The following is a 60,948-nucleotide window of genomic DNA, read 5'->3' as shown; positions in this document are numbered from 1 at the left end:
AATCCATTATTTGTAGCTAGCTGTTGCAGTCATTTATCCTTTATCATCCTTTTTTTTTTTTATATAAATGACTCACTTACTAATTACCATGGTGGCTCTGTGGTGTTTCAATAAGAAATTATATAATAACGCTGGAGAGTTTGATGAGTTTGTGCAGTAAAAATGAAGCTACTGTAATTTCACTAATAAGGTAATAAGAAGTTTGGCTTAATACTTTTAAAACAACAGAGGTGTGAAACTTGCATTTTGACAATATTGTTCCTAATGTTTTGTTTTATACTTATAATATAAAGATAATATAATATATTTATATTTTCTCTGCACATGTGGCAGTGGTATCAATGTCTACAAGAAAATCATTCAAAGGATACAAATGGGCTTTTTTCATACAAGACAACCATGCTTAAAATATCCAGCCATATACTGGGGGAAAAATGGGGCACATTAGTGGGCTACATAACATTAATAACTCATTTTACGCCCATCATTTAAACATAAATGAACAGAGACAAACATTATCTCTCTATAACCACAAACATAATCCTGCACAGCTCCCCAAACATCAACTCACCAGCACAGAAGCCCCCAAATACCTCCTTGTATCATTATGCCAAGAGCTCCAGCTGTGGTCGAGAAGGGAAATTCATTAATCAGCCTTAGAACAAAGGACCACATTCCTCCACTATCCCTCCTTTGTCTGTTCATCCCTCTTGATCCTGTGCTAATTCTTCCAGTTAAACTGAGAAAAAAGCTCTAATTTTGTTTCTCAATCTCGAACCACACCAGTTAGATCACATCTGTATATTAATTATTTTGAATATGGCAACTTTGACAGTCTGTAAGTCTAAACACATGAATAAATAGTACATATCATTCTGGTGCATAGTTTGACTTGTGCTTGGTGATGTACATTTATCTTAAACACAGCTGGACAAACATAAGGAGGTACAGTATTTAGCAGCTGTTCCAATATTTGTAAAAAGATATCCAGAAGAATTAAACTGAATGAACCACTCATCATGCAGTAGATGTGTGGCATTTTTAGCAGCTCAAGTGTTGACACACAGATACTGAGTGGCTTCTTCAAGAGTCTTCTCTAAATTATATGAAGGATTTCCCTTAAAGAAATTCTTTCATACCATAGCCTCCTATCAGAGGTTTTCCCATGGAGCTGTGTGGCTTCTTGTTAGTCATAAGAAATGTCCCATTGCCTGAAAAAAAATGCCATTAGTGACAAACCATCAACACTACAGCATGCTTCTGCAAATATCAAGGTGGGGCCTACAGCAGGTGTTCCCTCCTTTTCACAGTGATTGGAAAATAAATTCCATCTCATGCGATTTGATTTCTTGAGCTGCGGTCGGCTATTATCACCCCCACCTCTTTACACAGGATCAACTGAAGTGGTCCCTTGTTCATGTCGGAATGCTATAAACCCCTCGGGCACAGAGGGAAATGATGCATGTTATTGTGAACACACCAGATGGGGTCCCGAAGCAGAGAACGTGAAGGTAGAGCAGCAATCTTTCTATAATGAGATGTAAATGGAGGCAACTCCAAGCTAGGGATAGTGACAGGCTCATTTTAATGGATAACAGTGCAAAGTAATGTAAGTGACAGGTAGCAAACCTGCATGAAAATAAATCACATTTGTTAAATTATGCTCAGCACACAGCTCCTCTTAGAATCTAACCTATTATTAGTCCCACCAGCCAACATTAAAGTCTCTAAAATCAATATTTTTAACAATAACATTGTTTCAGAAGACTATGTGTGATGTGAAATGAGTCACGAACCCCATAATTATAATCTGCCTTTGTTGTTTTCCGTAGCGCCACAGAGCTTTATAAGCACATCTATAACACTGCTTGAAAAATGCTTGAAAAATCTATTGTGAATCCCTTTCCTATACCAAAAACTACAAAAAGCTAAAATCCTAATTTACATTCATTTACTTAATGTAATCTTAATCTTAAGTACTGTAGATTCAGCATCACTTACACATTCTCTGGCTTTATTCTTCTTTTATTTTGTGTACATTTTAGATTGAAATCTGTCACTTTTACTCTGTATCAATTGCCAGTTAATGTAAAGATTGAATTTCCATTCATTTCAATACTTGAGCACATTTAGATTAGTTAATGAACATTATATATATATATAGCACCAGTCATGATACAAATAAAGTCGTACAAGCCGGTGTAAGTTGAATGTGACACATGAAAAAAATGCAAAAGGAGAAAGTAACACCACATTTGCAGGGGGATGATGAAATGGACATAATATATATGCAAATCAAAATAATTAGGATTATATATTAGATAATAAATATTTTTTCAAAAAAGTATAAATGTTAATAATCACTGCATGTTTGATGAGTTTTGTTTAGATCGGCCCAACCATTAAGGAGGAGACAGGGTACATACAGACATATGCATATATATGCTATGATCATTATAGTAAGGTTATATGTTATAGTAATATATCCAAACTAACATTTGTTTGGAAGAAAAAAGAATAGCTAATGTACTAGTGATGTATTTATGCAAAGGATGTGGAATATGTATGATTATATAAACATTTCAGCATATCCTATAAATAAAATACTGGTGATGAAAATAAAACAACAGTCTGCATCTAAAATAGCTGTTTTATATGCAATTCAAAACATGTAGTAAACAAGAAGTCATTCATGCATGACTTGCAATGAATCCTCAGTGGACACCTCTCTAACAACAAAGAGCTCAGTCCATGGCAGGAAACAGGAATGATATGACCCAAGCGTTAAGGAGACAAATAGCTATAGTCAGGTTGCTTTTATTAAAAGTGGTGGCTGAAGTCCAGGCACTCGACCACCCATCAACATCACTGTCATCATCCTTATCCCTGCTGCCACCAGTTCCTCTCTGACTTCCTCACTGCCAGTTTTCCAAATGCTTTCTTGCCCAATGTCAAAGTCAATAATCCATCAGTTGTGAAATAGAATGCTAAAATACTCAAAATATCAAACATTACAGTCACACAAGAAGAAGAAGAAGTCGATTAGATGAGTGATGAAACGTTTCTCCTACTGAAAACGTTACATCCAGATGAACAGAATCAACTTCTAGGGTTTTGCTTACTTGGATGATTGAGCATGCATCAAGACATTACAGTCACAGTTTGTCTTATTTAAACTAATTTACTTATTTTGTCATGCAAGTGACTGTGTTTGAAAAATTATTATGTGTTATATAGAAATATTTGCTTAATCTAAGTCATCTTAATATGACTCAGTTGATCAACCTTGCAGTCACAGTACTATATTTACAGCTTAGATACAGTTGGACCCAGAAGCAAAACTGGAAAAAATGTCATTGTTTGTGTGTTATTTTTTGAAATGTAAAGAAATTCCATGAAAAAAGACATATATATGTGATCTGGTGCATTTAGCTTTATGTGTTTTTATGCATTTCTGATTCTGAAAGCGAGCGAGACGCAGAGTGAAGCGCTGAGGGTCTGATGGTGTTAACAAATCCAGATTGGAGCCCAAGGCTGGTGAGACTTGCGATAAGACACCCACATGCTGAAGCAGAGCGCCTCATTAGGTAGGACATGCAACGGTGGGGGCGGAGGACCAAGAGAGGATGGGTGGGAGAACGAGAGAGATGAAGGGAATAGTTGTTCACGCTCCATCTGGGTAGAATCTTTAAAAATGCTCCTGCGGTGTCGGGACTTTGCACTGGCAGTTCAAAGTGTTGGTGACATCGTGGATGGGTGGAGGGTTGCATAAAACCATGAAATTCTCCGAATGTGAGTCCTACTGATAGTGAAAAGATCTGCACTATCAGACTTGAACTGCCCACAGCTTTTTAATTTGTAATGATGACTGGCTACAGCTGGCCAGGAAAGTGCACATAGGGGTTATGAGGGCAAGATGTCAAGCAGAGGTAGTAGCAGACTTCACAGGGCGGGGGTAGTAGTAGAAGTGAGGTTATATACAGCAAGTCTGAGTTTCTTGTCCTTAAAATGTGCATGCCACCCTATGTGCTTGATAGTTTTGAATATCTGGTATTAGTTCAGCTGGACAGCTTTGTGAAGCTATTTTATCGTCTAGAATGTGTAAAAAGAAGAGTGTGAGTACGTGAGAAAGAAAAAAGCAGGCAAACCTCCAGAACTCTTTTTTTGGCTTCTTGGCAAGATTCTCCTGCTCTGCTGGAGGAATCAGAGACATAAGCTCAGGGCTGTCTGTTTTGCTATTCTGTCCAAACTTAACTACATAATGTCAACACAGAAACACAGAGAAACACAGAGAAAATACTATCAAGTGTTGTCAAATAACAGTCAAAATGCACTAAGTAAATATGGCCACTGTCAATATAATATTAGTGTAGCAGATTTCAGACAACTGAAAGTTTACCAAAAATATCAAATTAATTGGAGTAATTTTGCTGTGGGATATGGGAGGCTGTCAGGGAGTACTAACGTTTTTCTTTGACAAAATGCACTCTGAATGTTAAAAGGTCATATTTGGCACAGACAAGAGACTCCCTAAAGTCCATCCAAGAAAAGCCTTAAACATCTAACAAGTAATGAATTTTGAATGAAGGAGTAGTCCAAATTTCTGCAAGTCAGTCTCTGAGATTTGTGGCTAACTATGTAAAATACCATTTGAAAATCAATTTTCTTAAAAGCTTATCCAGCCAGGATCGTGAGGGGCACTTGGCGTCAGGCAGGAGAAAGGATACACGCTGGACAAGTCACTTTCAGCCAAAATATGAACATCTCATCCAACTGACTCCATAATTTGGCACTGCACTACTTTTGGTCACCCAGCAATATAGAAGGGATGAATGATTCCACACAGTCAGATACATACAGAGACTCCTGTATGCATTAATGAGTGTTGCTCAACAATATTTACAAGAAGATCAAATTGAATTTAAACATGTCATTGTATGTTTCTGTCCATGATGATGATATTCTGCCATCCACTCCATCATCACCTCTTCTTCACCTCGCTTGGCTCTGATGTGTGATTTTCTGGGATGAGAAAGCTGACTGTTTCTCACACAGTGACATCGATGAATCACTCAGCTTTGCAGCGAGCTCTAACCTTAAAGGCCCTCCCTCACCTGTTTCAGTTCTGCCCTAGCTTAAACTCTGTCTGTCCATCATGAGGATTAAAGTGGTTTATGGAGATCCATGCTGACAAGCTGGGGGAAAAAAGAGTCCTGTATTGCTGGAGCCTGGAAGGTAAGAAACTCAGAACACTGAGTTTCTTACTTTGAGTTAGCTTTGTGAACATGATGGATGGACACAGACGGGTAACTCTTCAGGTAACTCCTTTCTGACTTACCATAGACCACTATGAAATATGACTCCCCCCATCACCACCACCACCTTTCAAGCTGCTTGTCAAAACCACCATCTACAGTAACAACAGTCTTTGTCTCCTCTCTCCCTTTGCATAATTTATTAGGGGCTCTGTCCCTCAGACCCATTACTCTCTTATCAGGTGACCCAGTTATGGGGGGAAAGCCTGCATCACAGATATGATCAGTCTGGAGACCATAAATCTTCACGCCAGAACGCTGCCCGGTCGGTAGGATGCTGAAAGTGCAACCAGAGCCCAGAAAAGCTGGTGCAATAGTGGGTAGCATTTAAGAAACAATAAATCTTCCAGATAAAGTTTGTTTATGTAACTGTAGAAATTAACATCTGAATGTAGAATGACACATGGCTGTATGACCAGTGTGGCATGATCCAGGTAAAGACAACATATCAAGTGTTTTTCAATCACTACTGGTTTTGGTCCTTATGAATTTTAAGGTGGTTTATACTGCAGTCGCACTAGGGTAAACAAAAAAAAATAACATTAATTTCTTAAATTCAGGGTCCAGCCAGAAGCTCATAGAGTTGAAAACTGTTTTTTAGAAATTTCTCCACAAATAGTCACAAATACTGCAGACTGACATAGGTGCTCAGCAGTGTTGCTTTTATATAAGAATATAACCAGAATACAAACCTTTGATTTAAGTCACCTTGTAGAGCTACGCTTATTCACAGGCAACTGTGGCACTCTACTACAGCTGTCAATCTGTATATGTTCATCGTTTTAATTTTAGAATTTTACATTTATAAATTTTTATGAAAACAATTTCAAAAAGTTGGGACCCTGTGTAAAATGCAAATAAACTTATAAACCCATATTTCACAGATAAAAACATAGAAAAGACACCAACGTTTAAACGCAGAAAAACATTAGCTCATATTGAATTTGTTTGAAAGACGGTTTGAATAATTGTATACATTGTGAGATTTTAAGTAGATAAAATAGGACTTTGTTTGTAGCTCTACGTGTCACTTTGGGTTAAAGGTCTCCATCCTAAAAAGGAGCAAATAGCTTGTGCTTCCTCCCTGCGTTTTGTTCAACTCGATCAGCTCTCTGCAACCTCGTAGAATCTTTTCCTTTTTAAAGCAAGAGTCTAAAAGAAAAAAATGGGTCACACTCAGAAGGATGTAGCCATTTGTATATTTTATTGATCTCAGGGCCAAGTCGTGGGATCATTTAAGCTTCACGTTTAAAAAAGGAACGAAGGCAGAAATGTAAATGAAGCAGAAATAGGAAATGATTTGAGGTTCACAAAAGCAGACGGCTATTTAGAGAAAGTGCCTCAGCAGAGGCCAGAAATAGCTTTGTTCCAGCCAAAAATAGTCCTCCTCGCTCCTATTTCAAACTGCCTGTTAATGCAAAATAGATTAAGGATTGGCTTTTCTAGAAATTTTATTTTAGTAAGCAGCCGATGTATCATGTGTGGGCCTTAGAACCACAAAACTGTTGCAAGATTTTATATTATATAAAGAATGTTTTAGTGTTGTGGGACTAGCAAAGAAGCCTGGGCAAAAACCTACATTTAAATCCAATTTTGTCCTCAGGCTGCACTGCCCTTGTCTGTCACAGCAGTCAAAATACTGGATTAAAACTTGTGTTTAGTCAGACATTTTATTATTCCAGGCAGACGGCATGCTCCTGCTCCTGACTGAAACACAGATTAATGTATGGGGTTAAGATGCAACCTCGATATCAAAATGACTAAAATGACTTTGATCACCACATGATATTTGTCATCACAAATTATTTTGAGCTTTCTTAAATTATGTCACATTACATCACATTACATGTGTTGCCATCAGTTGCTAAGGAAAAATATGTTTTCTCTGACTGGTTGGCTGTTGCTTCTGGAAGTTGCTGTCTGATGCGTGAAATCGGTTTCAGAGAAGTGGCTGCACCAAAAACCCCTAGTGATGGCTTTGGGTGCTAGGAGATTGCCACAGTTACCTCGTGTTTGTCTGTAAAAACTTGCTAACGACTAACCAAGTAAAACCAAGTCACCAGTTAGTGGTCACGTGTATGCAACACCGCTGCTTTTAATCTGGGTCGCACCATATATGAGCTTGAATAGCTTGAAAGCTAATCCTTTTTCATGTATTGTGACCCCGTATATCTGCTTTCGCTGATCCTTTACTCCCCTCTTTTCATACACTCTCTAGGGACTCTCTGTGAAAGTCAGAAGGACAGAAGGATGGCATCCTTGAACATAGGCAGGAAGTAAGTAAGAAAAGTGTTTTAACCTTAAATATGTTGTCGTTTTGGTCATCCTGCTGTAGCTATGTGGACATAGGTCGGAGATAGTCAAAAGGGACTGTGAAGGGCTACAGTAGAAAAGAATCTGCATGTGTGCCCCCAGCGCTTCATGTCCCATGATGGCTAAACAAGAAATATGCAATGCTGCCAGACAGCATAAGACAGAGCTCAATCTGCAGTCCGAGAGGGAGGGCAGAGAGGCAATGTTGCATAATTGCTTCTTATCTGTGTGATGCCTATAAACTTCTATGCACGCTGCAAGGTCTTGCTCTGAGCTGGTTAAAGTGTCAGCATGTCCTTCTGGCTACTTTGTGGGCAGATGAATGTGTGCAAACTAGCTGAAATCATACATTTCTTTCTGAGAATGTGGGTGCTGCTTTGCATCCGCTCTTAATGTGTAGGTTGCAGTAATTCTTTGATTTGTTTCAGCAGGAGGCAAAGATCCCATGGAGAGTAACTGTAAGCTTATAACGTCTTAGCTCAAAAAATTAGCTTTATTCGGTAGCGAGAAAATGGAAGATGGCTGATTAAAGAAGACATGCCTTTGAATGCTCCAGTTCAACCCAACAGATGACGCTTGGCATACGATAATACAGAGATGCCGTTTGCTCTGACTACAAGCATTGCGTGTTCTTTGCAGGGGTGGATATAGCAATTCAGTAATTCCTGGGCAAACCTAGACATGATACCTTACACATCCGTCTACTTCAGAATTTAGCATTGCCATTGCCGTCAGATTTTCTTTTAAAAATGGAAAAAATGTTTGTTTAATATATGGAATAATAGGAGAGCTGGCTGTATATACTTACCCTTCGATAGAGGAAGCATCATGTCTTCGGTTGTTATTACTGAACTACGCAGCTGAGGTTTATTCTAAGTCTTGATCTATTTCTCTGGGCGAGATCACCCACTTTGGGTAGAAATGGAAACACAGGATGTGAACTTAGCCGTACTTGGACACAGTGGTAAAGGTACACAGACACACAAAAATCCTGTAGTTAAGCATATGATAAACAATTGGTATGCTGTTTTTTATCATTTGCTTGAGGGAATTCAATCCTCTACCTCAGGTTAGCTAACATATCAGGCATATTAGGCACATTTAAGGCAAATTCGATTTCTACCTAGTTTTGTTTTTAAAGATTGGGCCTCAAAAGGTATAGAATGTGTTGCAGAGTGTAGCATGGTGGAAAAGAATCGAGAGAATCCTCCACTCAACATTTCGGTTGGCATTACTTTTCATGTTTTTACTAATTGCATGCTTTGGTGTTTTGTGTCTTGTGTGAGGTGTGGGCCACACCAATGTGGGAGTGAAGACTCTAGTCCAGCTGCCAGCTATTTGGAGTTCAGTACCGGGAGCAGTTGATTGGGAAGGATTTGAGCCCTTCTCTATAAAGGGGAGAGGAAATAGGAAGGGGGAGGGGTTTTGTTGGTTTTGCAGGACACTGTTGCAGCAGAGAAGCCAGTTGACCTTGAAGACTCCAGAATGAAAAGTGCACATTTTAAAGGAAAGGATTTTTAACCTGGCCTGGTTTTGCTTTTAAAGTAATCTACTAATGGTGGAGGGAGGACTCGTTTTAATTAGGATTCATGTGGATCTGCTGGGATTAAAAGACTGGATTGGAGACCCTCTGTGCCTTACAGAGTGGCTGTGGCTCAGGTGGTAGAGCAGATCAGCTACTGATCGGAAGGTTGATGGTTCGATCCTTGGCTTCCCCAGTCTGCAGGCCAAATATCCTTGGGCAAGATACTAACCCCGAGTTGCCCTCCGATGCGTTCATCGGAGTATGAATGTAGTTTACGTTGCACTTGAGTTTAGAAGTGAATGGGTGAATGAGGCATGTTGTATAGAGTGCTTTGAGTACTCCGGGAGTGTAGAAAAGCGCTATATAAGAATCAGTCCATTTACCTTAGGAAAGGAAATTGGTCAAGATTTAGAGAAGCTTGAGGGTGGAAGCCCCAGGATCTGGTGTGGAGACCCACCCTCTAACAACACCAGGCCTGATAAGGCTAACAACCCTGACCGCGGCGGCTTTGGGCCTTGGATTCCAGGCCCGAGTTGTGACTTCAGTCAGTCTGACTTGGAGGGAAAAAACACTCACACTGCAGTGTGAGCGTGGTGGTTTCCTGTTGGTCAACATTAGAGCTTACTACGTTCTGTACGGAGGCCATTTTGGGCCGTACATAACAAATGTATTAAGGAACTTTATCAGGCTTATTTGGACATGATGGAGAAGGATAAACATAATGCTGTATATCATATTTGATTGATATTTCCCCCCCAATAAATTGCACAAATCCCAGTTGTGGAAAGACTGTTAACAAATAAAACATATATATGGAAAGTTATAACTCAAGTTTTGTTTGAAAGTTTTCCAAAAGGTCCAATAAACACTCCAGTAAAAAATGTTGTATTTCCTGGCAATTATTTCAAGGTTCAGGCTTTACAGGTATAATAATAAACACTTTTATAAGTATCTTCAATTCAGAAGTTTTATATATTAACAAAAAAGAGAGCCAAGTTAAGGTAAAAAAAAAGATTAAAAAAGGGAGGACATGTCTACAATGTGTAGCTGTAAACACCAGAGACACATTTGTGCATATTTATGGATTCTGTAACCATCTAGGACGCAGTAAACAGAAGTGTTTTGAGGGTGTCTGGCTTTAAACTTTTAACTGGCTGTGAGAACAGAAAAAACACTTTTCATTTGTAGTATAACCGTTGGTTGGATTTTGCCCGTGGTAAATACTCCAGTTCTTTTTATCTTGGATTTGAAAAATTCATTAAAAAAAAGAGGGTCAGAGTTCAGAGCAGATGTCAGCAAAAGGCCAAAGAGCTTGAAGGAGGTCTCCACGGTGTGGCTGTGCATATGTTACAAACATGTTCACTCAAACAAGCAGCAGATGTCTTATTAAATCTGCTTTAATCAGACTTTGTTGTCTTTGTGTGTTTTAATTGAAAGTAATTTGTCAGAGTAGATTACAGCCTGGCAAACAGCTGTGAGCAAGATGAGAGGGTCCTGTGGAAAAGTGAGAAAGGGCTGCACAATTTTTCCTCTGAACACTGAGTCACGTAGGCAAGGCAGCTTTTTAAAGTGCAGTTAAAAAAAACAACAACAAAAAACACGTAACTTTTAACTTTAACATTGCTTTTAACTATCTGTACTTTCAAAAACGCACTTTACATTAAATGGAATTTAATTGGAGCCCATCAATATGCTCGCTACTGATTGGCTTATCGATATTGCTCCATTGCATAGCTTATGTTTTTCTAAGTCAATTTTAAGGAAGTTAAAAGTGTATCTAGCAGTTAGTAATATGACAGTAAAGCCTCCGAGCTGCAGTTCATAGGAGGTTTTTAGCCAAATCCAGAAAAAGCAGGAGCAGTGTGGGGAAAAGGATTAGGAGGATTGTGAGCGAAGGGCTAGTATATGAGATTTGTGCAGTCCTGCTGAGGTCAGCTTCTCATGACCAAAGCAAAACTGTGGTTATTTTAGGAATCTTGGAGGCAGAAAAAATGTTCCCACAAATCAAACTGTCATTTTTTTCATCAAAGATGCAAATTGACTTACCAAGAAGTTCACTTCATGTTCCCCCCAGAAAGTACACTTTTGTCTAAGAGAGGAAAAGCTTTATAAACAGGACATTTTCTATTCATCACTTTTCTCACTATGTAGGTCTCATAATCTCGTAGTTTTCTTTTCTATAAATACAGGGCAACTCTTAGCAGACTTCCTTTTATAAAGAAAATTGGGTTCATAAGCTTCATGAGATCATCGCAACACACTGAATCCAAGTCTTTATACTTTATACATACGCGCCTTATCTTCAGGGTGGTTCACAAATGGGACTAAGCTGAAGTTGCTGTGGCGTGTCACAGCAGTTGAGGTGCAAGTAAAAAATGCAACAATGGCAACATTTAAATAATGGCCTGCCCGAGGTAATCCACGGAGAATAAACGCTGTGATTCCTGCATACGTTTTGACACCACCACTTTGACTCACTGCCAGAGCACGTTAAGTGTAAGAACTCTCAGACCACACACACAAAACGGGGCTGCACAGTAGCTGAAGCTGAAACATCAACTCATTTCAAATCAAAGATTTCTGCAGACACATTTACTCGAGCCATGTAATTTCAGGCTCTTGAAGTTCTCCAAAAGGACATGCACCCACAGCTGTGGCTGGTCACAGCACTGATATTGTACACAATCGTCATCACAAGCTCAGCATTTTGGGAAATAAGCCTTTTTGCTTTCTTGCTAAGAGTTTAATGGGAAGAGGGAAGCATTTGTGCTGTAAACACAAATTTAAACAGTTGCACTTAAACTTGCACAAAGGATGGAACCGTTTCTGTGCTTGGTTAATATATAAAGGGGTTACGAAATTCATCTACCATCTAGAATGCTTTAATTATCGTGTTTACGTGTTTAAACTGTGCAACAGCTATTAAAAATTGGCATACTGCGACACTTTCAGATAAAGCAAACTATTTCTTTCTCATGTTTCCTAAGCTAAGGTAAGCTAATATCACTGAATGTGGCATTAAAACATTAAAAAGACTTGGGTTCTTGGGTGCTCAATTAGCACCAGATCGTGTAAGTGTAAGCCTCCATGGACTGTTTTTTTGCAGCCCATCCCACAGATGCTTAATCAGAATGAGTTTCATGTTTTTGAAGTGTTAGGCTAGAGGGAGAACCCCCAAAAGTGTTTTAGTTTTCAAGATAACCTCACTAGAGGTAGAACAAAAAATATTAAAAAACTGCAAAATAAAGTCATGCTAAAGAAATCTTTTACCACAACTCAAGTAATTTCCCAACGGAGGCTCTGATCCCAAACTTGGCATTACAGTGGACCAGGGGTTTCTCTACATGTCTGAAAAAACAGAATGTAACTTTCTTAATGCATATAGGAAATGCAGCACTTTAAACAAAGATGTACATTAGGTGGACATTTCAGGTATGAGGACATGTGATGAATGTATTCATAAATGTTTCAGCAGTTTTTTTTCTGGAACTGTTTAGCTTAAATATCAGCTAAGCAGTACATATTTTAATTAATGTCTGAGGTGTCAGTCTCCTGGAAGTAATATTGTCACATAGTTCTTAACAAACTAGATAAGGTCACTATAAAGGCTATAGTAGATATAGATATATAGTAATTTGATTAATGTTAAGCCATTAAAAGCGTTCAAGTTGTAATCAAGTTGTAATCAGTTTAACTCAGCGACTGCTCGCTTCAAATCGTTAATGGCTAAGTAACTAACTCTTTGGTTGCCATGCTGATACTAGTGTGTTCACGTTTGTTCAGATATCTTTCATTCTTTACTTGTCCCACAGATGCTCCCCAGCTCAGCACAGACTACAGTAGGAACTGAGACAACTCTAGACAGTACATCATTTTCCTTTCTAGCCAAACAGAGAGTGCATCCGAGCATGGCAGCATGTACACTGAGGAGTGCTTTGAGAAAGTCTGAGTGCGCACAGGGGATCAAATGAAAACACACAGAGAGAAATGTACTCAGTACATAGTGTGCAACAGTGAGCAACATCATCTTTCACTGATCTGTTATTTGGAGAGATGGAAGGGGTTAATCATTGAAAGCTGTTGAGGGCAGCATTCAGCCTGCTGGGAAGCACGGGTTTCCCTTCTTCCTAATTAACAAGTACTTGACAGAGCCACTCAAACAAACAAGGCAACGGAGCACACAGCCGCCATCTGCAACTGCCTCGTGTTTGATGGGGCTTTGATGCTGATTTGAGCCAATGATGAAGTAAGTCACGCTGACATCAGGCTGCACGCAGGCCTTTGAAGGGAGCCGCGCACGATGGCTAACAATCTGTGCTGCAAGATGACGACTCCACAGAAATAAAAAACCCATCTGACACTGCAGAAGAGACTCGAAGGCTGAGATAAAAACAGAGTGATCACTTGAAAAGCTATGTGCGCGCAAATACCTGAATGAGAAGGAAGATGTACCGCGATGTGTCATGCATGTGTCGGGTTGGAATCTGCCTCAGGCAAGTTTGTAACATAGAGCTTATTGATCTGAATCAGGCCCCTCACCCCAGGGTTCTCTGGTGTCAGCTGACAGGAGACTTCCAGTTATGCAGCCTCCCCCTGCGTCTGACAAATTCCATCCACTGTGGACACGATGAGCTGCCATTACTGGTAAACAAGCAGTCATTACTTTCTCCACAAAAAAAACTGTTGTGTTGATTTTTGTGCCAAACATAACAATCTGTGTAATACAGGAAGAGATCTGTTGCTTGTTTGTTACTTTTCAAAGTTGATCTTTGCACTCTGACACATCCACTATGTTGTCTTCTTTTTGGTATCATAGCACAAACAACAAGCAAGGTTTAATTTGCAAAGCACACGCAATAATATGCAAACATCTTGAGCCTATCCTCTTATGCTTTGTTAGAAAATAAGAAATAGGTCCGGCAATTTATTGAAAGAGGTGCAAACATACATGGAAATGCAGTGTATGAGGTAAAAACTGTGTTTGTACAATAACAAGCTTCACTGTCAGTATTTGGTATGACCACCTTTATTCTTCAGCACAGCCTGAACTCTCTTAAGCAGCTATCTTATCATTTCTTTAAGTAGTCTTCAGGAATAGTTCTTCAGACTTCTTAAGGACATTTTTCTCTTCTTTAGATGTTTGCTGCCTCTTCGTCTGTTCTCTGTCAAATGATCCCATACTGCTTTAGTAATACTGAGGCCTGAGCTCTGGGGAGGTCATTGCGTGTTTTCCAATCTATGTATGCTTTCACTGCATTGACAGTGTGTTTGGGATCATTGTCATGCTGAAAAATGAAGCTGCTGCCAATCAGATACTTTCCAGATGGAGGTGCATGGTGGATAGGGCTGCTCAATTAATCGAATTTTAATCTAGATTACGATCTGGGTTTTCAACGATCATTAAAAATGACTGAGAGAGGAGAGGATAATGGTTGCTGAAGAAAGAATGCCATTGGTTGAAAAGAGAGGTAAAACGACTTCAGTGGTGTGGAAACATTATGGGTTTGCGGAGTCAGACGTGGATCAAATATTGTGCAGTATTTTGAAGTTCACTAAACATAGATGTTTACATTTTTCATTTATTTTTTATATTGCAAACATTTGCACTGTTATCAGTATTTGCACACTATTTTATATTATTTTTTGACAATCTTTAAAGCCATTATTCAATACATTGTTATTGTTAAATAAATATCGTCAAATAATCGAGATCTCAATTTCAGTGAAAATAATCGTGATTATCATTTTTGCCATAATCGAGCAGCCCTAATGGTGGATCAAACTCTGAGGATATTTTTCTGTGTTCATAGTTTCATCAGTTTTGATAATACTCAATCACTGGCTGAAATGCAACCCTAAACCATTATGGAAGCCTGTTGCCGCCACTAAAAGAAAAAAAAAAGTATCGATAACTCGAAATTTCGACTTATTAACTCAAAATTTCGAAATTTTGAGAAAAGTAACTCGAAATTTCAAGTTAGCTCTGCCAATCAGGGGGATGCGCACTCAAAAACCGGATCGCAACAAACTGGCGCTTTCAAGAGTATGTTTGCTGATAGTAATGTTTATAATGTTTTATAGATACTCACTGTTGTACTTCTTTGCTGACCTTATTTATAACAAAACCAAATTTGGATCTATAAGACCTGTTGGCACTGATTTTTCAGTCCTGTTCGTGTTTACATTTGGTATACCTTAGCCCTTTTTTCCTGTTTCCCTTCCTTAAGAACTGCTTCTTCACAGCCATCCTTCCACTGAGACCATTTCTGATGAGGCTTCAGTGAACAGTAAATGCATCAACTGAAGAGCCAGATGCATCTCTCAAGTTTTGTGTCAGATCCTTGATAGATTTTAAGGGCATTTATTACTTTCAGATATTATTCACCTGCTTTAGATGTTTTTTTAGACCTGACACTTCTTCTTTTGTCCTCCACTTGTCCAAATGCTTGAAATTTTTAAGGAGACACTGCACATTATGCTGAGATATGCCATGATTTTAGTGGTGCTAAAAAAATCATTTTATCCTTGTCTAAATGTGTTATATTTGGTGTTGAAACATGTGTAATCCCATGTTTCAACAGCCTGTCATGTCCCTCTCTCTTGTGCTCTCTCTCATCTGCCTTTCCTCCTGTGTCAAGCTCATGTGTCAGTCTACATCTCAGTGTTTCCTTTATTTTGATAGTTTTGTGTTTCATGTTCGGTGTGTCAGGTCATCTGTTTGTGTACCCATGTCTGCTCACCTGTCCTTGTTCCTGGTCTGTAGTTTTCCCATGCTCCCTCTCTTTGTTTAGTTTTTTCCCAGGATTTTAATTCGTTTATCTCCGTGTTATTTTGCCTTTGTTTCTCATGTTTATTCAGACTTCAATAAACGGCTTGTTTTTTGTTAAACCCGATTCCTGCCTCAAGCGTCTGCGTTTGGGTCCTTTTAAATAAATACAGGGTCTTAAAACATCAGTTTGTTCCCAACTACACCTCCATAAGGTTTTGTAACTGTGTCGTTTAGTTAAGATGTTATGACCCTGAAGAAATCTGCACACAGACACAGAGAAACGAATAACCGCCAAAGTGTTCGCCACAAACTGACAGTAAAATCGACACAGTAAAAAACAACACCAGCCTTGCTGTCACAGATGGTAATTAAAGCCACAATTAGACGGGGGTGTTGCCCCTGACTACCTAACTGACCTGACTTAGCAGGGCAAACAAATTTGTTCTCACTTTGTTAAGAAGGAGCACAAAAGGTAAACTGAAAAAAAGTGTGTGATCTGAGTGATCCTGCTGAAACACAAGATTTATTTCTGCCTCCTAAACTGTTTTTGTGTGTGTGTGTGTGTGTGTGTGTGTGTGTGTGTGTGTGTGTGTGTGTGTGGCGCTCTAATGATCATGATAAAAATCAGAAAGCAGTTTTGCTGTTTTGTTACTTTGAAAATCAGGAGCATACTGTGTCTCATCTCTTGTGTACCACTGATGTGCAAACTCTTCACACCCACTCCTTCCCAGCACTTGCACAACTGTGCTGTCACTTCACACCAGACCTCAACAGCGAGAAAAGAAAGCGACAGCAGTAAAAGGCCATTTTGAGCCCCCGAGGAGAAGATAAGGCAGAAAAACATAAAACGCCAACCATCCTGTAAGCGATACAGATTTAAAATTCTTGCGCCCGCCTTTCTTTCCTTCTTTTCCTTCCCCTGCTAAAAAATGGCTTTCATATGCAACAGAAAGTCCGATGCATTATGAATGGACAGTAAAATATCTAGCGAGGGATTTTAAATTCTACAAAAAAAAAAATCCATTATTTATTTTCCTTTCCTTGCAATTCACACTCACTTCTAAAAGCAGTTTTAGAGAAACTCAAATCAGCAAAGCGAATAATAGAATTTTTTTATTTTACTTTTTAATTTTACGTAAAGATTGCTTCAGTAAACACACTGAGATTGAATTCATACTTATCTGTGTGCAACAGTATTCATGTTTGCTATTACAGCTTGGTGATAATGTTGTAATACTGGGGCAATCAGGTTAAACAAGATGGTAATAATTTGAAAATATCATGTTATTACCATTTCATTGGTTCCCACTTAATTATCAAAGTACATTTTCCTGATAACCACAGTCTTGCCTCAACAGTGGTTTTAGCTGAGTAATATTAGACTGAAATTCATATAACTGGGTAGTAAGGGACCAGAAACTAGGATTAATAATTTGGAAACATATATGAAAAAGCACAAGACAGACGATATACTAACAGAATAAAACAGAAACACACATTTCACAGCTTTGTTCTAAATGTACTGTGACGCACCATGATTGGACAGTTATTAATCTAATGTTTTTCATGGTTGTTAAAATACTTAAATTTGAACCTGTTTCGCGGATTTTTTGGTGCAATTTTGCTTTTTTTTTTTTTAACAGCACATTGTGTTCTGCCTCCTGATTGGCTGTAGACCACTGTCAATCAATCTCGTGCCGTGTTCCTGCACAGTACAGAATGCGTTCAGCTTGTCAAGTTTACATAAATTTACATAAATGTATGTTTGTAAGTTTTCTCCCCAACAACAACAATGTCGATGAAACGTTTTGCACCGTCAAAGGCGACCACGGGTGCCTTTGGTTTCATTCTATAATACTGGACTTATTTTTCTACAAAGGTTTGAACTTTGAGAGTTTAAACAAGAGAGAAAAGTGTGAAAATGTTCATGCCTGTCTGAGAAAAGTGTGTAGTGAGGGGTTTTACAGCCTTAAAACAACTATAATAATTGTAAAAAAAAAAAAAAAAAAACTGGCTACTTTGCGGATTTCACCTATCGCCGGTTGTTTCTGGAATGTAGTACCACGATAAACGAGGGACCACTGTATTACTCTTATCCCTTGTTTTTTTTTATCCCTGTGTCATTTTCTGAGTCTATCATGTCTTTCGTGTCGTGTCGTTGTAGTGTTGTGCTTTCATGTATACTCTCTTGTGTTCCCTCGCTCCTTCTCTCGTCTGCCTTTCCTCCAATTTCATGCACCAGTCCACGTTTCATGGTGTTTCCTGTTTTATTTTGATAGTCTCATGTCCATGTTCTGTGTGTTTTGCTTCCCCCTTCTTTCAGCTGTGTTCCCCAGGTGTTGCCACTCCCTTCGTCTCCTCTCTGTGTATTTAGTGTGTGAGTTTTCTGTCATTCGTTGTCATTGTATTCACATTGAGTTCCCTAGCTTCCATGTTTCCTGGTTTCCATGTTCTGGTAATCCCGTGTTCAGGTTTTTATTATATTCTTTTGATGTTCTTTGTCTCTTGAGTTTAGTATTTAGTTTTTCCCAGTGAAGCTCTAGTTAAGTTTTGCCTTTGCATCTACCTACTCTTGCTTGTTGTTTTCTCCAGCCTAATAAACAGCTTGCTTTTTGTGTAAACCCTGCCCCTGCCACTGCATCCCCTTTGACACAGTCTTATACACCACTGCCTGCATGGATGTTAAAACTAAAATGATTCAGGGACTATACTTAATAACAATGTGGTCTGTCATTAAGTACAGTAACACTGGCAGCTGGAGCCAAAAAAAGTTATGTCCTTGAGAGAATACTAATGCAGAGAGGAGTAGGAGGTCTTGTCACTGTGGACAAAATATATTCAAATTGGTAATGCATGCTCAAGAAACACAAAAGATATATACTGACAACAGTCAGTGTTGTTTTATTTTAAAAAAAAAAAAAAACACAGTGCCTCAATGAAATACTGTAATTAATCACTTATAATACTCAAGTGATATTATTGCGTAGAAATATTGTGTCAGCCCACTGAGTGGCTGCAGCTCTAAATATGAGTCATGTGCATGATTCAAAGAGACTTTCTGTTCTGTTCCTTTCACTGTAGGGATTTCTCCTGGGTCATAAACCTCCATGGAATTCAATCCACATCTGTTCTCCCCTTCTTCATATTTATGTTTGAAACCTCTTCATCCTTGTACTTTAGTGCCTGATCTTTATGTCTTTGGGATGTTTAACTGTTACATGTTACAGCATCGTCTCACCGTTTCTCTGTGTCCACAGGAAGTAGCACGTGTGCTCTCAAATGTTTAACATCCATCACGTAAGCCTGCTTCCTGCTTGTGAAACATTAGCTAGACTGCCAACAAAAAGTCATCCACCCTTTGTCAACCATTTCTCATCTCATTAACCTTCAAGCATAACACATAAGGTATCATATTCATACTCCCTCACTCCAGCGCAGTGTGTTTGTGTGTTGTGTTTGTGCGTGCATAGGACTGCAGCTGCCGTCATGAGGAGATAGCAGTTCCCCCAGGGGTTGTCAGTGACCTTGTGCCTCTCAGTGAGCTTCTTTGTCGTATTGAAACAGAGCAATATCTCCCAGCGGTGCCATCTCATTCACGAACGGGCACAACTCTTCATTACTCGTGCTTCATATGTCACAAAGACAGCACCCTTCCACCGGTGGCCTAGACGGATATTGTTCTGTGTCACAGATCTAATTTGTCTTGATCTTAGCAACTGCTGTGATCTCTGCTGCGCTTTGTTCTTTGTATCAAATCATTTGACTCAGAGTGACAAAGTTCTGATAGCAACTCTGTAAAGTAACACACATGTACAACAGTAACTACTACAGAAAAACTCTCATATAAATATTTATTCCATTAGCTTGAAAACTCAGCAATATAACACAGTCAAACATTGAAACAACACAGTCCTGTGAGTCCTAACTTAATCTATATCCTAGTGGACTGTGTTGCATCATGAACCCTTGTTGAGCAAGACTTCTACACCTGATTCATGGCCTTTTCCACTGAACATCTCGGTGTAAAGGACAGGCAAAACCTGCTGCTTTAACAGGGACCTTTAATTGCCAAATTCTGAATAGTTCATCCTTGAATAATTTCCAAATTACAAGAAATTTCCCTAAGGACCTCAGGCATATAGCACTGTAATGGCGATCTGAAGTCATTCCTCTCCAGATAAGTGGTTCGTTGACTCATGAGGCAGCTCTCTGGGGACGATCTCTCAGTTCAACAAGCAGTGAGTACAGTAACAGTAAATTATGATACGTTTCCAAGGATTTTTAAGCACTACGACTTCAAAGGTCCTTTGCAGTGCAAAGGTTTGATCTAACCTGACAGCACTAAATCTGAAGTCTGTCATTGAATTACAAACCAAGAAGCACTAATTTTTTATACAGCTTCACAACGCATGTCGACCTGCTCCCACTCCACCTGTCTTAGCTGAGCCTGGTCCTGGCAAGGGCTTAAATGTTTGATCTATGAGTCGGGGTGCGAGCTAATCAATATCTATGTAGTACAGCATAGTCTCTTTATCACTTCCCTTCCCCTTAGTTGCTTTCAGAGCAAGTCTGCTCTTTAGCAGTCAATAATTCTTTGAATCTGCCTTCTCATTAACATGGAATGCAAAGTTTGTGCTACTTGCTGTTTGTTTTCCTTCCACTGAGGTCTAATAGGTGTCATCATTGAATCAGCAGAGTGTGTTTAGCACACTTTCCATTTAGAGTGACCCAATAACTGTGCACAGCTTCCATTTAAAATAAATCTGATTTCAATATTTTTTAAAGCAATAGCAATATTTTAAAATACATGGTTAAACAAAACTCACAATGTTAACAAGATATGATAGTCAGTGGATGGATGGCTGGAGCCACTGTACCCACTGCTGTTGTTATGCTACCTTCTGGAAACATGTAAAAAATCACAAATCCACTGTTTCTAACAGTACGTGTTTCGATTGTTACCGGTGAACAGCTGCCGAATTAAAGCACGCTGAAAACTGGACTATTCTTTTTGATACACCCTGTATACTGATGGTTGTTTACATGTGTGGTTAAAGTTTGTCCACTTGTGATCTGGTTGCCTTAGACGCATGTTAGAACAAGATGTGTGTTGCGCTAGCATTTTTTTGCACGTTACGTGTACTATGTGCACCAGCTCGCTCCCATTCTTTGTTTTTATTAGCCGCAAAAATGTATGGCACAATCCACTTCCCACACACCATGCTTCTTCAACCTATTGGCAAACTGTTCGTGCACAGCTCAAGCCATTGAATATAATGGGTTTCAGAACCCAGCTGTGCCGCTGTCACTCACGAGTCTGTGAGAGTTTTATTCCAGGCTATCACTGGTCGTAAGACCATTACAGCAGTCGGCTTTGTATCTCTCTTTCACAACGGTCATTTTTCATGTGGGACAGCCCGCAATTCCACAGCGTACCGTACATGCAGCTTTAATAAGGTCCAAGTCATTCAAGAGTCATAAAATCAAATCATAATATAAAAATAAAAGAAATAGTTGGTTACATCCTGCACTCTTATTAAATACTGTATCATAATTCATACTGTAAGCTTTATCCATCAGACAACAGCCACAAAACTGCTACTGTATATTTCCTTCAGCAGAATCATTTAAACACTTTTTAAAAATAATTCTAAAAAAAAGCACCAACATAGGCTTTGAGCTACTGAGCTGAAAGTCATTCACTCGGTAGTTTTTCCCTTTTACTGTCCACTTTGGTCAGCCTTAAACCATCTTGAACTTTCACCTCACGTCAACATAATCTTACTGCACCGCCATTGTCTCCTGTCATTTCAGTGGAATGGTCTCACTTGATATGCACTGCCTGCCCAGAGACCATTCCACAGTTAACTTTCTGGCCAATAACTATTGGTCTGTGAAATGAATGGCTCGAGGGGCCTGAGTTGAGCCTGCCCGCCCGCACTCAGACGTGCCATCAGCCCAAACATAAGTGACCCACTTCACTGGGCTTAGAGAAGGCCTGAAGCCGACCTCAGCATATTTATAGCTTACATTAACAGTACGCATACAGCATCAGCATGTATGCAATGTGCTGTGTCACTGAAGTATTTCTTTCGCTATCCCTGACCTCTGCCCATGCTTTAATATGTCGGTCACATCTCCTAAAAATATCCCCCCTCTACTCTGTATCACTGTCTGTGTTTCTCAGCAGACTCCTTTTACACAGAACAAGTCCTTGTCTTTAGGGAACACGGCAGTAAAGGGGTGTTACCAAAGAATTCTATTAGAAGCGGGTGTAACCCACAGCGATATGAACCGTGTTCTCAGTTCTCTCTGGTTTAAGTAGGAGGAAAAACAGTCGTCTCTGTTGCTTCATCTTGCAGTAACCTGCTTTTTTCAGGTCATTCGGCTCTTAGGAGGTAACTTACAAAGGGTGGACGAGAGGTAAGTACTGACTTAAAAAATGAGAAACTTACTTAAAAGCAAATCCTCTCATGATAATATGTTTCTGAAGTTAGTACAGACAGTTCAGTGCTTTCAGAAACATTCAGTGTTAGAAAATAAGAAGAAGAAGTATGTGGTCAAAGTTTGTATGAATCCTGAACAATGTGAAAGAGTGTGAAACTGTACAAGCTTTCTTTATCCTACTGTATCCACACATGGACATCTGGAGTTTGACCACTAAACATGTTTTAAATGTACTATTATCCTCCATTTGGTGACAAGACTTAACATCAGAAACAGAAAAGCAACTTTGAACGCTTTTATTTCAAACTTTTTTCCTGTCACTGACCTGAGTTCTCCTTGCGTCACCAGGAGAGGTTTCCATACTGTAAGAAGAGGAGAAAGTCAGGAGGTTTGCATCTTTCTTGTGCTGATAGCTGATTGTCTCAAAGTCAACCCGAAAGTGTAATTTAAATAATATCTGAAGTGTCTGAAATGTTTGCAGACGAGTCGGCACATAGGTCGGCACAAGCTACTGGCAATGGCAGGAGTATGCTAGTGGCCAAAGTTATCACAAGGAGGTTTTTTGTGCAGCACTGTGCTAGCAACTGCCCACAAACACTTTCCAGCCGGTCGCAGAGAACACACTTTCCCCTAGAGGTGATTACCAAGAAGTCACAGAGTGATCTGTAGGCCTGCCTGAATGAGCCTTTAAAAATCCAGTTTTTCTGTTTATAGGATCTTCACACTTCACCTTTAGCATTTTCAAAATACATTTTCTGTCCTGTTGTGTTCATATTACCCTGACAATACCTAGCTACTAGCTATTGTTATCAACCAGCAATCGCTACTAATTCCAAAGCCTTCCTGGTATTCAGAATTTAGTCTTTAAGTCCTGTTTATTTGTTACTTTTTAAGAACTACCTCACCATACCATCTTTATATGCCAAAAAGCTAGCTAACTAGCCTTAAATCCTTGTTTCATGGAAGCCTGTACAGTATGTGGGTAGCCACAGAGGAGACAGCAGTAGCTCAGGAGGTGGAGCAGATCCGCTGCTCATTGAAAGATTGGTTGTTTGATCCCAGGCTGCTACAGTCTACATGTCAAAAAAGCCTTGGGTGAGATACTGAACCCTGAGTTTCTTTGAGTGCTCAAAGTAGTACAGTAGAAAATGCTAAATAAGAGCCAGTCTGTTTATGCTTCACTGTTAACACCTGAGAGAACGGCTACACTGAAAAAATGTAGTGTTTTTGAAAGTGAATTGTGGCTTTTTTCCTTTATGGAAAATGGGACGCTGAAATGGAAAATTATGTCATACTCAAGAGATTTTTTACAACACGCGCCCAGTTTGCTCTCCCCAGTTTCCTTTTTGCCGCTTCATTTCTCTTTATTTATTATTTGCACCTATGATTTCATAAAGCTTTCAGTGGCCTCATACTGGCCATTCAGACACAGGATGGTCTCACTGGACTTTCAGCTAAGCTGTGACTGCAGTGAAAACTGAGGCAGGGATCTGGAGTTGTTGCTCTCTTTTTAGCTGTGTTAAAAACTGACCGCTGGTGGGCCCCACCCTTATATCAGGCCATATCTTGTGGCTGCCAGAGTGAGATATTTGCTAGCTGACGTGTAGTCAGATGTTTCGGGTTGGGTCACTTGGACTTTATTATGTCTGATTTGCTCCAATCAACACATGTGCAAGCTGTTTTCAGTTATAAATGCAGAAATCTTGCAGACACTTCTCACCACAACCAAGTGGTGCACAGAAGAAAATGCATTTGTATAAACCTCTGGTTGTTTTTGTGTTGAAAACTGAGAGAAAATGCAAGCGTCTCCTCCTGCAATGATGACGTCAGAATAGGACATTTGTTTGATATTGGATGGGCACTGTTTGCTGTGAGCCACTATGCATACCATTGACTGCTAAACTGTTCCCTGAAGGAAGGATATAAGCTTTTGAAAGTAAACAACACATAACAGCCTAAATTGTCTATGCAGCCAGTAGCCGTGTGCTGCATCATGCACGCTGCAAAAGCCTCCCACACACTGTGCAGCACATTTCTACGTTCTCCAAACACCCGCAGCCTCAGGCATGTGCACTGCTAACGGCAGGAGCAGACCATCCGCACTGCAGTCGAGCCTAAAGATACAACAATACCTCCTTTTATCTTTGTGGCAGTAAATGTGAAGTAGAATTTGTTTTCTCCTACTCTGGGAAGAAATAGATGATGATATTCTCCAGTAGATTTTTAGTGTTCCTCCATCATGGATACTGTGTTCTGATAAACAAGGAAAAATTGGAAAATTCTCATTTAATGTGTATATAAGCAACCACTTTTGACCAATAACATTATATCTTTCAATGATGTTTCACATCAAACTCATTGTAAATAATAAAGATCATGAATTTCAAAAGACGCTCTACTACCAAAGCAGGTAAATTACAGCAGGTAGGGCTGCTAGTTTTTGGCTTAAAGTGTTAGACATCCAATTGTCAGGTTTCAGGATGTCACTCCCGCCAATGAGTGACAGATCGCATTGAGCAAGACGTCTGGGTCTCTGTGCTGTGGTGCTGAGCTGTGACATCTTTTCTCTGTCACTCTCAGACAACAGCAGGCTGCTGGCCTGACTCATACTCAGTAAGATCCAAAATGGCAGCAATACAATCCTCAGTCTTTCTGCCAGGACTGCAGAATGAGTGAGGGGACCACTGCCAGGCAGCTGGCCGTTTGTCTTGATCCCTTGAATGGGCCCTTCTGGTCTGTTAACACTGGCAGATGGTTTTGGTCATATATAGGCTACACATTATGTTCACACTGCCACACATTAACATTGCGCAGGTGCCCATCAGCCCACCAAATCAGCTCTGACCTGTTAGGCCATGGACATGGGACCTCTGGGGCTGCCCTGTGGTGTCTAGCAATAAGAAGTTCTGTGGTTTGCAGACTGGGGCCTTTGTGTCTCTATGTGGAGATTCAAAATGTAAATACAGCAAAGCAGATTCAGTTGATAAAAGGAAATCATATAATGATATTAATTTAATTTATCAATGGGGAAGTGTCATCCTACCTAGACAGTTCACTATCCTATAAATCGCACATCAACAATCTCACTGCCTATTTCCATCTACACAGCATTAACAGATTACGTCCTTCTCTTTCCACCAGTCTACGTCCATTCTTGTCCACAGTCTCGTTACCTCCCGCATTGACTATTGTAATTCTCTCTTGCATGGTCTCCCCCAAAAATCCCTCCAGAAGCTTCAACTGGTTCAAAACTCTGCTGCCCGCATTATCACCAGAACCCCCTCCTACCAGCACATCACCCCTGTTCTTCAGGAACTTCACTGGCTCCCAGCGAAATTCCGGATAATATACAAACTTCTTCTGCTCACCTTCAAGGCCATCAAAACCTCGCACCTCCTTACCTTTCTGATCTGTTAAACACTACCTCTTCTGCCCGCTCACTTCAATCTTCTTCTTCTATTCAACTTGCTGTGCCTTCTTTCCACCTCACCACCATGGGAAGCAGACCTTTCAGCTGCTCTGCTCCCAGACTGTGGAACTCTCTGCCCCCAGATAGAAGAAACATTGGTTCTCTCCCCCAGTTTAAATCTCAACTCAAAACTCATCTGTTCAAATCTGCATATTCACTGTGAAAACACTGTTTGTTAATTTTATTTTGTGCTTTTGTTTTATTGTTCTTCATTTTGTCATCTCTATTATGATTTTATTCTATTGTTAAGTGTCCTTGGGTGTCTTCAAAGGCACCTTTTAATTAAAATTTATTATTATTAGTATTATTATTATTTAAAAATTTTATCTGCTGAAACATCCGTTCATGATTATCACAGATAAAATCATCCAACATTTACTCTAGTCTCCTATCTGACCCATCCTTGCCGCCTCTCCTCCAGCTCCGTCCTTCTGCTTCGTTTTCTTGATTTTCTGAGTTTGAACTTTCCTTGACTCTTCTTTCGACATCCTTCTTCAGAGGAAGTTCACAAGAGGCCAGCGGCTCAGTGAAACAACTCCACCTCCTGTCCTTCATGCAATTTACAGCTTTCAGCTCAGTCCTGTGCTAACCTGCTGAACACACAGCCACATTTAAACAGTTTCATTCAGATGCAGTTGATCGAATCACTGATTTGACTTTGTCAAAGTCAGCGAGTCAACATAATCTACATTTTACTGGCTCACACACATCGGTTTTTAAAGATGTGAATGTTTGCCATGAAGCATACAGTATTCTGTCACAGATACACTGTTAGCCATGAGGAGTTCAAATGGAAGGCAGCCATGTGACAGTTGACGTGATGGATTAAAGCCTAGAGCGTACGACACAAACACACACACAGTGTCCACTGCTATGAATCATTTATATTATGAGCTCTAATGTGCATCGTTTTGTGTTGACACATATGATGTCTGCGACAATGTGTGCGTGTGCGCATGTGTGTCAGGGAACAAACTAAAAGTCAAAAGAAGCCTGAGGATGAGACAGAGGGGGCAGTGGTTGCCAGAAAAGAGGTCTCTTAAGAAGAAAACACAGACTCTACTGACTGCACGGCTTCAGCCAGATGACCGAGCTGCTCTCAAGTATAATAGGAAGATGTGCCTTAGGTTCAGTAAGCATTTAAATATATACAACGACAAGAGCCCTGGACTTACAGTACAGTAACTTCATATTTTAATTAGTGCTGTCAGCGTTAATCTCGTTAAAATGACGTTAACGCCATAACCGCATTAACGCGGCACGTCTCCATTAGCGAGTTAGCGCGGATTGCCCCGTGCGTGGGGATGCACAGCGTCAATGCATTGTTGCTACAGCGTTAACGAGTTAACCGCACTAATGCGTTGATGCTGTGCAGCCCCACGCACGGGGCAATCCGCGCTAACTCGCTAATGGAGACGTGCCGCGTTAATGCGGTTATGGCGTTGACGTCATTTTAACGAGATTAACGCTGACAGCACAAATTTTAATTTGACATTTTTCTTTTCCTGATGCAAAATATTAAATTGTCTGTACATCTATATCTATATCTCTTACCTTACTCCTCCTAGACACATTAATTAATCTGGAGGAAGTAAATTATGTAAAGCTTATGGGAATTATTTTTAGAACACTCATATCCTAATTAGCTGATCTCAAAACATACCTGTACACTGTTCACAATACGTGTACATTATATGTAAGTGTACATTGTTCACATTATATATACACTGTTTTTTGTAAATAAAACAATTTTTAGTGCAGTGGCACTTTGGGGTAACTAAAATATGGTGTCATGCACATCTGAAAATAAGTGATCATCAAGCAGTGACTTTACTGGTAGCTGTAATTTATTACTTTGTCTGAAACAATAAATATGTAGCTTGCAAAGAAGTTTTTTTTCCATTTGATTGGTGTTTATGAATTGCTGGTTTTGCCATTTGATTATATACAGCGATTTAATGAACATGAAAATAATAACATGATAACATTAACATACATGTCTGAGTTTTCATACATGAGCAAAGTGGACAAGCGCTGTAGGCCAAGCAATAAAATATCCATAGGATAGGTTTTTGCTGGTAATTAAATATATTTACAGGAGCAACAAGAACTTTACCTGAAATTAGGTAAATACTGACAACATCCTGCTTGTTTTTCAAAGCTACGCTGTACTAATGTAATGCCTTAGCGTCATGTATGCATTCTAGCCTGTATGTTTTTTCTTCTTCTATCAAAAAATGTGTCGTATTTATTGACCTCTGGCCTCCGCCAAATGTTCCACTGTGCGGTCCAGCCCACATTTAGCTCTGTCTCATGCTGACAGCCAGTATCAGGCCTGAAATGGTTGTTGGGCAAGACAGTCTCAGCTTCTTTTAACTTGATGGAACTAAACTTGATTCAACACTTCTCTGATGATGGCTGTGAAATATTTATGGCAGGGCACGAACTGGGGAGGGCTCGGGAAAGCGAGGGGCAGGGGAATGAGTTTAAAGTTGCAGACTCAGTATCTGCTTTTGAGTGTCTGACCATGGAGAGTACTTAAAATTGTCTCTTCCCTTTACCCACAGGCTGGCACTGACAAGGACGTGCAAGGTAAGAAGTCAGCTGCACGTAGCCTCCATTAGCTTACCATCAGCTGCTATCATATTTTGTCACTTTTCATCACTATGCCTGCCTAGAAACCATTCTTTCTTGGCAGATGATAATTTGCCATAACTAAGTCTTTGCCTGAAGAATAATAATCTAAGTGTGTGTGACAGAATGGAGCCATGGCTGAGAAAGAGCTCTACTTTGAGCGTAACAACATTACTTAAATTCCTTCTGACTCTGTGTGCTACAAGAACACCATTATCACAGCACTTATTGGCCAATCTCCACATTGTGAACAAAGCTTCTGAGGAGCTGGGAGGGACACAGAAGTAAAAAGGCTGTATACATTATAAAAGCACATCCAGCCCTGACATGAAGCAGTGAGCATCTGACACTAACTGAAATATGTGAGTGATGTTAGTGTTTGAGATATAAATAAACAGACAGACACATACAATAAAATCAACCCTAATAATGTTAAAGGATAAAAGTGGAATGGAAGGTTATTTACTCCCATGTTGTTTCCAGGGAAACAAAGAAATCGTCAAGATTAAAGAGAAAAGAAATCAACGATTTTAAAGTCTTTTTTTATCCCTGTTTTTGGAAGATTTGCTCAATTTTGTTTCTTGTATATTTTCTAGATAAAATATAGCCTACATTTATATTCAGCACTATGCAAAGGTCTTGCACCATCGCTGGGAGGAGACACAAACCCCGCCTTAGGGTATTACAAGCTAAGTTATGCCTAGACCAGTGGTGCCAAACATAAGGGCCAGGGGCCAGAATCTTTGGCTTTAAAACATGTTACATGTATGACATCAATTTTAGACTTTTAACCGTATTTTCTTACGTTTTATAGCTTTTCCCACTGATAAACTCCTCTTCTATGGCTATTCATAGGACAAATAAGCAAGTACACTAAAACAACAAAATAACAGAAAGTTCCTGTTTTTTCACTATCTGAAACTATCTACTGAAGAAATGTATGATCTATCTATGGATTATGGGTTTATAATTACAGGGCAGAGAAATATTCCTATAATTTTAAACATTTATTTCTTATAATTTAAGCCCATCTTTATCATGTGCAGAAACTGAGCTGTATTGTTGAAACGTTGTTCCTTTTTTTACTAAAAAAATCTAAAGCAATAAATGTGTAGTTGTTCTTTACACTGACAGAAAGGGGACTTTCACTGGGCTGGACCAGTGGCCCACAGTGTAAAATAATATGACATCCCTGGCTTAGATGAATGGGAAGTTCTGTTCCAGAGTAGGAGGAAGGAAAATCTGTGCAGATCCATCTGCTGTGATGACCCCTTGGGAACGGCACAGTCAAAGTACCTCAATTCTCTATTTAACTGAGCTCATTCTTTAGTAAACTTTAAGAACTACAAGATACTGTGTTTGAGCTAAGTTGTTTTTCATGTAACAGTCTAATACTTTATTCATCCCAACCTTTGGAATAAATTATTTCTTCTCCTTGTTCTTCTTCTTATCATTATTATTATCATTATATTATGGAAAGGGGTGTTGTTAGGTCACATTAGCTATCGCTCCTTCAGTTGTGGTGAAAGCAAATTTGTGAACTGTCAAAACTCGTCTGCGCACGTCATCCTGAAACCTCCACACTCTTTTTACGCGCGTCTAATCTTGTGAGTGAGCAGTCCAATGATAAAGGAAAAATGTTAGCAGCGTTAGGCACATGTTCATTATATCACTTTGTCTCAGTAACAACTGTGCCTATTAATATAGATAGTGCACAAATGACATTCCTAGTGAAGACATTGTCAGTGAATTCAGTATTGTAGGTGGTTTGTGTTCATTAAGATCAAATAGAAACACAAGTAAAAACACTCTGAGCGTACACTGCACTGAAAATACAGTTATTTCCATCTCTACATTTTCTTTCTCAGGGAACAAACTGCCTGTGGGTCCCTTTTCTGTACTAATGGCACAAAGGATGTTGAATGAAAGTGGGCAAGATGGCCGATCAGGTGAGACACAGGAATGGACTATCGATGATTTATCGATTTTGTGAATGCTAATGAAGTGCACATGACGAAAATGTTTACCGATGGAAATGCCAACTGTACAAGTTGATAAACCTAAATTTTGGCAAGAGGCTATCCTCAGTTATTTGTATTTGCCTCTTCGTCCTTCCCTCGGAAACGATGACCTCTTTATTTAATGTTGCTCCGTCCAAGTTCAGCCCCAAGGATACGACTTAATGAAGGGACTGCAGTGAAAGGCCTGGGAACAATGTTATATTTAGCCTTCTTGTTATTTCTGTTGGTTAATTTTTAATGCCCACTGGAGGGCTGTGTGTAGAGAATAAGCGCGCTACATTTTGCTCATTGTGCTCCTATAATTTCTGTTGTGCCGGCTCACATTAGTAACACAAAAGCTCTGTTCCTGACCTGGCACTGACCTTAGTACTTTCTCACTGTTTGTTAACACCCAGCCCTATGAAACATTTAAAAGCAGTTTTGTTAGGAACATAAAGGTCTCACATGGTCTGTGAATGACTTGAAATTAGATCAGTATGAATATTTAATTATAACTGGGCCTTTTGATTTGCCTCACTGTAAGCATTTTACTTTGTCTCTTCTGACTGCAGTCCTGGGAATGTTGGAGGTGCAGGTAGAGCGGGACCCCAAGACAGGCGCCACCATTGTTAGGTCAGTGGCTCCTGTGTCCACACCAGCTGGTGCTCCAAAGGCTACCACTGTCTTTGACGACGGCAGGAGGAGCATCCACACTATCAGTGGGTCAGCAGATCAACCCTCGTCTGAAGAGCTCGGGCATATCTTGAGCGTCATCGACGGGGTTGGGATGAAAGTGCTGCTGAATGAAGTTACAGTCACACCAACCAAGACAGAGACAGAGACAGTAGAAGCTAGCAAAGGCTCAGAGAAAAAAGGCCTGTCGCTTTACACCCATCCCAGCACGTCAAAGGAAGACTACAGGCCGTTCGGCGGTTCTAGAAGCGATGATTTAGAAGTTGAGCTGAGCAGTGAGAAGTGTGTTGTAAGTGTGGGAAACACAGATGATAAAAACACGATGGCAGTGAGAGACACTTTGGAAAAAGTAGATATCGTGGAGAATCAGATGTTGGAGGAAAGTCCTGTCACACTTGTGTTCTTGGGATACGCTGATGCTACAACTGACCAGAGTCAGAGCCAAGAGGAGCAGGAAGGCATGATCACTGTGGAACGAGTGATAATCACGGAGGATGGAGAAGAGCATGTCTTAGGACCTGAAATGCCTCCTCCACTTTATTCACCATTAGACCAGGTAGCAGAGCAAGGCACCGGGAAAGAGTCCAAAGATGAAGCAGTTCAGGATATTCCCTCGGGTGGAAACGGAGCTGGAGTCAATGTGCAGGCAGAGGAAGGTGATAAAGAGTCACATAATGCATCTCCACCAGGCATAACAGAGGGAAAAGGCAGTTCTAAGCACAGGAGCTGCCGGTGTTGCTCTGTCATGTAAGAAATGGTTGAAGAAAGACTCCCTGTATACCATGTATACACTGCTTCCTTTATATGTTGCTTTATATGAGTGGGTTTAATAGCATACTACACCATCACCCACCATTCCACCTCCCCTTGATAATAAAAATGGCATTTATATATTTGTGCATCTTCTACAAAGCTCTACAAAGTGCACTAAAGTCCACTTCCACCCCCTACTGGACAGAAATAAGAACTTCAAGCAAGCAAGCTTATCCAACAGAAAAAATCCACACTAATTGTTTAGCCATGGTTCCTGTAGAAATGGGGGAAAAAAGTATGCCATCCTTTAGCATGCACATCCTAATGCTTATGGTGTCCCTCACTGTTTCTGGTATTAAAAATGCAACTGAGGGCTGAGATTTTGAGTGTTTCTGAGTTTTGATGCATCACCTTTACACGTTGAGTTTCTTAAGACGGATTCAGAGTCACCATTTCTGTGTAAAAATCCAAGCATTAACATTTTGAGAAATTATCTCACTCTTGCTCAGAGTTACATGAGAAACATTAAACTTTTCTAATGTCTGTGCAGTTACTGTGAAGCTAAAACCAGCATCTGGTTACTGCTGCGCTCGGGCTGACATGGCAACAAGACATTTTTATCTCTCAGTTTCTGTACTGATTAGGCAAACACTGATTAGGTGTTAATTAGAAGTTCTGGCTGGCAGATTTTTTTTAAACCTCCTGGCAGTTGGGCTTGTTGGTTTCACGTTCATGCCAAGTTAATAAAATTGGTTTGTAGAATTTGTTTAATATTTTTCAGTGCCACTTATCGTCTCATCTAATTCTTGGGGAAAGAAAGTAAATAGCATACCGCCCACCTTCTTGAACTATGCCTTCACTATTTTAGACCTGATATATACATTAAAAAATACTTCTAGAATTGTTTGAAACACTTGAAAAACCCTATTGGCAATACAAGAAGAACAATATGTTCTTCCTGTATATTCACTGTAGAAAATCTGGAAATCACTGTCTTTTTCTGACCTTTGTGTAATTTTTTTTCTCACTGAATTTAGATATAAAACTGATTTATGGCAGTGGATGTTAAATGGGATATGTTGTAATATGACAGATTCCAGTTGGTGTATTGATTGAGTTTTACAATTAGATTTGAGATGTACTCACAATTTCACACTAAAGCAGCAAACATGCAGACCTTCTGTATTTGCTTCTGTATCATGCACTGAAATACATAAAAGAATTGAGATTTTCCAGCACATTTTTTTGACTTTAAATTCTCAATTTAAATTCACGTGACATCTTTGTATTTCTAAGATTTCCTTTATTTAAGGTGTTTAGGTGTGTAAAAACAGTAATTATACCAACAAAAAATACTGACCACTGCTGTAGTACAATTAACCAGCAAATGGGTTTATCATATGAAGATATCCTGTTAATTTGAGATGATTATGTTATATAAGCTGTTAAATGTAACTTTACATCAAAATCTTGAATAAACAACAGATCTTCAAGTTTAAAGAAGGTAAACCCACATATTAAATGACTGGATTTATCTTTATTTAACACCATAAAGTATGTAATTGTAATATACTGTTAATTTATGATCATATTAAGTTTAATATGATTCTTTATAAATAACTTAAGATTGAAATATGAAATGTTTCACAAAAGTTTAATGTAAAAAAAATTAAATTCCTGGATTTAAGTTGTAAAAAACAATTTTAAAATGGTTAACCTTGAATATAATATTATTATTATAATTAAAACAAGCTGCTGTCATATGTAATGTGTTTTTTCCCACATAAAATTAATGGATGGACATTTTAAAAATATGTTGTTAATTAAAGATCACATTCTTTTTTACAAAAAAAACTTGTTAAACCTTTATTTTAATATGGTTATCAGAGTAACATTTACAAATGTATATTTGAAATCATTTAAAGTATTCTTACAATTTTATGACGATGCAATGTCATGAAGGACTTAATGACTGCTATAAGACTGATTCATCACTTCACCTGAAATTATCACCTGTTTAAAGTAAATTTTTTATAAGTATTTTGCCTGCAGCATTGTGGTCAAATGACAAATCATGAAATGATTTGTCATTTTACTTTACAATGCCATCATCAAACAATTAGAATTAGAACATTTAATCATCATACAAGAAACAGAACACATTTACACAAAGGTGACTCATACCACACCGTTTTCTCCTGGTACCTCAGACACCACCAAAAAACACACACAAAAAAGAAGTAAAACTACTAAAACCTTCAATCCAACGTATATAGCAGTGTAATATTGAAACAGAATGAATTAGTAGACCTCCTTGAAGACCTTGTGCTGCAGGCACATCACAAAAACAGCAAAAAAGTCCACTCATACACAAATAAACGGTGTTTCAGTCCAGGTACAATATACAGCAGTGCCATATTCAAACAGAACCGGCTGAATGCTTTAAAGGAACCTGGTGCAAAAATCACACACGTACAAAAAAGACCTACTTGTACACTCATAAACTGTCGTCCAGGTACAATATATAGCACTGTCATATCCAAACAGAATTCAATAGCTGGCATCCTTGAAGGACTTTGTGTTGTACAGACCTCACAAAACCTAAAACAAAAAACTGTCCCCTTCTCGACAAATGAATCGTATCTCATTCAAATACAAACGAGGTCAGTAGGAAATGAGGAACAGTTGAAGAACAGTAGAAATTTGCAAAGAGTGTGCTTACGATGATACAATTGCATTTGGAGCCTGTTGCTACATATGCGAGTGAATTGGAAAAAAAACACATACATTTGTATGAATCCATAGTCATTGGTATGCTTAGATGTCAATAACCTGGTAGCCCTGTATTTTAGTGAATGACAGTTTGAATGGTGATAAAAACCCCTTTGCAAATGTCCACATAATCAACCAAAGGCTGTAAGTGCATGTGAAAGAGCGCATAACTTTCATGCAAAGACCCATCCTTTCTTTATACGACAATTAAACACCAGCATAAACTGCAACCTCCAAAACTGGCAGATGTTCAGTCAGTAGTAGGAGGCAAACATCAACACAACACCACCAGAAGACTGTGATGTGGCCATACCCAATGGTCTGACCCACAGATAATATGAAGTACTCTGCTGCCAAAGAAGAACTTCCTGCTGTACACATAAATAAGACAGGGGCTCTGTATCATGCATGATGTCAAGTTGAGGTAAATATAATGAGGTGGTGAATTTAACTAAATAAAACCAGGTGTTCGTTATGACTCAGTCAAAATCAGGCTTTAAGGATAACATGTCTCACAGTGTGATGAAGCATTCAGAAGACGACACTGCTGATAAAAGTTTCTAATTCCTGTCCTTCAATATGCAGGGAAATCAGAGGGAAAAGGCCAATGCAGAACTTGCTGGAGAATCATCAGAATTTTACATTTTCTTTAACCTCAAGTAATCTAGTAGAAGCTGACTGTAAATGGATGGTTATCTTAAAAAAAAAAAAACCTGTAAACAGCTCAATCAGGAAAAACTGGGACTCCAAGTCTGACATTACAAAGATTCAATTTATGAGGCCCCTTTTAATCTGATGCATGTGCTTTAACTCAGAGAACCAAAACAGGCTGTGTTAGCTTAGCTTTACAGGCACTTTGTACTGCAATGGGGGGAAATTCCTTCATGTATTCAGCCATGGAGTAACATCTACCGGGACAGATCTTAAATAATGAGGGGTCACCTTAATGGGCTCCTGAACGAAAGAAGAAATTTCATTCACGTAGACACCTTTTCTGATTTTATAAAAGAAATGGTTGGCAAATGCAAGCTACGAAAAAAACAAAGAGCTGGAGAACGAAAAACAAAAACATTGAAGCAACAGAAGGCAGATGTGAATGAAGTTAACGATGCACACATCCAAGCTGAAGTACTCAAGGAGCAGAAGGAATTTCAGAGTAAGAAACATCTGGAGGAGATGACAACTGGAGCAGAAATACAAAGATCTGGAGGAGAAGAATAAACTTCTGCAGAAAAAACATCAGCTCCAGGAGAAATTTATGCAGCCTCAAGAGCCAGAGAACATAAAAAGTCAGTATGCACAGCTGGAGGAAAAAAATAAACAGCTGGAGCTCGAACACCAAATAATGGAGAAAAAGATCCATCAGGAAGTATCAGAACTGGAAGCAAAGTTAAAAGATGCACACATGATCATTGAAATAGAGAATGATTGCAAGCAAAAACTGGAAAACTGGAGGCTAGAAATGCTGAAATACTCAAAGAAAAGATGCAACTGGAAAAAGAGCACAAAGAAATGGAGATCAAAAAGTTTGAACTGCTTGAGGAAAAAGCCCAGTCTGCGCAAAAACAAGAAGAATTGGTCCAGATGTATGAGGAACAGCTGAACAAAAACAGAGAAATTCAAAAGGACAAAATAGAACAGCTGCAAAAATATGCAGCATTGTTGACAAAGAATAAAGAACTGCAGACCAAACACTTGCAGAAGGAGCACAAAGAGCAAATTCAGAAATGTAAAAAACCTGAAGAAAAGCTACAAGCATTGATCGAAGAGTTCAAGGAAATCCATAAAGTGTAAAAAAAAATTAAGATAACACACGTGCAAAAAGTGGAAAACAAAAGAATAAAGAGAAAAAACATTTCAGACTCTTCAGGTCCAAGTCAAGCCAGGAGGAAGCTGAGAAAACAATGAAACAACAACAAGAAAAAGAAGAAGAAAATGGAACAGGAAAAAAAGCTGAAGATGAGAAAAGGCACCTGGTCCTGCACACTTAAAAATGCTGAGTTATTTCATAACTCAACTTCTGGGTAAAAGCCGTGGGGTCGTAAGTTGGGTTAGTTTGACCAAATATGGGGTTCAAAACTCGTGACTTTATCAAGTAAATAAAAACTGCATATCTGTGAACTAATCATAAGTTATCTACAGTATTTTTACAGTTTGTTGGGGGAAAAAATGTAAGAAGCAAAATTTTTCCGTTAAAAAAATTGACTTTTTTGATGTTAATTCATGTATTTCAAAATATCGGGGAAATTCTGTGAAAAATACATGAAGCATTCTGTTAGATTACATACATTTGGGGGGCGGTTTTTTCTACAGTGCAGGACCAACAACAGTATTTACCAAAAGTCAGACTCCATATTTTCACCTCTTTGGGCTCACTCAGGTCATTTGAACTGTGTACTGCTACTTAAAGATGCGGATTCTGTTTGTTCACATGACATAGAGTAGAGGAGGGCACATGAGCTAAGAAGATGAGCTGGATCATTCATATTTCCATTGAGGTTAGTGCTATCACGCACAGGGGATGATCACAGCACTGCAATCAGGTGAGTCTCTTCCTTTAAAATACCTGTGTGATGCAAAAATCTTTGTACTTGTTCAATTATCAGTCTCAATTTCTTTCCCTGTAAAGTGACAGGTTTCAATAGTCGATCGATCGATCGATCGATAGATCGATAGATCGATAGATAGATAGATAGATAGATAGATAGATAGGTGAAGCTGAAGTCATATTCAGCTTCACAGCACAAATATGAGTAAGAACAGCTGATTGTGTGTGAGTGTATCCATACTACAGGAATAATGGAATCACAAAATTCCATATAATGTTACACAGTCACTTAAGGAGAAGGAGGTATTTTAAAGAACTACAAAAAACTACAATATTCAGACTACTATAATATTTAAATGATATCTAAAAACTCTTCACAGCAACGATAGAAAGGAAAATGTTCCTTTAAAGCACGGTGGAATAAATAGGTTAAGCTTATTAAGGCGCATTAATATGTCCTGTTGCTTGAGCTTTATATACAGCGTGGTGTTACTGCTGTTGATAATCCTTAACTGCAGTGTGGCTGGCATTAAGCCCCTGAATACAGGTGTAAATATAGACTCTTAGATTTAAAACCTGCAGCTCAACCAGATTATGCCAGGACATACATTTTACATATCTAAGTATATCTTAGTAAATCTACAATATGTGTTTAAATAGCTGTTGAGGTTCTATTTGCAAACATCTCACAGTACTTGTCAGACATTAGCTTCATGAGTTCAGGCAGAATGAAGATAAATCAGAATTTAAGGCAGACTTGCATTATGATGACATTCCTGTTTTTCCTTTGTCAGACGAAACGTCTGTACTTGATCTGAATAGGAGAGAAAAGCTACCGAAACACAAAGTAATTGAGAGAGAAAAAACAGGACATAAATGAATGGATGGACGGATAAACGTATTTCTATTTTTGGTCCATTAAGCCTACTGTTGTTGTGATCCCGACCAGATCTGCAGCTACACAAATCCTAAATTTTGAGATTTTTGGTCGTATATCAAAACTAAGAAGACACAGTTTAGTGAATTTAACCAGGAATTTGGTATGAACATCCACCACCAAAGTAGTGCTTACTTGAAAAGCCCTTTAATAGTACCCCATGGTCCTTTCATATAACATAAAAAGAGTTTCATTTTCAGTGAAACTTTCTTACAGTTTCTAACAACAGTAATAATAATAATAACAATTACTAGCACTGACACTTATCAGCCTCAATAACACTCATGTCTCTTATTTAAACTTAAAGGAAATTAAAAGGCAACGCAGACAGAACACCACAAACTGCTTCAAAGACCTTTCAACATGGAAGGAAGAGGTCCTAGACGCAGCCCTCAAATTCTGCTCTCTGATGATGATAGTGGTCTGTGGATGAAGATGGATTCAAACCATGTGAGCAACCACACAGAGAGTCCTTCAGCGACCTCTGGTGAAAGGCCACAAGACGAAATCACAATGACCTCTGCTGCTCCCACTGCTATAATGAGGTACTGCAGTGTGATGGATGATGAAGGTGCAGATGATGTCTTCATCCCTCAACCACCTCCTCCTCCACCTCGCACGGCTACATCGCTGCCAGCAGAGAAAAGCACAGGTGCAACAGCAAGTAAGTCTGGTGTGACCCTTTCAGTTGACGCAACAGAGGCTGAAGCTAATCCAAGAGGCTTAGACTTGCCTCATAGTGAGGAGCAGTTAATGGTAGCACGAAACGAGCTGGATGAAGAGGTGACTGCAAGTACAGTGCCGTTGTCTATGGCCAACATATCCAATGAACAAGACTCCTCTCCACCAACTTATCAAGAACAGCAATCCATGGACGTGACTGGTTGTCTGATGGAAACTAGTTATGATACAGATGGAAGACCTTACGGGAATAACGCAACAGAGGATGACAAACCTGAGGACATTGTAATTGTAAGTGAAGAACAGGGAAACTGCTGGGAAGCCAATACAGAGGAAGACAATTACCCAAAACAAACACATTCTGAGAATCAGATCCATTTAGACAAAGAAGGAGACAAAATAAAACACAAGGACATTGGTGATTTTGATGAAACAGACTCAAAACTATTAAGAGAAAGTATAGCTGTTGAGAGTGTGGAGGCAAATTCTGATGATGATTTCGAGCTCTGCAAATGCAACCAAAACAGGACCAATACAGCAACCAGTCAGACACAGGCTGCTGACTTCCAAGCAGATACGGACAAAGACAATGAAGAGCATGATGACCGTACATCTTTGGACTATAACCTCATAAAGTATGACTGTGTGAGGAAAGAAAGCGGCAGCACAGAAATGCAAGTGCTATCCAGCTCCAAAGGTTCTGAAGAAAGAGAGACAATGGGGGAGCAAGAGGATGGAAGTAGGAAAATATCTACTGATATCCAACAAGGTGAGCAACTGCTTCATCGTCTGCAGCTGGTACAGCTACGACATGATGTGAAAATGTCAGAGAACCCTCATACCCAACAGCAGGCTGTCACGATGGATGAAAAAAAGGGCATGTTTGGGACTGAAACAGAGAATATACCTGGTGAAGAAGAGAGGGAAGAAGGCAGATTTGAAACTCTCAAGGACGTGGAAGAAAAGGTGAGCCTGATGGAAAAGGAAAATAATGAGGACAAAGACATTCAAACAAAAGCAAGGACATCTTCATCCACAATTCCAGGAGAGTCAGAAGAAGACCAGATTATTGTCAGAATAGATCCGAGTGACTCTAATGACAATCAGAGTGATAGCTGGGATCCTGCAGATTTGTCTCCCAGTAACCCTCACGAAACTTCTAATGAAATTCCATTTCTGTCCACTGGACACCGATTTTCAGCTGCTGAAACCTCCATGGAGAGGCAGCTCCATGAAGCAGCCCAGGGGAAGCAGAAGCTGCAGAGAGCTGGGGGTGTTTTCAATCTTGCAGAAAATCCAGATGTGCTGGAGATTCCCTTTAAGACAGATGTCTCTCTTGAGTCACTTACTACCAAGGTAGGTACAAGCCAATGCAACGAGTGGCAATTCTCTGAACAGAAGATGCTCAAAGAGATAAGTCAGGATATTCAGAGAGAACTAGTGCTGGTCAATCAAGGTAAAATCCCAGGGGGGTACAGCAAAGGAGAGATCCGCCAGTTAAAAGAGACAAAACTGCTGTTTGAAGCCTTCCAGCAGGACAATCCGGAGGGTCCAACAAGACACCGTAAATCCCCCACAACTCTGAGGAAAGGGCAGATTTACCCTTCAGTGCTAGAGCGCACACGTAGCCTTGAGATGTTTTCCCTCAAAACTTGTCCTGTTTCCAGAGCACATTCCCTCAGGCTGTACCAATCTGCAAACCTTGAGAAGGAAAAAAGTCCTGACAGCATCAGATCAAAGAGCCCAACTGGGGGTTCACGAGACAAAACTCGCTTATCCCCTTACCCAAAACAAGACAAACACATTCGCCTGTACAGAAGCATGGACTCTATAAGCAATGACGTCTCTACGTTAGCTGTGGAGGGTAAAGCAAAGGCAGCAAACGCAAACAAAGAGTCTTCAATCCTCAAGCAAAACCCATTCTTCAAGTTGCGTCCAGCTCTGGCTCTACAACCAGAGGTAGAGAAGGACATCCGAGAAGCCAAAGAAAGAGAAGAGGAGCTGCGCAAACAGAGACGCACACTGTATGGAGAGAAGAGACAGAATAGTGAAGATGAACAAAAGTCACAAACACTCCCAGCAGGTTAGTATGCACCTGATTAACATCACTTTTATACTACTTAGCAGAGTCCTTAACCTCCTAAGACCTGAACTTTCATGGCATGCATTTTTAATTTCTCTTTGCTATTTGGGCTGATTGGGACCTGATGCTTGTAAAAACAAAGAATTACCATATTTTGTTTTACCTGATTTTTGTCCATCCATCCATCCATTCGCTTCCGCTTATCCTTTTCAGGGTCGCGGGGGGCGCTGGAGCCTATCCCAGCTGTCATAGGGCGAGAGGCGGGGTACACCCTGGACAGGATTCTGATTTTTGTTTCTGAGAAAAATTATATGCACATATGAGGACATTCGTTTTAAATGTCGATAGAACAGTGGCAGTATTATGTCCTCGTAAATGGAACTCAGGCCCTTGTAGAGCAAAAATTTGTATTTTGGTCTAGACAACCCAAAATGTGATGTCTACATATGTGGACGCCAGGTCCTAGGAGGTTAAGGACAGCTTTTTATACTATTTACTGAGGAACATTACTATATAATATAATTTTGGCATGATTAGACTTTTACTCGACTAAAGAGTACTCCAAAGTTTTCACAGAAAAATATACTTTTTACTCGACTACAACTATTTAACATGTGAGTGCCTTCCATCAGTGATAAGCAATTGCATGAGCTCTAACCTAATTTGCTCATTTAGCTAAACGTTGCTGACAATGTGAAGCATAAGATCTCTAAAACCCCATCAAGGGAAAACAAGAGCCATTTAGGTCTTTATTCATCCCACATGTCTTTTGACACTTAGTCTGAACACTTTAATGAATGCTTCTCATCATTAGCATCACATAGTTTTATTCCAGACATCTTATCAACAACTCACTGTCATCCCTGTCACTGATGGTTAAGGGCACATCATGCTGTCAGCTGTCTGATCTAAATGTTGGCTGAGGGAGAACATGAATGGCACTACCTGGGTATTTCTAGTTTGGTTATAGCCTGGTGCAAATAAAAATCACTTCAGACTGCTGAAATATCTATTTGAAAGAACTATATGAAGTGTAGCTTGTGTGTTTTGTTTTTTTTTCCTGCCGTTGCATGAGAACTCAGAAATCAAGGGAGTGTGTCAATAAGTATCATCATGTTAGAATTCAATCATCGGCAGCTGTTTTTGAAGATTGAGTTGATTCCAGGTCATACTGACAAAGCTATACATGACAGTAATATGTGTGTGTGTAAATGGAAGCAAGGGAGTCATTCCTAAGGTCAAATAAGTCTAGAATCCTTTAAGTACATATAACAAAAAAAGGTTTGTGAAACATTTTTGAAAGAATCGGCCGTTCTAAAGTGCTCACTTCATTCTTCCCTCCTAGATATGTAAGTGGTATCGTTGCAATGTGAAAGCGTCCAGCTGACTTTGTGATCGCTATAGTATGCTAAATGAATGACACTGAAGTTGCGTGTGTCTGGGAAAGCATTGGCATCCTTACTATTTGCTGAGCCATTTAGAAGGCATGGAATTAAAGAAGCTTAATTACCTACTTTCATTACAATCGAGCTGTGTAGATTCTCAGAACTAGCCTAAAACTTCCAAAATCAGTCAAAGCAGTAGAGAGCTGCTAATCTTACCCAATATAGTAGCTTAGCTACTTAGTTGTTCTTTTTCTCTTTCTGTCCTACAGACATCAGAAAACAGTCACGGGGGAAACTGGAGCGGGTTTGGCCACCTCCTTCTAAAAAGGACCAGATAAAACTGGAGCAGATAGAGGTGATTCACCTGCACCAAGTCTTAATTCTACTTTACTGTTTTCTTCATTGTTCTGTAAAACTATAGGATGTATTGCTAAACACTGGCAAGAACAGAGGATTATAAAAAGGTTCTGTTTTGTGTATTGCACTGAATTGCATACAGAAGCATTGAAAAGTATTGCTACAGAGCTCAGAATGTCAAATTTTGTAATACTAATCAAATACTAAAACAAATAAAAGAAAAACATTAAGTTTAAAGTATCCTCTTTGTTGTACAAATGCTTGGATAAGTATAACTGATTGTGAATTGAGAAAGCAGGAGCTAATCTCTCACTCTAAATCCAGGTTGTTTTTGTTTTTCTCCATCTTATCTCACAGCAGGAGCCAAAAGTTCACCGAGCAGGAGGACAGAAAGCTTCTCTCTGGCAACGCTGGGAGTCCGGCCTGATCAACGGGAAGCCGTCAAAAGAAAAGAAGTGATGTTATCTGTCCTGGTTCTTCAACACTACAAACAGAATATCAGCAGCGCTAGACTTATAGTCAAAATAACCCAAATTGTTATGCTAGTCCCAGCTTCAAGACTTCCTCGCTCTTTTAATTCTGCTTTGTATCTGTGACAAATATGCTTTTTTGTATCTTTATTATTATAAAAAAATTAACAATACCAGTCCATAGATTATGTTAGGAAAAGCTCTTGGACCAGAACAGCCACTGTTCCAGCTGGTCCAGGAAATAACTAGCTAGCATTAGCAGCAACTTCCTGCTCTGTCAGATTTAGAAAAGTTTACACTTTCAGTTGACAGTTTAACAAAAGAGGGGTCCAATCTTATGGAACAACATGGTTTATACTTTTTTTAAAAATGAATATTGTACCATAAACACAACTGTCAGTTATGTAGACAACACTATAAAACTATTTAAGCTAGCCTACTTGTAAAAACTCACATAATGTTCTTTACTGAATGTAGCATGCCTAAATCTTCAAGGGTTAACTTTGCAAGAACAAGCAATATGAATAAGATTATGGGATGTATGGGATATATTCTTGAGCACGGTCACTGTACAATGTCTGCAGTGACTGTTTACTAAGCCACTCTTACTCTTGGATTTACGTCTGAGGCCACACAGAGGAGATTACACTGATCACAGCTGCTTTGTTCTGCTTGATGTATTATTTGTGGGTTTTGTTGCATATTTTCTAACAAACCTAAAGATCATCCCAAAACCAAAAAATCCTAAATGGAAAATAATGATTATTCAAAATAAATTTACACCGCTTGATCCATTGAACTGAATTGTTTTGGTGCCCTCTAGAGGTTGTTTCATCTCAGAATTGATTCCAAATTCAAGCTGGTTGAATAGAATTAAAGAGAATAGAATTAAAGAAGATAAACTTAACAAAGGCTTTATTGATTGGCCTGCAGTCACGTTTACAAGGGAGCACCTGGTTTCTAATCTCTACACAGACAGAAGTACACAGCTTAGCCTGTCTAAGCACCATCTGCCACCCCCACTGAGTCTGCCAAAAGAGGAAAGACTTTCACTCTGCCCTTCCTGGCTTGGTTATCCCAGTGTTAATTGGCTACCACTGTCACCATCCTATGAGCAGCAAGCAGTGCCAAGGCCAAGGTATCAGTGGTTTGCATTTTAACATAGATGCACTAAACATCTATAGCATCCAAAAATGTTGGCCTTTGAAAGTCTTTACACATACATGAAGCCCTGCTTTATCTGGTTGGGTCTGGATCTGTAGGAGCGAGGGGCTGTACTTGTCTGTCAATGGCACCATTTGGCACAAATATTTAGGACACTTCTCAAACTGAACCCTTTTGCTTTATGCAGTATTTAAATGTATTTATTATTAATTACACATTTTCCTTTTCCAAGAGTAGTGCATGTGCTGGGAATAAAATACAATGCTTGGGTGTGATGTATGGATGCATGAAAAATGGGGACACTTTGAGTTGTTAGTCTGCTTTTGAGCTTATGTTAGACGTGATGTCTAATGTAAAAAAATATATACACTCTTCTGCCAATCCATTAGGTATACTTATTTTACAGCTTGTTAACACTAATATCAGTCAAATAATCAGCCAAACACATGACAGAAACTCCATGCACTTAGGCATAGTGAAGATGACCTGCTAAAGTTCAATATGAGCATCAAAATGGGAAAGAAAAAGTAATTTAAGTGACTTTAAACAGCATGGCTGTTGGTGCCAGATGGGCTGATGTGAGATTTTCCCACACAGTTTTTACAGATGGTTAAAAAAAAATAGATTTCTGGGTGAAAATACCTTGTAGATACCAGAGATCAGAGGAGGAGCTGGAAGGCAACAGTATCTCAAATAACCATTCACTGCAACAAAGATATGGAGAAGAACATCTCTGAACGCACGATACATCAAACCTTGAAGCTAGGGATGCAACGATACCAATTTTTTCAAACCGATCCGATACCGATACTTGGATCTGAGTACTTGCCGATACCGAGTACAAAATCCGATACTTCTACCACACACAAGTTAAACTTAACCGGTAGTAAAGAAACGACCCCACACAACTCTTTAACACAAACGAAACGTTTACTGAACGTAAGGGCAGAGACAAATACTGTACAACACATCCCTTTTTTAAACTCAAATGATATTCCAATTCCTTAACCAAATGAAATACACTGTATAAATGACATAATTCCCTTTCAAATTATATTAAACAACCCAACTTATGTTATCACCTTTTGGTAAGTGACTCACTAATATACACTCCAAAACACGTTATATAAATCCACTAAACATACAATATTCACACATGGGCCCCACACACACACACACTCACACTTGTTGCAGGCCTGTTTGCTGCTCACGCCGGACGATGGAGAAAAATCCTCTTCTCCCCAGTAAGAGCACAAAAGTCTGACTTACAGTTCCGTTGCTCGGTAGGTCGCCGTTCACCAGTCCCACACTAAATCCACTCCCTGCGGACCCGATGCTGTCTCTGCTACAGCGCGTTAGCCAGTCACTGTCCAGCTCTCCGACAGTCCATAGCAGCTGCCTCCGTGGCGCAGCCAAGCAGTCCGGCTAGCCTTTAGCCTCGGCGGTCATGGCTGGAAACACAGTTTTCCACGGATGGTGGTGCGACCGTTGAAACAAAAAGTCACTTCACCCACACTCTGTTGCGAACCTCTCACACGGTTAGCTTTCTAGTCACACACTCTTTTGTGCAAGTTAACCTCAGTAAAACTAGCCGAGTCTCTCACTTTGGTTCAGCTAACCTCGTGCATCTCTCCATGCCGTTCTCTTCTGTGAACTGTGAACACCTTATGTGGCGTTCAAGTCCATGGGAATTATGATTATCTACTCCCAAATTCCCATCCGGGCTACATAAGGATCGGTTCATGGTATCGGTTAACTTTTACGAGTACGAGTACGCACACATTTTACAGTATCGGCCCCGATACCCGATACCAGTATCGGGATCGGTGCATCCCTACTTGAAGCAGATGGGCTACAGCAGCAAAAGACCAAACGAAGTCCTGTCAGTTAAGAACATGAAACTGAAGCTACAGTTCATACGAGCTAACCAAAATTGGAAAATATAAGATTCAAAAAACATTGCCTGATCTCATGAGGCTTCATTTCTGCATAACGTTCAGACGGTAGGGTCAGAATTTGGTGTAAACAACAAGACAGCATGGATCCATCCTGTCTCATATTAGCAGTTCCACAGCTGCTGGTGGGTATATTTTCTGATCAGTTTGGGCCCTTTAGTACCAACTGAACCACAGCCTACCTGAGTACTGTTGCTGACTATGTCCATTGCTTTATGATCACAGTGTATCCATATTTTGGTCGCTGCTTCCAGCAGGATAACACCTCAAACTGGTTTCTTGAATAAGACAGTGAGTTCACGATACTTAAATGGTGTTCAGTCACATCTCAGTCCAGCAGAGCATCTTTGGGATGTGGTGATGTGCATCATGGATGTGCAGCTGACAAATCTGCAGCAACTGTATGATGCTGCCATGTCAATGTGGACCAGACTCTCTGAGGAATGTTTCCAGCACCTTGTTGAATCTATGCCATGAAGAATTAAGGCAACTCTAATAGCAAGGTGTACCTCATAAAGTGGCCGGAGAGTGAATATTTGAGTATTTTGTTTAGTATTTGGGTGAGTTTATCGTGTGGAAATGTGAAAATACACTTATTATTTTATTGTTTTACATTAAAAGACAGTCACATGCTCACACTGCACATTAATTAATTCACACCTAATGTGGATGTAAATATGCATTATTACAAAAACCTGAAGAGGGCAGTAAAACCTTAATAATATGAGGCTTTATTTTAAGCCATCTAACTGAAATAACCCTATATTTCAGAACATTAGCCTACAGTGTAAGTAATGAGTCAAATCAAGTGTAAACATGGTTATTTCCCGGTACTTAAAATAACAATGAAACAACAAAAACTATGACTTGTCTCCAGTGACACAGTAAGACCCTCATCCCTGACCCAAAACCTGTAAGATGCCTCCAGGCTGACGTCTCTGGTTTGTTTCAGTTTGTTTCTTATACAAAGGGATGAAGTCACTTCGATGGAAGGCATATGCTGAGAAAGTACAGTTGTTATGTAACCTCGGTAATTTATCCAATGATGAGTCACTTGCTTGACAGAACTAGAGCCACCAGCTTGCATGCGGTATCAAATTTATCTACAGTACGTTGAATAAAAAGTTGCTTAATGGAACATCTGCGTCATTTTTTTTTCTTTTGCAAAAGCATGTGGGTGGTAATTTCTTCAGATGTTTGGCTAACACTGTGAGTCATTCATGAGGGCTGTCATGTTCAGAACGCAGTCGGGCCACGTTGTTCTAAAAAAGAAACAAACTCTGCACCCCGTGAAAAACAACACGTCAGACGATTAATCTCCCTGTAATGTTATCTTTTTCTGAAGAACACCTAAATCTTTCCATTCTAAGAATCACTGCGGCAGATCAGCAGTGGAATAAACTTTCTCTGAAAAGGAAGATTTAAGAGGGAAACTAATCTGTTGAGGTTGACACGTGACGTTCCCACATCTCTTGGGAACCACAATAGAATTTTCATTGCTTCTTTCAGTGTATCTGTGTAACTACACAAACCTCTGCCAGAAAGCAGATAAAAAAGAAAAGAAAAGTTGGCAGTTTAAGAAGAAATGCCATACAGAGAGACATGGGTGGGGAGGGCCTAAATGAACACACTCGATTCTATTATTGTATCCCACTCTAGCTGGAGTGCACGAATGCCAAGAGCTCTGATAGAGGAGAACAGTGACGACTGTGACATCACTGCTCCTTCAGCGCTGTGAGACGGGGCTCGACTCGGCTCTGCACCAGCAGCAGCAACCTAAGGCGATGGACAGATGATGGATGACTCATTCTCCGCCACCCACACCACTTCCAATCGTCAAGAAACTCTCACCGGGCTCTGCACGGTGATCTGGTCGCCCCGAGGGGAAGGATAGACAAGTAGTTGTGATGTTCAAGTAAGAAAGAGAGTTACCGCATTTTATTCCCCAGATGATGGAAATGTTGATAAGGTTTTTAAAAAACAAATGCACACAGTGAGTCAGCTCTTAAGACATCCTAACACATTTGAAAGTGAGAGCACATAAAAAGTGCTCTTAGTGGAAAAGAAAACTAGAAATAACGGGTGAATGATTAAAATCGTTCTTATTGTACAGTTATGGTTACATTGTCTCTCTCACCACCTTCATTTCCTTTTGTATTCAATGAATTTAACAAAAAAAGAACACAGTCATAGATGATAGTGACTAATATTATGATTACTTTTGTTTATTTTTTCAAGTTTTCATTAGATATAGAAAAGCTCTGACAGTTAATTTGTTTTTAGGAAAAAAAGTCTTTTTTCTTTATAAGCCACCCCTTATTTTTTTATATTTTCTTCCAATTAGCCAGACTTTATTGTAATTTTTAACTGGTCTTGAGCAATAGGTCTCCAGGCATTTACACTCATTTACTGAATTTACACTCATTCTTAGTCCTGTCCTTATACCTAAACATTGGTTTAAGCAATGTTTTTTTGTTAGTTAAGCCACTTCACACTGACCTATGAATCATTCAAGCAAAAAAAAGCTCCCAACTTAGTGTTATGACTACATATAACAGACACATTAGCAAAGAACCAGTTTTGAAATTGCATCTTTAAACGCTTTGTCACAAAAAACTTGCAAAAACACATAAGTGTGCCTGTTTCATTAGCTGAATCTATGAAAAATGGCAAAGATAACATGGTTTAGTATAAATCAAAGAGCTATTTGACTAAAAGCTCTTTGATTCCCAAAGAGCTATTAGTCAAAACCTTGGCATATCTGCATGGTGTGCAATGTACCTCGAAAAACGTGAAGTAGCAAGTGGAGGACAAAAGAAGAAGTTGCAGGCCTAACAAAAACAGAACATGTACAGCAGATGAACGGTATCTGAAAGTCGTGTTCTTAAGAAACAGGAAGAAATCCAGTAAAGACCTGACACAGGACCTGAGAGATGAATCTGGCTCTACTGTTCACTGAAGCCTCATCAGAAATGCTCTGAGTAGAAGCATGGCTGCCAAGACATCATTTGTAAGGAAGGAAGGAAACAGGATGAAAAGGGTGGGTTATTTCAGATTATGTAAGAACTGGACTGACAATCAGTAGTGACAGGTCTTATGAGTTGTGAATCCAAAGTTGAAATTTGGGGTTCAAATTATTGTGAATAGGGCAAGGAGGTCAGGAGAGAGCTACAGCAGAGAGTGTGTACAGCCATCTTTAAAACACGGTGGAGGCTCTGTCATGATTTGGGGCAACATTTTAGCCAGTAGTGTTGGAGATCCATACATCCGAATATCCAAAGACGAGCTTTGAATCTCCTTCAAGAAGCCTAGCGAACTATTCCTGAAGACTACTTAACAAGAAAGCTGCTTAAGAGAGTTCAGGCTATGTTGAAGAACGAAGGTCGTTCAACAAAATATTTTGCCTTACATATTGTATTTCCATGTTTGTTTGCACATGTCTCAATAAATCACTGCACCTATTTTCCATTTTCCTAGAATAATATGAAGAAATAAGGTGTGGCTCAGGACCTGCACTGTACTGTATTGTATGAACCAACAAGTGATGCAACAACTGAGCACACCTTTCATAAATGTGCTGATATTTTTAACTATATGTGCACCAGACTTAGTTTCTATGACACATTTGTTCATCAAGAGGAGTTATGGCGATGGCATATAGTTAGCATGGTCACACTTTTAACTTTTTCCTTCTTTAAAAAGTCTGTTTTGGATCAATTCTCTCCTGCCAAACTTCTTAGTCATCTTTTCATTCAGTACATGGGTACACAAATTTGTTTTCATGGTGGCATCTATAAATGTCATCTCCCCCACAGCTTCTGCGCTCGTGTAGCTCCATATCACCACACTGCCCCCTCCACGCTACATGGTCGCCGCTATATGTAGTCACTTAATTAGTCGTGACCAGATCCTCACCATCCCTGATTCAAACTATTACCAAGTAATGCCTTGTAATATTCACTGGGCTGTTCTTGTTCTTTGGCAAAGTCTCCTCTCAGTAGTTTTGTGAGCACTGGTTTTCTTCTTGGAGAGCATCTGCTGAGGTTGACTTCATGTAAAGTGACTGTCTGAGCAGTCAGTTTCCACATGCAATCCTTGGGCCAAGTCAGAAGCACTTACTGTTTTGTTGCAAGGTTACATAAACAGCAAACCGTGTGGGTGTTATTTTTCAGGACGGCCACTGTTCCTTCTGTTGGTAGTATGGCTGTGTTAGTGCTTCCTCTCATATGAAGTCCCACTGGTTTCTTTTTCAAGTCATGGCAAGTCCTTACTACTTGGAGCCATATTGCATAACTCACAAGCCAATGGCAACATTTCAAAGACCTGTAGTGTTCACAGCTTCTTTCCTAGTGAGACTTAAACACATGATGACGTTACATGTCTCATTTGAAATGACACATCAAATACAATACAATACATGTGGAACATGAGTTCAGGGGATGAAGACTGCTTGACTTCATCTGTGGGATTATGTATGAGAATGGTGTATAGAAGCAACTGCCCCTTGTGCGCTTATGTAAAGTATGCATATTTCATCATGTCTTCTCTTTCCACTAAGAAACATGCTGGGGCTATTTGACGTCTTCTTGCATTACTGACGTGAAATGAATGAATAAACACTGGGTAGCAGGGATCATGAGGTAAGGACAGAATAAACAGACCTCAGATGGCCCTGCTCAGTCGAGCCATTGTCCTCAACAAACCCCTCTATTCGGTTTCACTTTCCCCCTCCTCCTCGCCCTCGCTCTTTCTGTTTGCACAATAACAACTCAACTGTCTAATTCCATTATCCCACATTACAGCAGTCAACAATAATATAACGAAGTGATGCACCATGAGACGATGAATGTGTTTGTTAAAGGCGTCAGCTACTCTTGTATTGCATTGTACTCGTCTGTCTGCTTGGAGAAACATTTACTTTTCTGAAAAGCAGAAATATGCCACTCTTTGGCATATCTAACTAAGCAAATCAAGTGTTTGTGTGTATAACTTACACTTATCTGTTCTGTTTGTTTAGAGTTGTGGGTTAACTGCAAAACAGTAAAAATAAATCAGTTTAATACCGTTTTAAAGTGAATGAACATTTCCACTTTTAGAAACAAACAGTTACAGAGACTTTATTCTGAATTCTACAAGTGCATTGTGCAATTTCTCAGTGTTATCATTAAGAAAACAGTATTTGAAGTAACTACCGGTTAATCTTTGTCCCATTCAGCTGCCATAAACAAATGCCAATTACTTCTTAAAGCATCATAAACTAGATAAGTAACATTAGGCAACGTTTTACAATGGCTCCTCTGTAACTTTCCATTTGAAGGTAGCCTTTGCACACAGCACTTATCCTTTTAGATGAAAGTATAATTGATGGTTTCAGAAAGTGTTCGACCAGTGACAAGGACAATTATTACATGTAATTATATGGCTGCTTTTGCAATGAGCGTGGCTTAGTGTGAGAAAGACACACGTTCTTTACTGTGAGTGTAAATAAGTAAATGGACAGGGTGACCTAAGGCTACAGAGATTTTAACAATTACTGTGAGGCAAATCCTTTCACAGAGCTAGGTTTTCATCTTTGAACTATTCCTTCCATCTCTGAGCCGCTGCCTGGGTTTGTTGGCTTTGAGCATTAAGGGAGCAGTTCAGTCTGGGTTAAGCCTTTTCAGCCAACTGTTCAAAGCCCTTTTGCACAGTTTGCCTGACTAGCCGCTTCTCCTGCTGAACTGCCTCCTATTCCATTTTAGGATTTATAGGAATCTCGATCCTCTCGTTCGACTCTCAAGAAAATCCACCCCCTGTATGGGATTAGGATTCGGTCTGTATTACATAGAAGTGAAGATTACATCCTTGGTAAATGTTAAACCCAAAAAGGGGTCCTCCCGTGAGACGACAAGAGCACCATGGTACAGGCCGTTGTGGATACTAGGACCATAACAAAAATACTTTCTGAGTTCAACAGGATTTGTAAACTGAATAGAAGTCAGACACGTGCGGCCTGCAAAAAGATTTTTAACAAATTCTCTCCTTTGCCTCTTAAAAATGAATAAAAAAAACATCAAATGACCTGAAAAGTAGACCTACTGTGATCAGTTCCAGCTGCAATTAAATTGTTTTTGGATTGAGCAGATTTGCATGATTCACAGGTCCCCCCCAAAAAACCAACCAAACAAAAACAGCCCCTCAGTTCCCCCCTCTGTCTAAAACAAGCCAAGCTGCTCGTAAACAGAAGTTTTGAAGAGCAGGCGGGAGGGGCGGCTGTGCTCCCAGCCAGCGCTGTGTGCTGGAGATGCCCAAATTAATGATCTCACCTCACTTCAAACAGATCCAAGTAAAACTATTTACTCTGAGCATTTACAGCAAGTGTAATAGAAAGCAGCAGTGCACTCAACTCCAAATGTTAAACATGTATCAGGGGTTTAGTCTTGACAAATTAGAAAACAAACAAAATAGGGGAAGGCAGCACGGTGGTACAGTGGTTAGCACTGTGGCCCCACGGCAAGAAGGTCCGGAGTTCAATTCCACCAACAGGCTGATGTCTTTCTGTGTGGAGTTTGCATGTTCTCCCCCGTGAACCCACAGTCCAAAGACATGCAGTTAGTGGGGATAGGTTAATTGGAAACACTAATTTGCCCATAGGTGTGAATGTGGGTGCGATCGGGTGTCTTAGCCCTGCGACAGACTGGGACCTGTCCAGGGTGTACCCTGAGACAGCTGGGATAGACTCCAGCGCCCCCCGTGAAGGATAAGTGGAATCGGATGGATGGATCCATCAACTTTCTACTGCTTGTCAAGGTCCAGGTTGTGGAAGTAGAAACTTCCCAGACCTTCTTCTCCTGATGTGTATAGCACGGCAGACACTGCGCCAATTCACCTGTCTTTCTCCTGCTCCAGTTCCCATCACTTGTCACCAACACCCTCCCCGAGCTGGGCACCTTTTTTCAGCTGAAAACCACGGCTTCTTTTTTGCTTACCACATTGTAATATTTACAAATACTGAAAATGAGATATAAGAGTGGCGCAAAAGGGATTTCACAAATATGGCCTTGGTTGGTTACAGGAGGATGAGACTGTGCAAGATCAACTTCTTGTTATGAAAGGTAATGATTTTCTCATGTAACGTATTCTGTTTCTTCTTTAAAACAATATCAGAGGTTAAAGCAATCAGGATGAAGGCTCTAAAACTCCTTAATGTGGTCAAAGCTTCCGTATCACCGCGCACTTACCTGAAAAGAGTAAAAAATGACCAGTTGTCATGTTTGACATTAAAAATCATTCATTTCTGAATGTGTCGAACCTTCTTTCTTTTCTGCTTTGTGAAACTATCAGGTTAGGCTGAGCTAACAAAGTTTACACTCCAGCAACTTCAAAGTTACCCCAGATAGCAATTTGTTTGCAGAACATATCAGTTAGTGCTACGATCCTTTTCCCTGTAATAAGTAACCGTTTAATGTACACCTTCAGTCAAGACTATGGTACATTCTGCCTAATGATTATGACTAAATAGAGCACCCAACATCCAGCTTGGTATTAGGTTTGATATAGATAAACTGTTTATTTGATGTGAAAGAGTTTTTTTGACAGCAGTGCTTGAGGTTACTGATGGCATAATGATGCACTGACTAATCAGTTCACCTAGAGTTACTGAAAAAGTCTGTGTCTATATTTCTGCATAAAAATGATCTAACAACTTGTTGTGGAGCTGGTTTAGTTCACTGGGTTGAGCAGGCAACCCACACGACTAATACAGAGCAGAGGTTCAAATCTACCCTGAGGCTGTTTACTGCCTTTTCTCTGGTCTTTCTCTATACTCATCTATTGGGGGGATTTCTTAAAAGTCCAATTAAAGTAATAAAACTAAAGCTTTCGCTTTGGTTGTTGTTTTTTCCAGGAAAAAAACTGAATAATACACATTTGTGAGGTAAAGAATCAATAGAAGTCATTACTGATTTGATCTTCTGCATTAACTGTGATCTACTGCAATAAAACTGACTATCATTGACCCTGATTCATCATGCTAAGAATGACTTGATTTGGAGGTTTGGATATTTAGGTTTTCTTACATCAACTGCTGACCTCAAGTCCTTGGCTCATCAGCTGGAACCGGTTTGGAGAGGCCTTAGCTGCTTAGAAGTTACCGTGGGATCTTTGTATGACTGTAACAACTCTTGGATTTTTGTTGGTCAACCACATCTGTGGAGGGTAACAGTCTCTTCCCTCCATTTGTACACAAATCTATGAACACAGACTCTTGCAAACTCTTGGGAGACAGACAACAGCTCCTTTTCAAAGGTCCTTAAAAAATGACACCATTCTAAAAGCCTGTTTTTACATCAGACTTTGAATGAGCCTTGTCTTATGAATAAAAGTTTTTTAAAAAGTCAAAGTATGAGAACCAGAGAAGAACAGTTCTAAAGTTTAATTAATCCTCTAAGATCTAAGTCAACCCTAACCCTCATCTGTGATGACCTTAACCCTAACACTGTGAGAATGTGTCATTTCTCTAATTATTTAAATGATTCTCCAAATTCTTGGCAAATAAAATGATTTAAACCTAAATCTAAATTTTCTTCTTTCCAAACCAGAGTTCAGGTTAGGGACAGGAGCCAGGGTTTGGGTCATCACCAGTGATGACTTAGACCTCAGAGGGTTAACCTAAAAACTTTTCACCCCTAGGTGTCACTAGATTGCCCACTGCAGTTAATTGAGTTTTGTTTTATTACCGCTCCCAATTCAACTTCATAATCCTAGCTATAGTGGCTACTGTACGACAAACAGTTATCCCATAATAACTGCGGCCGGCCGGCATGTTTCTACTACTGTTTGGTTGGGATCTGCCCCAGAGTTTTTGTCCTATATGTGGCAGGCTGTCAGTCTACTGTTTACCTCTGCTGCCAATGCTGGGTGAGAAGCGTCCAGCTTTACTTACTCCTGAAGAGACTGTAAAACTCTGTGAAGGGAGTTTGATACGAGTCAGTGAGTCAGAGAAGCTCACTTCTCTGCTTAATTAAAGCGCTAATGCTACAGCCATACAGAGGTAAGTTGTTGAAGATGATCAGAACTGTTGATGATCAGAACTGAAAGCGCTGTTCTTTTTGCCACTGTTAGCTGCTGTTATGTATTATGGTAATATGGTTTATAACCAGCTACTATTGTTTAGGCGGCTCTTGTCAGTTGTCCTGACATGAGGGTCACATGTCAAGTCTGCTGACACTAAGTAATTGCAACAATATTGAAAATAAAAAAGCATTTTTATGTGTTAAAGCCCTGACTTCAGTTCGGGAGATGACGCTTGCGGCGAGAAGGAAGACGATGACATCTTATTCAAATGCCGATCACGTTGTCTCTTTCCTTCATATTTTCACTTTATTGGTGAAGGGGACCCCTTCTCACACGATAAAACATAAGTATGATCCTCCATATCTTGAGTTTATAGGTGCAGGCACAAATTAAAATGTCCCAGAGCGCCTATCATTTCTCTTCTCCTCCACCTTTGACATTCTGTGGCAAGATAATGGCCATATATGGAATGCCAGGACTGCCAAAATGAATTAATTAAATACACCATCAAAAATTAATTAAATGTATCAATAATTAATTAAAATCAGAATTAATTAATTAATTAAATACACATTTAATTAATTAATTAATGACACATTTAATTAATTAATTATTTATTTCACATTTTAATTAATTATTGACACATTTAATTAATTATTTAATGGTGTATTTAATTAATTCATTTTGGCAGTCCTGGCATTCCATGGATACATACGTAAAATGTCATTACATGGAAGGGAGAGGTCCTTCCCAGCCACTATATTTAAATATGGTGGGGCAACATGGTGGCTTCCATAAACCGAAAACCTACTCCTGAGTGATTTTAATGCACTAATTATAAGTTTACGAGAATGGATCAGTTTGTTTGAAGATGTAATTACATACTATTTTTTTTGTTCTTTTGAATAACCTCATCACTGACTCTACATTTCCAGATTACACAGAGGTAAGTGACTGATATACTGTGTGGGACTACTATTGATGAATTAAGACTTAGAATAAATGCAAATGCAAATAATAGGTAAAAAGTAAAAATGCCACTTTAATGGCTCCAATCAAAGCACAAAATGATCATTTAATAACTGAAAATATCTATGAAGGCACAGCTTTAAATATTTCGTAAACTAATTCCAATCATAAGGAGTGATTAAAAACAAACACTGGGCAGATACATGAGAGCCTGGGCAGTATAAACAGATGTTGCAACACTGTGTTGCATGTCTACTTGAGATCTAATCTGTGAAATCAACACCCATTTGTCATGTGGCTTAAAGGGTTTAGATTCTATTATTTCTAGCGTGTAATGTCATTGAGAAGAGTTTTTGGAGGGTGGAAAGGTTAGCAAATTAACAAATAGTGACTCACCACAAACAGCTTTATCTGCCATCTGCTCATATACATGCGGTTAATACAGGCAGCATTCATTTGGATGGGGCTATCGAGGGTTGTTTTGATGACTGAAGTTCAAGAATACCAAAGCTTTGCCAAAGCAGCCTTGAGTGAACCTGAGCACTAAGGACACTGTGCCACTGTCATTCTGCAATGAGCTAGGTGGAAACTGGGCCATCTATATCTGGACTACCCTCTGATTATGAAGAGATTATGCAACCGCACAGCATGCTTTACATAACTGGTTATAGCACTCATTCTGTATAGTCTTTGCTCCCGAAAAGGAATAATTATTCACCCAAGTCACCTGCCCCTGTGACATCTAAACAAATATGTCATTCACTTCTAACACCTATTACCTTCAACCACATTAACTTTCAGCCATGTTGCGAGTGTGATACAGATGGGTAGCTGAGAGAAAAGGGCACTTACAATTCATTTACAATTACATGGAAAAGCAAATGTCTGATAAAACACCACATGACTCTCCAAACGTTTTAAAAAGTTTCACCGCTCCGTCCACACTCCAGGGGAACAAAAGGGGGTCAAACCTGGGGAGCGGATGAAGGTTTTGGATGATTCATATTGCTGAATGTTTACGTCCTTCTCTTTTTCTCTTGCGAGATTCATTCCTGCCATTTAAGGTTTAATGTTTAAAAAAAAATGAGCTTAAAGGTCATGCAGTTGCATCACAAAGCTAGCTATTCAGCTAAGAACTCTCTTTGAAAGCTGTGTCTAAATGTCTCCAAATAAGCATCGTGCTATTGATTTGCCTGCTAACAGATCTCACAGCAGTCCATCGGCAGCTAAACACCATGACTGTCATTAATTGCTGTTTACTCACCACCCTTTTTATTTCAGAATAACTTGGTGGAGGATGTTGGGAGAGGATGCTATCTGGGAAAAAACTCTGGTCCTGTTGCTTGTTTGTATTTCAGAGAAAATGGGAGAGCATTGGTTTACACAGTGCTGTGGCTCCTCTGAATGGTGGGTCAATCAAGGAAACCAGTCATTTGTCATTATTCTATCACATGGAGTCTGACTCTTCACACCTCTTTGGCACTAAAGGATAAAGCTCAACACTCAGACAGATCTGGGAGGACATTTTTGCACTCTCCCTGCATCGCTTTGGTCGATGGCAGGTCATAGGAAAGAGGACTTCTGGTAACTGTTCTGTTTGCTTGATTACATTTCGAAACATCCTTTTAAAAATAAACGCTGGCTCGGTTTGTCATTCTTTCTGCAGCTGCCTTTTTGATTAATCCCCTCACATTCTCCCGAGACATGTCCCCGCTAATAAATGCAATTTGTTTTATGAGCATTTCATAAGTCTCCACCCCCACTTCTCCCCAAGTCCTAACCCCCCACTCCCCTACCCCTCCCCAAACGGTCAGAAGTGGTTGCTTTGGTAACAGCGTGACGTATTTAAGAGCCCAAGAATAGAAGCATGAGGAGGAAAGCGGGTCTCAGGCTCTTGGCTCCTGCCTCACAATAAGTCTGAATGCCATTCCAAATGTTTCCCTCTAATTTGTGTCAAAGGCCAACATTTAAATGATGCTGACATTTTTGTGTGATTACGGAGCGGGCAGGAAGTTCTGTGCCGACACGGTCGTTGGAGAGGTTACCTGCTTGTGGTTTCCCTGATGAGAAAAAAACAAATAAACACCCCACCTGGCTGGTTGAGTACACTAAGGTCATCGATTGATGCAGTAATCTGACTGAAGCATTTGGATGGGCAGCACACAAACAGAGGCACTGACAACAACTTATCAATAAACATATACCCGCATGGGCACACGCACACGCTCTGCTTGTTATGAAACAGCCCCCCAAGTCAAACAAAATGAGTCACAGCCTATTTATAGCCGCTGCGATACATCTCTCATGTGTATGAGCCTTGGATGGAGGCTACGTGTCGTGGTATAGACAAGCTGTTACATAAACATGTTTCTGCATACATGTCTCGGGGGATTGATGATTCACAACATGAGCATTGCTCTCGATTTAACTGCTTTTCTTAGTCATCAGCCGAACCATAAATAATTACCAGCAAGGCTAAATTTGGAGGTAGAATGTAGGAAATGTTTTACTCACTCTTCTTTATATAAAGCTGAAAAAAATGTTCTTTCAGAAAAAAAACAAACATTTTGAGAACCAAACTAACATATTCATACCGATATTAATGAAGCACAAACTGTATATAAAAGATGGGTGTGGTCTCTGTGACTTCACTCTTTTGTTTGTGGACTACTACTTACATCTCAGGGTTTTTTTTATTTTGTTTTCTTTCTGTTTTTATCAGCAAGTGACCACATTTGGGAGAGAGAGTGGAGTGCATCATACTCGGCTAAGCCTAGCTACCTTTGTTAGGCCTCAGTCGCACAGGCCTAGAAACCTGCGACCATCTGGCAACTACTGGCAATGAGGGAGAAATGTGTATTGCCCGACCAGTTGCGAGTGATTCCTGGCAATCGCTAGCATGAAATTGGTCCAAAGGAAGTATACAGGAGCGTGCCGAAAACCTCCCTGCATTGGTTTGATCATTAGTGGGCTGCCAGTGGTTTGCACAATAGACACAACTTGCCAGCAAACTATATGCAGCAATCTCCAGCAACCAGGTTGCTAGACAAGAAATATACATTTATAATTAAGAACCAGAGGTTGCCAGGGGTTTCTGACTGGTCTTCTTTAGACCTGTATCACTAAGGTCTTAACAAGGTGCATCTGCGGACACAGATGGTAAATGGTCTGTATTTGTATAGCGCTTTTCTAGTCCCTAAGGACCCCAAAGCGCTTTACACAACCAGTCATCCACCCATTCACACACTCATTAACACACTGTTGATGGCAAGCTACATTGTAGCCACAGCCACCCTGGGGCGCACTGACAGAGGCGGAAATGTGGAAACATATTTCACATATTTTATATGTGGAAACATATAAATACATAATTACTTATTACAGCGGTCCCCTACATTTTTTGTCGGACCGGCCTTTAAGGTGTCCCAGATAAATACAACAAAATAAAACCAGCACCGGTACAAAAAAAAGAAGATTTATTCATAACACACGGGAAAAGACCCAGAGATATAAAATATATGTATTATAATACATATATCATGAGAATTTCACTTGCCAAAAACACTGGAGTGCAGACTTCTTGTACTGTTTGCTAGTACAAGTAGCCACAAATATCCATGTTTGTTTAATTTGCTCAGAATTCCTCCAGTCTGAGATAACTGGCTGCTGCTTGCTACCAATCTTGTCCTGCTTCACATTTTTCTCCCAAGAGTTATTTCTCTGAGGGCAGTGTTCCAGACACTTTCGGTTTGGCAGTCATCTTAAAAGGAGGCGCAGGATGTGTCACAAGAGGAGCAAGTATATAACAGTGTGTGTGCAATTCTAGGAAGAGCCTAAAGTTAGTGAGAAAACGAGAGAGGGGAATCAGCAAAGCTGGAAGTCGATTATAAAACTCAATTTAAGCAGCAGGCATATTTGTTAATATTCAATATTACAGCAATGTAGGCTGTTTTTATCTTTCATAATGCCAACTGACTAGCACAGTGTGTTACTGTGTATCACATTAGATAACATTATACAGCAGGTGAAATGAGGCCAAGTCCGTGTCGTCAGGCGATACTGTGGCGCTGCAAAGCGATGTTGTGCAAAGCCATAATAAAGCAAACATGAACAAAGGTTGTTCTTAAAGATCAGAGAGGACACGGAAACAGAAGATGTGTATGGGGACAAAATGAGCATGCTAAACAGGAGAAGGGATCAGATAAAGGGCCTCTGACAGGTGAACGTGGTCAGCGGCGAGATGGCTATCAACATGACCTTCTCGCTGTAACAGCTAAGTGTGTCAGCGGAGTGACGGCCTCCTCCCATTCCTGTCCTCCTCCCTGGACTATCCCCGAGGTTACATGCAGAGTGTATTTAAAGCTCGTCCCGAGCACTTCCAGCAGTGCGTCTTACATAACCCTCAGCCTTCAGCTTTGACTAACGCCTCCCGGCTCATCTGTCTGACTCCCAGTGGCTGTTTTTGTGAAGCCGGTCAGCTGGTGTAAACAACCTTGCTGTGAGTCTCGTCTGTGCCACCCACTTTGAAAGAACAGGGAACAGATATTTATGTCCTTCCTGCTTCCCACCGCTGCAGATAGATTCCGACCCAGAGCAAGCGAATTATGAGGAAATCCAGTGAAATATGACTCAAACGCAGTTTCAGAGTTCGTGTT

At 39.7% G+C, this 60,948-nt stretch overlaps 2 protein-coding genes across 9 annotated transcripts; both read left to right on the top strand.

Moving 5' to 3' along the window:
• Positions 1–22,178: 22,178 nt before the first annotated feature.
• LOC116326857 lies at positions 22,179–33,149 on the top strand. 6 transcript variants are annotated; one of them, XM_031748284.2, is made up of 5 exons: positions 22,180–22,345; positions 22,718–22,757; positions 28,406–28,430; positions 30,341–30,421; positions 31,045–33,149. In XM_031748284.2, exons 4-5 carry the CDS (start codon positions 30,376–30,378, stop codon positions 31,914–31,916), a joined length of 918 nt encoding a protein of 305 aa, XP_031604144.2. In that variant the 5' UTR covers positions 22,180–22,345; positions 22,718–22,757; positions 28,406–28,430; positions 30,341–30,375; the 3' UTR covers positions 31,917–33,149. The 6 variants fall into 6 exon arrangements, with proteins under 6 accessions (XP_039467392.1, XP_039467393.1, XP_031604144.2 ...); XM_039611455.1 differs by lacking the exon at positions 22,718–22,757; XM_039611457.1 differs by lacking the exon at positions 22,718–22,757 and having other exon boundaries at positions 29,607–30,421.
• A 643-nt stretch (positions 33,150–33,792) lies between these two features.
• On the top strand, positions 33,793–45,108 carry LOC116326881. 3 transcript variants are annotated; one of them, XM_039610656.1, is made up of 4 exons: positions 33,793–37,233; positions 38,483–40,939; positions 42,594–42,679; positions 43,039–45,108. In XM_039610656.1, exons 2-4 carry the CDS (start codon positions 38,539–38,541, stop codon positions 43,138–43,140), a joined length of 2,589 nt encoding a protein of 862 aa, XP_039466590.1. In that variant the 5' UTR covers positions 33,793–37,233; positions 38,483–38,538; the 3' UTR covers positions 43,141–45,108. The 3 variants fall into 3 exon arrangements, with proteins under 3 accessions (XP_039466590.1, XP_039466591.1, XP_039466589.1); XM_039610657.1 differs by lacking the exon at positions 33,793–37,233 and having other exon boundaries at positions 38,104–40,939; positions 43,042–45,108; XM_039610655.1 differs by lacking the exon at positions 33,793–37,233 and having other exon boundaries at positions 38,104–40,939.
• The last annotated feature ends 15,840 nt before the right edge of the window (positions 45,109–60,948 follow it).

Source organism: Oreochromis aureus, linkage group 4, assembly GCF_013358895.1.
Source record: "Oreochromis aureus strain Israel breed Guangdong linkage group 4, ZZ_aureus, whole genome shotgun sequence".
In the NCBI taxonomy this organism is placed as follows: domain Eukaryota; kingdom Metazoa; phylum Chordata; class Actinopteri; order Cichliformes; family Cichlidae; genus Oreochromis; species Oreochromis aureus.
Note: the sequence above shows the minus strand (reverse complement) of the source record. Positions and strands in the feature narration are given on the sequence as shown.

Coding starts and splice junctions, on each gene's coding strand:
- LOC116326881 (XM_039610656.1), top strand. CDS start 38,539: ATGGAAGGAAGAGGTCCTAGACGCAGCCCTCAAATTCTGCTCTCTGAT. Junction 40,940..42,593: donor GTCACAAACACTCCCAGCAG/GTTAGTATGCAC, acceptor TCTGTCCTACAG/ACATCAGAAAACAGTCACGG. Junction 42,680..43,038: donor TAAAACTGGAGCAGATAGAG/GTGATTCACCTG, acceptor CTTATCTCACAG/CAGGAGCCAAAAGTTCACCG.
- LOC116326857 (XM_039611458.1), top strand. CDS start 30,376: ATGGCACAAAGGATGTTGAATGAAAGTGGGCAAGATGGCCGATCAG. Junction 30,422..31,044: donor TGGGCAAGATGGCCGATCAG/GTGAGACACAGG, acceptor TTCTGACTGCAG/TCCTGGGAATGTTGGAGGTG.